Below are 70,425 nucleotides of genomic sequence, written 5' to 3'. Positions count from 1 at the left end.
GATGACGGCGTCGTCAACGTATACTTCGGCCTTCCTCCCCAATTGTTCTTTGAGGATGAGGCTGACGAGGCGTTGGAAAGTTGTGCCGGCGTTCCTCAAACCAAAAGGCATCCGGCGATAGCAGAAGGTGCCGATGGGAGTGATGAAGCTGGTCTTTTCCTCGTCTTCCTTGGCCATGTGCACTTGGTGATATCCTGAACAGGCGTCCAAGAAGGTCAACCTTTCGCATCCTGCCGTGGAGTCGACTAGTTGGTCAATTCGAGGGAGCGGGTAGTCATCCTTGGGGCATGCCTTGTTCAGGTCGGTGAAGTTGACACACATTTGCCACTTGCCGTTGGCTTTCTTCACCAAGACTGGATTGACTAACCATTCGGGGAGCCAAATTTCTCGGATGAGCCCGGCGTCGGAGAGCTTGGCGATTTCTTGCTTGATGACTTCGCTTCGCTTAGTGGAGAGCTTTTGAAGCTTTTGCTTCACGGGAGCTTTGTTGGGCCTCACGGCGAGGCGATGGTCCATGACGTCGCGCGGGACTCCTCCCATGTCGGCAGGTGACCAAGCAAAGAGATCAGAATTCTTTCGAAGTAGGTTGACGAGTTCTTCCTCAAGTTTACTCGGGAGGTCGGCTCCAATCTTCACCATGTGCATGGCGTCGTCTTGGGAGACGCGTACTTCCTTGAGTTCTCCTTCGGGGAGCGGCTTAGGGATGTAGCGCTCCGGGTGATCAGTTTCAGATGCTCCCATGTTCGTAGGCATGTTGATACTCTTGGAAGATCCTCCCTTTTTGGCGCACTTGGTCTCATGGCGGTAGAGTGTCTTCCTATCGGAAGATTGCTCGCCACGGACCGTTATCACGCCCTTTGGGCCCGGGATCTTCATGCACAAGAAGTTGTGGTGGATGGCGGTGCAGAGATGGTTTAGCGTCGTCCTCCCGAGGATGGCGTTAAAGGAGGTCTCCATATCCACCACGTTGAAGCGCACGAGCTCGATTCGATGATTTGTGGCGTCTCTGAAGGACGTGAGGAGCTTAATTTGTCCGAGCGACTGAATGGACTTCCCTGGCACGAAGCCGGTGAGCGGAAAAAGGGATGGCAGCAATGAGCCGTTCTTGCATCCCCTGTTGTGGTTCCATCAGCTTCTTCAACGTGCTCAGATATAGAATGTCGGCGGAGCTTCCGCCATCCAAAAGAATCTTCTTGAGCTCACAATTGGCGACGATCGCTATCACGAAGAGGGTGTCGTCGTGTGGGAAGCGTATCCCCTTGGCGTCTTCCTCCATGAAGGCAATTGGCACGTTCGCCCACTTTGGTGGTGGTGTCGGGGTGAAGGTTCCCATGACGTTGACTTCGCGAGCATACTCCTTGCGTTGCTGCTTCGATCCCCGGCCTGTGGCGGAGCCCCCGAGTATCACTCCGACATGATGCACGGGTTCCTGAAACGGGAGGTTATCCTCCTTAGGTGCCGGGTCAGCGACAAGGACGTTGGCAGGGCGTGGAGCCTCGGCTATCTTCTCATCCTTGCGCCGGGCTTGCATTCGTGCCTGGAACTCTTCGCGAGCTGCGATGAGAGTGTTGCACTCCTCGGTGCTGTGACTTGCCGAGTTGTGAATGAGGCATCTTCCAGTTTCTCCCTCGGCGGGGCGAGGTGGCTTCTGGTTGCCAAGTCTTTTGGGATGATCCTTGTCCTTCGACGGCGAAGATCTTTCCTGCTTGGTCGCCTGGGGCCTTTTTCCCCCACCTCCTCTTCTTCTTGGAAGATGAAGCAGGCGCAGGAGGCTTGTCGGACGAGGGAGTTCCTTCGAGAGCGGTGCGCGGCGCGTCCATTTTGGCAATGTCCCCGTTTTCGCCCCGGGCGTATTCTTGCAAGATTCGATAGAGCTCCTCGGTCATCTTTGGAGGATTGCGACTTAGGGCCTGATTCACTTCTCTTTGGAGAAGGCCTTGCATGCATGCGTCGATCACGGTGGTCAACGGTGGGTTGGCGATTTGGTTTCGTACCTTCGCAAAGCGATGGAAGAAGCTTCGGATGGATTCCCCCGGCTTTTGTTTCACGGCGTATAACTCGTGAGCCTGCACGGGTTCTTTGAAGTTTTCCTGAAAGTTGGCGATGAAGACATCTCGCAGGCGCTCCCACGAGTGCATGGAGTTCTTCCGCAGGTTATAAAACCAAGTTTGCGCCATCCCGGTGAGAGCGAGTGGAAAGAGGTTGCACATATCGACGAGTCCTCCCCCGGCGGCCCGTATGGTGGTGGAGTAGACATCCAGGAACTGAAGTGGATTTGACTCCCCGTCGTACGGCCGTATGGCAGGCGGATTTTACCTTGACGGAAAAGTCTTCGAGGGGGATGTTAGCCAAGTGCTTGGGCCGAGCGGATCTTCTCAAGACACCTTTAGCGCGAGATTCGTCGGGGCCATCTCGTACTTGTACCGAACGCGTCTTTCAAGTATCGAGGTTAGGATACTCTCAGAACTCTAACCTAACCCCTTCTCCTTCGAGCCCGTGCTAACCAAGGTTAACACGGAGCCTCGAAACTAGAGTGCTAGAAGGTTTCCTCGAGGCCGGTCGACTTTTAGTCGGAAGCGGTACTCGAGAGCGAACCTTAGAAAGAGTATTCTAGCCATCTCTCCTTGAGTTTATTCAAGTTGAGAGAATGATACATGCCCCCATGGAGGGTATTTATAGCTTAGGGGTTCATGACAAAAGACCATGACTATCCTTGAGGGAGAGAAAAGTGGGGGCAGATTGGTAAAAGTAGTTACTTGGTCCATAACTTTTGTATGTACCATGTGGGGGAAATTAAGGGTCCACCATGGACCAAAAGTCTCATCTCTACATCTTTCTTGTCCCTACTCTAGCTCATTTCTCCTTTTGATCATGACATGAGAGGTTTGACTTATTGATTTGTCTTCCTTTTATCACGTAGGATTGACTACACCACGTGGGCATCTTGACTCGCGCGGGAAAATGTTGACCTAGTCGTCGCCATGTAGGATTTACGGCCCGGCCCATATAAGGGTTTTATTTTAGTACAATAGGTTTAAAGAGAATTATCCCTAGTTTCAAATGGTTGTTTGGTAGGAAGGGTTTGAAGGGAATTATCCATAGTTTCACCAACAAAACACTCCATTTTTGTATCAAATTAAAACACTTCTCAAACTAGTGTATTTAAAAAACACTAGTTTTGGGTGTTCATCCAAAACTTCGTCCAAAACACTCCATTTTTTAATCAAATTAAAACACTTCGTCTTTGAATGTTTTGGCTGTTCATCCAAAATACTCAAAAACCAAAAACACTAGTGACTAAAAAATATACCAACACAAAACAAGCCTAAGGAGATTTCCGAGGGAAAATACGGCCTACGTGCCCTTGGCCTTCCTCACATGCACCTCGCTCGTGAAAATCCGGCCAAAATGGTCTGGTGTCCACGTCAGCACCCAGGGCGATGGTTTTTGGCTCCCATGTGCAGATTTGTACTGAAATGATCACCGATTTGCAAGTTACGGCCGTCCGATACGGGTTTTACAAGGTTATGTACTAAAGTGTACATCTGTGCTAACTGCCAAGTTTATGTACTTGGATGCATTTTACTCACAATAGGTCATTGTTTAAATTTACTTGGCTTAATCGAAAGAGGAAAGTTTTTTTTTCAGGTCTCAACACGAAGAAAATACACAAATTGTCCTTTCATTTTTCGTGTAGCCTCACATCCATCAACACCGGCCACCAATAGTCTTTCGTCATTTTTGAAGCGGTTTCGTTGTCAGCATGGCATCATTTTTTCTCCGACGTGTCATGTTCGCAACTGGGTTTTGACTATTTTTGCTGGTTGAGGGGAGAAAAGAATGCCAACCTTCAAAGCAGAGGGGGAGTTCCGAGAGGGAGGTTCTATCAAACAACCGTCTGCCTTGCTCAACACCACGATAAATTAATGGCTAAACATGCTGTATGCATGCACAGATGCACTTCCGTCTTCGATATCGACCCGCACGGCACACGTGGACACCGAAGGTACGCACATGAAAAAAACCGGATTTGCTAGTCCTTGGTTGTCCGAGAAATTGATATTTCTCAGTCGAGTTGAGCTTGAGCTTGATCCTGATCCTGCGGAGGTTGTCAAATGTTTCCCGCGGTCATCAATCAACGACTTCCCACGTTTTGATTTGATGACGATATCGTCCATGTAGGCCTCAATGTTTCGGCCTAGCTGGAATCCCAAACACTCGCGTAATGCACGTTGAAATGTTGAGCCCGTGTTTTTCAACCCAAAAGGCATGCACGTGTAGCAGTAGCAGCCAACCAGGGTGATGAACGCCGTTTTTTCTTCGTCTTCGACTGCCATCTTAATTTGATGGTAGCCGAAAAAAGCATCCAAAAAACACAGCAAATCACAACCGGCAGTGGAGTCTACTATTTGATCAATGCGGGATACAGGGAAAGGATCTTTGGGACACGCACGGTTAAGATCAGTAAAATCTACACACATGCGAAGCTTATCCTCCCCCTTGGGTACTACTACAGGGTTAGCTAAACAAGTAGGGTACGGTACTTCCCTGATAGCCCCCGCAGCTTTAAGCTTGACGACTTCTTACTTGATGAAATCCTTACACTCTTGTGCTTGCCGGCGGATCTTCTGCTTGACGGGACGGGCGTCCGGGCGCACCGCGAGTCGATGCTCGATCACCTCCCTAGGAACTCCGGGAAGATCCGACGGTTCCCAAGCGAACACGTCGGCGTTCTTTCGGAGGAAAGGGATGAGTATGCTTTCCTATTCGGCATTGAGGTTCGCACCAACGGTGACGGTGCGCTCCTCGCTGCCGGCTTGGAGGGGCAACTTCTTCACCCAGGCGGCCCCCTCCTTGAGCTTCTGGCCCTTGCCGGGACACGAGCTCGAGCCTGCGCCTTCCCCGGCAAGCTCTTGCGGGGCAGCGCGGGCATTCTTCGCTACGGGGCGATCGCCCGGCAACGAGCCTTCGCTTCGAGTGACGTCCTCGTCACCGAAATCGGCTACGGCGGCGGCCATGACGACCTCGCCCACACACCAGGCTGCGTCCTTGAGATCGCACCTGACGGAGAGGACTCCATACCTGGACGGCATCTTCATCATGTCGTAGGTGCAGTGAGTCGGCGCCATGAACTTGATCAGCGGTGGCCGACAAAGGATCCCGTTGTAGGGTAACGGGGTGTGCGCCACATCGAACACTACGTGCTCGGTCCTGAATGCTTCCCAGGACCCGAAGGTAACCGGTAGCGTGATGCGCCCCAAGGGGCGCACGATCCCGGGATTCACTCCCCGGAACGGGTCAGTGGGCTTCAACTGCCCCAGCGGCAGCTGAAGTTTCTCCACTAACCTGGCGGACAGGAGGTTCAACCCCGCTCCGTTGTCCACCAGCACCTTGGTCACCGTCATGTTGTTGATGATCGGTGAGCCCACGAAGGGTAAAACCCCTGAACCCAGCTGTCGAGCTGGGTGATCGTCGGTGCTGAAGGTGATCGGCACGTGCGACCACTTCAGCGGCTGCTGCGCCTCCACGTCCGGCAACAGCTCACACACCTCTCGGGTGAGGCGCTTCACCGCGGCATGGGATGAGAGAGCATAAGCTCCCCCATGGTTGCAGGCGACGCTACGAGGCTCCTGGAAGCCGGGCTCGTCGCCCTCGCTGCAATCGGACTCGCGCTGCTCCTTAGCGCGAGCCTTGTCTCGCCCCTGGGGAGGGCGCTCCCTGCCAACACGGGCCTGGGCACGTCCCCCTTGGGCTTCTCCTCGGCCAGCATCCCCACCGGCATGCTTCGGCCCCGCTCTAGGGTCGTTGGGGCAATCTCGGGAAAGAGGCCTGATGTTGCCGCAGTTGAAGCAGGCGACGGCCACTCGGCGCTCTTCATGACACTGCTCGCGCCTCTGCTTGATACCCTGCAAGATGCGACAATCCTGCGCATCGTGGGTAGCGTTGGCATGGATGGGGTAGCGGGACGCGTCGCCCGGCTTGCCGCCAGACCCGCCACAGGGCGAGGCCTTCTTCGAGGCCTCGCGGTAGCCTCCGACTCCGCGGCGAGGACTTGCTTCCCGTTACGCTTCCGGGAATTCTTCTTCTGCAAGCCCTCAACTGGGCTCGCGGCAACCTTAGCTGCAAGCTCGGGCGCCAAGCGCCCTTCCTCGGCCATGGCACACTTGTGCGCCAGGGCGTAGAGATCCTGCGTCGTCCAGATCCGATGCGTGCTCAGCTTCTCCCGCATCTTGGGGTCGCGGACGTTGATGGCGAAGGTGTTGACGATGGCGGCAGCCTCTGCCTCCGGGATGGACGGCTGGAGAAGCGGTTGACGAAGCTCCGCAGCATCTCTCCTGGCTTCTGCACCACGGTGTGCAGCTCTGCCATGGTTCCCGGGCGCTTGTAGCCGCCCTGGAACGCGCTCACGAACTGCTCACGCAGGTCCGCCCAAGTGACTATGGACCTGGCAGGCAGGTTGAGCAGCCACGTTCTCGCTGATCCCTTCAGGACCATCAGAAACCAGTTAGCACTGACCTTGTCATCGGCGCCGATGGCGTGCGTTCCCAACGTGTAGGTCAGGAGGAAATCCTTCGGGTTCACGGTCCCGTCGTACGTCCCAAGCGTCGGCGCTCAGAACTTGCGGGGCCATGTTACCTGACGCAGCTCACGGGTGAACGCGGTGCAGCCGTCCTCCGCGCCCATGGGAGCATCCTCCTGCTCCTCCGGGCGCGGGCGCGACAGGTGCTGGCGGAGATCCTCCTGTTGGCGGACATTCAAGACGCCGCGTGCGTCACCTCGTGTGACGGTTGGTGATGAATCCGAGGACCCCTCAGGATCCCCGCCTCCTTGCCCTCCCTGCGGGGGAGGGTTTCCCCCCTGCCCCGAGACGCGGGGTGCGTCTCCGCGCCCCGGGTTATGCCCGCGGCCTGAGCCAGCCGGGGCGTCCTCGTCCTGCGGCTGCTGGGCGGCGAGTGCGAGGAGCGCGTCCAACTCCGCACTCCACGCCTCGTGTGCCGGCGTGCCCTGCTGCGGCTCGTACCGCATCATGACTCGCACGGCAATGATGGCTTCTGTCGGGGTTTGGGCTAGGGGCAGTAGATTCTCCGACCGGCTGCCCTCCGCCCTATCCCCCCGCGCACCCGGATGAGTAGGGCGCGATCCCGTCGGCGTTGCTCGCGACGCGGTGTGCTCGCGCGCACACACACTTTGTTTCTCAGTCAACTTACAGCTAGACACTCCAAAAAAAAAAAGCTGCTTTTCCTGAAAGATATGGTCTGTGGGTGTCGATCTTGCTGAACCATTGTACTGTAACTTTCATTCGTACAGATACTGATCGACTAGCAATCAACCAATAATTTTAATAGCTCCAGTTAAGTTGAACCCAATATCCAGTTTCATCGCATTTTTTGTGAACAAGAACTACACGGAAAGACCCGCACATAATCTATAAAAAGACGAAGCAAAATTAACCACCGAGTTCCTGTGCTTCCACAAACACCAACAAATCAAAGTGATGCTAGTATTCAGATTCTTTTGCACCTTCTCGCCATGCACCTCAAGGCCTCCACCATGCCGCCAAGGAATCATCAGCCGCAGGCAGCCAACCGGGTCGATCCCAGCTGGACAGCAAGGTGAACCAAATCTGTCTGGCGAACATGTACAGGCTTGATGTCGTCAGGTCCGACGTGAAACCATTTCTACAGACTACACATGCCTTCTGGGACTTCCTCAACGCCTGGGCACGCATCGCGCGCGCTCCGCCAGACGAAGCCCATTGTGTACACGCTCAGCTGGTTCGCCGGAGCACATGGCGGCGCTCGAGCAGGATGATTAGTTCTGGGCCGCCGTGTCGCCGGACAAGCCGACGCACAAGGGGAAAGATGCGTGACCAAAGGTTCGCTTCTCGTTGGTTGCGTCCGGTCCGGCCGATCAGCGTTTTGGTGTAAGTGTAACCGTATTTTCCAGTGTTTGGAAATTTGTTTATTAGGCAAAAAAAAATGGGTTTAGAAAGAGGAAAAAAAATCAAGTCACGAATAAAACTGTCGCTCCAAGAGAGATAGTTTTGTTTACTACGGTATAGGTTGCATTCGCAACCATATAATGCATAATCATCTCTTTAAGGAAAAAGAACTGTATTTAAAATGTGACAAAAATAAATCATGTCATGCAAATGATTTGGATTTCTTTTTTGTTACTCTAGTTTTTTTTAGCGCAATGTTACTCTAGTTAACACAAACTCACTTTCCACGTATACATGGCCATCGGGCTAGGCTTTTTTGAAAAGCCTGAAAGCCCAGCGGGCTTGGCCCGAGTATGCCTAGCCCAGCACAAAACTAATCGGGCCGGGCTTGCCTGAGGCCTTGCCTGGCCTCGCATCGGCTTCATCCTCCGGCCCGTTTATATTTTTCTAGTATTAACAATTTGGTCCATTAACCTTCTCAAATCTAGCATAACCCACTTTTTTTTCTCTTTTAACATATCTTTTCTTCTTGTTTGGCACAGCCCAACCTTTTTTTCACTAATCTGGCACATGTGCCGAGCCAGGCTTCGGCGGGCCGACATGCCTTAATGGGCCCGGGCCGGTGTTGCGCCTAGACATGGAGGATCCGTTTTGGAGCCGGACCGGGTCTATATAACCGGGATTGAGGGGGCCGGCCCGTTGGCCATCTATATTCCCCCAGAAAAAACAAGATCTACCAAAACAACCTTGGTTTAGATATTTGAAGGATACCCGCATCACACAAAACATGCTCCTCGATTTGGCTCCGATTGGATATATAAGTGGCAGAAAAGGCGGTGTCTGCAACAAAGAAAATTACGGCGATGTATCCAGTGCATTCTTCATTTGGCGCAATTTTTTTTTTCTAGAATACATTCGGCCCAAACTTCTAAACTATGGATGTGGACCATGGGATAAAAAATGCACGACGCAGATCAATGTGCAAAGTATATAGACTGCCAAGTGTGGGATAAGTACAACGGATTGTATGCAAACGTGTTGATGTGAGTGTTTTAGTTCTCAACAGATTATGTGACAAAACTTATCACAAAGATACTAATACTGACAATATCAAATAAGTATGGTATGGAAGATATGTATCACGATGGATGTAATAATTTTAAAAAATGTTGGTACATTTTTTCTATAAATTTGATCAAATTTTGACTTAAAACAAAACTAAAACGTCTTATATATTAAAAAGGGAGAGAGTACCTCATGAACTAAAATATGAAATGACATTTTGTCACTGCCCTTTGCTTTGGATTAATCGGCGACATGGTCTTGGGCTGCCAGAGATTCTGGCAAATGTCAATCCAGAGTTTCGCAGCAATATCTGTTGCTGTCTGTTTTACTTGTTTAGGTAACTGAAATACATTTAAGCGCCACAGAGTTGGGCAACCGACCTCTGCGACACAATTTGGTTAGCACTTCCCAATACGTGTCTTACTAAATAGATATTCGGCATCGTAGACAGAAGCAAGCACGGCGTACATTCACGGAAAAAATGCAGCTGGCTGATGCTGATAATACGGGCAGACACTGGTTACACATGCGCCAACCAATTCAATCCAGCTTTGTTTGTTGGGGGGCTCCGGGGAGCCTCGCGGATCTGAGCCGCTGGAAGAGGGCCCTCTGCCGCAGGTTCTCGCGGAGGCGCAGCGCGTCGTGGACGCGGTCCGGCACTGCGCGGCAGAGCGCCCACTGGAGCCGGTGCCCCAGGTTGGGCATGCACAGCGGGCGGCGCTCCCCGATCCAGCGCGCCGCCGCGACCGCGTACGAGTCGGACGTCGGCACGATCAGCCGCGACAGGGCTGATCGCTGCTTGCGGGAGGATCTCGCGTGCACGCCCGAGGTCATCTTCGTCTCCACGTACAACGGGGCCTGCATAAGCATCACACACAGGATAGTGTAATTAGCGAGAATTTGAGATGCTGGTTCCAGTCCAGTAGTCCACCTTCTCTTACAAGTTTAGACTGGTTGATGATCGTAAAGGTCAAAAAGAAAATTTGCTATGAAACGTAGGCCGGTTTGTTACAATACCTGACATTGCACATCGATTCCTTTGTTCCTGTATTCAACGTAGAGGCTCCTGGAGAACTGGGCAACATACCTGAAATTTTTCAAGAAAGAATTATAGAAACAGGGGAGAAGATGCATTCCAGACAGTGAGCATGACAGAATTGAGAGAATTCCATATTTGCCAACCAAATGCCACTGAGAATTTATCGGTTTCAAATATGCCACTCAAATTTTACATGAGGTACAAATATGTCACTGTCGTTAGTTGACCGCTAGTTGACCGTTAAGTCATTTCATATTGACCGAAATACCCCTGGTCCACAGGTCAGAAAAAAACAAAAAGAAACAAGAAAACTAAAATACCCTCTCGGTCTCTTTCTCCACAAATTATGATGAGTTTTAGTCTATTAATTTGCTAAATCTATTATGACTTTTGTGAAAAAAAATTTGAACGGGATGACTTTTGTGATGTTAATTAAAATCAAGGGAAGTGCTGTTGAAATTTTCCAATTTTCCATGCTAAAATCATTGTTGCTGAAATTTACTACGAAATGGTATTACGGGCATCTTAAAAATCTTGAAAAGCTAAGTTTTCTAAAATGAGTAATTTGTTGTAAACGGAGCGTCAACATATTATATAGGGGCAAAATTGTCTTTTCTTTTTTTACTTAAGGGTCAACCAGCGGTCAACTAACGGTAGTGGCATATTTGTAATCTGTACAAAATTTGAATGACATATTTGGAACAGGAAAATTTTCAGTGCCATTTGGACATACGGGCAAATTCTCAATGACAAATATGGAATTCTCTCTTACAGAATTTGCAGTACCGTTTGGAGGCGGCGTAGATGGAGTAGAGGGGAAAGGAGGGGATGGCCTCTGAGGACCCGGAACCGATGTTGATGATGGCGCCCTTCCGCCGCTCCACCATCCCCGGTAGCACCGCCGCCGTCACCTCCGTCAGCGCCCACAGGTTCACCCGGATCATCCTCACCCACGCCTCCACGTTCACCTCGTGCACATACACCGAGCACGGCTTCGCCACCCCGGCGTTGTTCACCAGCACCCCGACCTCCAGCCCCGCCACCGCCTCCCGGAACCGCCGCACCGCCTCGTCGCCTGCCAAACACATTTATTCTGGATTAATTACTGTCAGCTTCAACGATATCTTGCATCATGTACCTTGAGGGGTGGAGACGAGCGAGAGATCGAAGACGACGGCCTTGGTCTCCACGGTGTTGGAAGAAGCCTTGGAGATCGCCTGGGAGATGTCGTGGAGCTTGGCGGGGTCGCGGCCCACGAGGACGATGTTGAGGCCCCTGCGCGCGAGCTCCAGGGCCATGGACCGCCCGATGCCGGACGTCGGGCCCGTGACCACGGCCCACGGCCCGTAGCGGCGCCGGAGGTCCGTCGGCCCTTGGCGTAGGAGGTGCGAGTGCGATAGGAGGCGGAGCGCGACGGCGGCTACGTAGAGGGCGCCGAGGATGACCAACGAGGCGAACCATGGATCCTGCCGGAGGACGGCGTCCCCGCTGCCGCTGCCAGTGCCCATCCTCTCGAGCCTTCTCCTCCCACGCGTCGCGTGCTCGCAGAGGTACGTGCCGTTGTGAGTACTAAGGATTTATGGACTTGTCCTCTGGTCTGTACTGCTGTCAAGAAAGAAAAAAAAGAGTCCTCTGTAGACTGTACTGTGCTTCGATCTCTTCACAACTATAAAAAGGCTTGATTGATGCCAACGGACTCATCAATTTTTTGTTTCTTTCACATGTTGATTTGGCACGATAAGATTAATGTAAATATAGATTATTAATGTAAGAAAATAGTATCGTACTTTAAATCTGAACACACACCTAAATGTAGATGTTCCAGTTTCTTAATTATGTGCGGATTCAATTTATTTATTTTCAACAGAAATATGCAGTTTGGTCTGATCATGTGCATCGTACATCCTTATTACAGTAGATTGGGCCGTTCGTTACGGAGGAGGAAAACGCATGAGCATGAACCCAGAACTATTGTTTGACGGGTTTTTTTTGACAGGGGCATGAACCCAGAACTAGGATGGGCAAGCTTGCGATCAGAGACACGATTTGTGAAAATTGTGAAAACCGGACTAACTGTAGCGTGGACCAATAACCAGCCAGTTTCGATTGGCCACTTTCTTCTTCTTTTAAATAATATTCTCTCAAAATTAAGAACTTATGAAAAGAAGGCGTCCTATATATCTCAAAATCAAATCGGCTTGACTCGAGTTTGAGCAATCGTTTGACTAGTAGCTTTGAGTTAAATTTGTAGCCTTACGCATGAACAATAAAATCTCGTCTTCTCGCCTAAAAAATATCGGTTTTGCAACGTTGAATAATTAGGTATTTTCGATGAATACTTAATCCAGAAAATCATGGCATAAAGAGGTAGCATATTATGTCATGCAAACTAAAAAAATTAATAGTAATGCAAAACCCCGTCTAATTCCACAGCATGAATAATATAAGTACTTATCATAATCAACAAGAAAGAGCAGATTACGTACGGTACGGTCTACAGAGAAGAGTTTAGGTGTGGAGGAGTTTATATAAGGTGAAAACCATGTACAATGCAACCTCACTAGCTACTAGATATATGTTGCTTTGTGTTCTATATTACTGTAATAGTTCAAAAATTAAAGTATTCGCATAAGTTATATGGCTTATATACTACATATATTGAGGTTTAGGCAGATTTTTAGGTGTGGCAGACGCCGGACCATGCCATACCGGTGTGTCCGCCACTGGGTACGGTGCCCTTCTCCTGAGTTGGTTGTTTCTTGTTGATAAATTTGTTGAAGTCGGTGACGAGTTCTGCGGCGTCGATGTTCATGCCAGCTGCAGCAGCCGTCTTGCCAACCTCCTGGGAAGCTGCAAGCGCCTGTGCTTGCATCTGGGCATCATCAACCACCTATTGTTCGATCTACTGCTCTTGGAGTTGAACAGCCTGTTGCTGCTGAGTTTGGAATTGGGCAACCTGCTGCTACGGAGCTTGAGCGGCGGCCTGAGATGCGGGATCAGTGTTGTTGGGGAGAATGTTGGCCATTGGTGAAAGATCGGTATGGTCGACTAGAGGGGAGGTTGAATAGGCGACTAACAAATTTTACTTTTTCTTTTTTTTTTCTTGAAAGATACAAACACTTAATTCTAGGGTCTACTAGATTCTCTAAAGTGAAGCAACACTATATAGCAAATATGTAAAGGGGAAAATATACCACATGTGGAGATAAAGATTTCACCGAAGTTCCACCTATTGGGATCGGTGTACGTCTCCGTTTGGAAGAGTGCTCTACCACAAAGGTAGAGACGCCACGAAGGCTCACTTTATTCTCCAACTCACCACATCACAAAGGTGGGATGAGCTCTCACAACACCACAAAGGTGAGGTGAATTCCAATAATGGCTTCCTTGAGGGCGAACGCCGAACCCTTAAGAACTTGACCGGGGCAAACTCCAGAACTCAATCGGAGACTCCCAATCCAAGCCCCGACTCCCAGAGCTCGAGGTGACCGCTTCCCTCTAGGGTTCCTAACAACCCAAGAGAAACGAAATCCACAAAGAAAATAAGGGGAAACAACTTTTTGACTTGGTGAAACCATAGATCAAGATCTTCTCCTCAAATTCTCAAATAATCAAAAGTTATGAGTGGCTAGGGAGGAAGATCTTGGAGATTTAAGCTTGAGGTGTTCTTGGGGTGAGAGGTGGTGTTCTTGGCTGCTTGCTTGCTCTATTTGCTCGTTGGGGACGAAGGGGTATATAAGTGAGCTCCCAAAAATCGAGCCGTTAGGCACTGGTCGGGATAGGCCGGATCTTTCACTAGATAGCCGGAACTTCCGGCTGACCGGAAGTTCCGAATATTCACCGGAAGTTCCGCATATTCCCCCGAGACTAACAGAGAGCACCCGGAGGTTTGGGTGGAAGTTCACCCGGAACTTCCGCCGCCTGGGAACCAGAGATGCCGGAACACGCTCTGAAAAATGTTTTCTTCTCACACCTTAATGGGTAGGCCTTTTAGTGGGTGCAATTTGGTGTAGATGTGTATGTGAAATTGATTCACCCGTTACGTTTCCTTGTGGATCCCCTCTTAATAGTACGGATGTCCTACGACTCAAATCAACTGAAAAGGCTCCTAAACATCACTACGCTTCTTTCCTTTTTGAGGGTCCACAATTCATCTTGTGTCGAATTCTTTATAAACCCTGAAATGCTTAGCACAAGATTAGATAACAAAACACGTTGTCATCACCACCAAAACCATTTAGGAGAGAAATTCCCTTTCAATCTCTCCTTTTTTGGTGTATGATGACAACACAAAGATTTGCATAAAGAATAATCAATTAAGACTAGATGCATGGAATATAAAATATAGACGGGCTCCTCCTGGATGTATGCACTAATTTGATTTGCTTGACATGCAAAGTGCACATACACTAGGACCAACACTCCCCCTAGGTTTTATAAACTAATAACTCATTTGCAAAGGATTAAAGATAATTCATTAAAAGCTCTACAAGGATATGTAGGATTCATTCATAAAGAAGATATAGATCATACCTCCACAAGGCATAACAATATTGAATGAAACCTACAATGACTTATCCAACAAGATATCGAGCAATGCTTCCAAGAAGCATAAAGGGTTAGATAAGTCAAACCAATTGAAAATATACCTTTTGCAATGAGATCTTGTGATGCAGCACATATCTAAGGGCACAACAATATCACATCTCCACACAAGATTAGTAAGACAAGATATATGAGATAAACATTAAACCATAGTTAGAACAAATAACCATCACACAAAGCTTAAAGCTAGCTATTACATCACACAAAGTTATCAAGTCTTACACAAACCATGAATTTAAAATAGTTCAACAAACTAGATAAGTAGCACAAGCATATAAAAACTCATGACTAAGAACGAGCTTGTGACTAAACCATGCAAATCCCCGAGGCCCTAAACTCTCCCTCACAACTACACTCTCCCCCTTTGGCATCAAGATACCAAAAAGGGAAGAATCGTCCCAAGAGAGAAACAAACACATCACTCGGACAAATCATCATCAGTGTCTTCTTCCTTAGCCCTTCTTCACTACCCTCGGCCGCAGGAATTTCATCTTCATCATCATCCTCATCTTCTTCATCACCACGCACCGGAGAAGGAAGATGACTATCATTGGAGTTCCAATCTCCGTGGGTGCTCCTCCAACTCTCAAAGTTCTCAACATCGGACACAGGAGAGCTAGGCAAGCCCATTGAGTTCATAATGCGTTCTTGACGACGAAGAATGCGATGATTAACTTGCTCAACATTGTACAACTTCCTCTCATTAGATTGTTGCAAAAAATCTTACGTATCATGCCCTTCCAACCACCTTGCTTGCTAGAACCACGAGTGCTAGAGGAGGATCCCAAACCCAAATCTGAAGGGAACATCCTCATCCTCCTCAATCTCAACCGGGGCTTGATAGTTGTTAGGAGGCGGTGGAAGGTGTCTCTTCTTCTTCAACTGCTTGGAGGCGTGTTCCACAAACACTAAATCATGCATGAGAGGTGCCTTGGCAAGAATGAGCTTCATGATGTATGGGGCATAGGGAGGCACTCTCCTATGGAGAATCGCAAAGTAAAGTTCATGCCACAAATAGTCGATCACATCCAACGGTGTATCTCCATTCTTCCTCCTATGGGTCTCCAACATGACACCAAAACCATGAATCTCATCCGAGTTACCCGTCTTGCAAGCTATGATTTCTCTGTAGATGCGTTGCAAGATGTCATAAGTGGGCTTCAGAAAATTGGTCACTCCAAGAGTAACTCTTCCTTCGATGTAGAGAGGCTTCAAGACTTTCTTGCCAGCAGCATCATTGTCATGAGGACGAAAGCCAGAAGGGATGCAATGTCCAGCATTCTCATAACCAAGGAGGCTCGCAAACTCAGCCCATGTGGCAGTGCAAAAGTGGCTCCTTGACATCCATGAAACTCTGCGAATGTTCTGGTCATGTAGATCTTCTTGGAACACCGTGGCATAAAACTGACTCACAAGAGTTTCAACATATGGTTGGTTGAAGGTCATGATAGGAAACAAGTTGAGCTTCTCACAAATAGATAGTGCTTCTCCAAAGTACTTCTTGTCGGCTTGCATAGCTTCAACATTGATAGAGCATTGAGGAACAACTTTGGTCTTGGGAGGGAAATAGATCTCTTCAAAGATCCGAATCTGAAAGTTGGTATGGAAATGATGATTGTTATCCTTGAGATCTGAATCTGGGTCCTTAACATAAGGATTAGTGAACCTCTCCGTCGCAAAAACTTGCTCGGGCCAATGCTTGATAGGAAACTTGCTAGGCTGAACTTTGGAAGTGGACTTTCGGCGAGAGGACTTGGACTTAGCGAGACGTGGCTGCTCACGCTCGCGTTCTTTCATCACAATCTCTGCCCTCTTCTTGGTTGAGAGCTTCTTGGGAGAGGGAGGAATGACCGGATCCTTGCCCCTGTCTTGACGAGAGCTAGTACCCCTTGTGAAACAGAAATTGATACGAGGGACAACAGGTAAGTGCTCAGGATTGTAGAAGAAAGAATCAATCAATTGGAGCCGAGGCTGTACAGAAAAATTGTCCAGGGACCGGAAGTTCAGCCCGACAGAAAGTTCCGCCCGCGACCGGAAGTTCCGTGGTCCCGCAGAAACGGGACGAACCCTAACTTCCAATCCCTCAACAATCTAGCCATACAATCTCAAATCCAACTAGCCTAGTCCTTGCATTTTACACAACAAACGAATTCCACCAAGAAATTTGCCCTAATTTCTCACATTCATGCAAGGATTTAAACAAACCCTAGAAGGAGAGAAAAGAGGTTACTTGATTTTACCATGGTGGAGATCGAAGAGAATCGCTTCCTCGTTGCAGATCTGAAGAAAGGAACCGGATCTTCCGGTTGAATCCAAGGAGAAAGAGGCTTCCTTGGACCTAGGGTTTGAGGAAGGGAGCAAGAGAGATGGGGGGTTGGGCTGGAGTGGAGGAGAAAAACTCACCCCCGGTCGGCCCCCTTTACTTAACAGAAAAACTCCCCACCGGAAGTTTCGTCTGACAGGCGGAACATCCGGCTGACCGGAAGTTCCGACCGAGAGCCGGAAGTTCCGGCAAACCCAGAAACAGAACATGGATTCAAAGTGTGGGAACTTTTGAGCATATAAAATAGACTTTTTTCAGATAAGATGGCTTGGGTTAGATCACACAAAGTTGGAATTATATTATGGCATTATACAATCAATTTGCAAAAAGCAAAGTCAAAATACCAAATATGAGTGCATTTCCATAGATACATAATATGTCATATTTGACAATATAAAGATTTGCAATGAATTAAAAGAACCAACCTCACTAAAGTGAGGGCGGTTGCCTAGACCACCATATTTTGAGTATGTATGAGCTTGACACCGCGAATATAGATTCTTGGGCTCAAGACTCAAAACTCACATTGAAGCTCAATGTATAAGATTAATGTTAGCATAGTAAAAGTAGCATTTGCCCATGAATTGAGCAATGCCCCCCCTACATCCATGCGCACAACCAAACTAGACAAAAGTTAACCGTGGGTACGGGTGCAAGTTCATAAAACCACAACACTAGAATCTAGGATATTTAGCTCATGCCTTAACTCTCGAAATCTTGCTTCATCAAGTGGCTTCGTGAAAATATCCGCGAGTTGCATACCGGTGGCAACATAAGAGAGATGAATATCACCACGGGCCACGTGCTCTCGAATGAAATGATGCCGAATCTCAATATGCTTCTTCTTGCTATGTTGCACGGGGTTGTGGGTTATCTTGATTGCACTCTCGTTGTCACATAAAAGAGGCACACTTTCACAAGTGATTCCATAGTCCAACAATGTTTGCCTCATCCATAATAATTGTGCACAACAACTTGCGGCGGCTATATACTCGGCTTCCATCGTGGAGAGAGACACACAAGTTTGCTTCTTAGAAGACCAACTCACCAAAGACCTACCAAGAAATTGGCACGTCCCGGAAGTTGACTTCCTATCCACTTTGTCTCCCGCCCAATCCGAATCCGAATATCCCATGAGCTTGAAACTTGATCCTTTAGGATACCATAAGCCAAAGTTTGGGGTATGAACCAAATATCTAAAGATTCTTTTGACCGCCACTAAGTGGCTTTCTTTTGGTGCGGATTGATATCTTGCACAAATACCCACACTTAACATAATATCCGGTCTAGATGCACAAAGGTAAAGCAAAGAACCAATCATAGAATGATATACCTTCTGATCCACATCTTTACCATTGCGATCGAAATCAAAAGAGCTTGATGTAGGCATTGGGGTCTCGGCACTCTTGGCATCATGCACTACGGCAGAAAGTGGCTTTGCCGGGGGCCAGGGGCCGCCGGCAAAGCCTTTGCCGGCGGCTTTTTTTTGGGGCCGCCGGCAACGTCCGTCGGCACGGAGGACCACCGGCAAAGGACTCTTTGCCAGCGGCTTTCTCATGGGCCCGCGGCAAAGCCTTTGCCGGCGGCCGAAACGACGGCCTCCGACAAAGAAAAGGAGATCACGGCATGCGGTGCCGTTAACGGCTAGGCCCACTTGTCGGGCCTTTGCCGGCGGCCAGGGAAAAAGCCGCCGGCAAAGGGTCGGCACGTGGCACGCCGCGAGCCAGCCACGCGTGCCATGGTGTGGCCCACATGTCGGGCCTTTGCCGGCGACCACCAAAAAGCCGTCGGCAAAGGGTGGGCACGTGGCACGATCTTGTGCGTGCCCGCGCTCAGCCTTTGCGGGCGGCCAGGCCTTTGGCCGCCGGCATAGGGTATTTTTTTTGTTTTTTTCTATCGCAACAATTTGAAATATTTTGATAGCACATATTATATATATATATATATATATCTGTGTGTGTGTGATATATATTCATCCACATCACAGCAATACATCCACACAAAATCATCGACGCATTCACATCACAAGCATATATATGAACATCTCATGAAAGTCCGAAAACATCACACATCTCACAACAAAAGTATTACAAGTGTTCATCAGATGCATGGTAGCAACATATTACAAGCTAGCTAGTGTTCATACACGACAAGATGGTGACTCCGGCACCTTCAACATCCACCACCAATTGCACCAGTAGAAACCTATGAAATGGAGTTGGAATAGCATAATTAGATATAAAGAAAGGAATTGAAGTAACAATTGTACTATTTGAAGAGGAACTTAGCCATTTGGCTCAATAATGGTGCAATGGAATCATTTTTGAGCAAATATGGCTCATTTGGCCCCAAAAATGCCACCAAGGCATAATCTTGGAGCCAAATGACCCCTAAATGCTCTAAAATGGCACGATGGCACCATTTTGGAGCGAATATGGCTTATTTGGCTCCAAGATGGTGCCTTGGTCGCATAAATGTGCCAAATGGCACAAAAATGCCACCAAGGCACCATTTTGGCTACAAAACGAGCCATTTTGTTCCATTATGCCACCATGGCTCCATTTTGGAGTCAACATGGCTCATTTGGCTCCAAAATGGTGCCTTGGTGGCATTTTGGAGCCAGATGGCCCAAAAATGGCACCAAGGCACCATGTTAGAGCCAATATTGCTCATTTGGCTCTAAAATGGTGTCCTGGTGCCATTTTTGGTCCATGTGGCTCTAAAATGCCACCAAGACACCATTTCAGAGCTAATATGGCTCTTTTGGCTCCAAAATGCCACCAGGGCACCATTTTGGAGCCATATTTGCCACCAAGGCATCATTTTGGAACCAACATGCCTCATTTGGCTTCAAAATGGTGCCCTCGTGGCATTTTGGAGCCAAATGGACCTAAAATGGCACCATGGCACCATGTTGAAGCCAATATGGCTCATTTGGCTCCAAAATGGTGCCCTGGTGGCATAAATGAGCCAAATGCCCAAATATGCCACAAAGGGACCATTTTGGAGCCAAGTGAGCCCTCTTGGCTCTAAAAGGTGATCTATGTCACTATGTGATGCTAGGTTATGCAGTTCTATGTGTGGAGACAAGAAAGTAAGTTTTCAAAACAAAGGACCTCGAGATGAGATAAGTTTGTGGCAACTTACCCAAATCAGTGCCTAGGAGTAGGTGACTGGCCAGAAGGGTTGCCTCCAGCAAGGCTTGCGTGTGAAGAAGGGTCGTTCGAGCCACGGCCGGATTGATGCTGTTGCACAGATGATTAGGCATTGACCCCAACCCTCAACGAAAGCAAGAAAAGTCATGAATGGAGATTAAAATGTTTCGAGTGAACTCACTGGAGTCTGTGGAGAAGGCTGTGGAGCATGCTCAATCTGGAGATTGACAAATGCCAAGTCGAATGGCGGTGGTGCTGTAGGCGGCTCTTGAGAGGTGGCGGCGAGGTACGGCTGCATATTGAAAAGACAAAGAGTTGCAGTTACGGAACTAATACCATGATTTCTTGGATATTATGTGCGGTAAACATACCCTAAGGTGGTCGTACTAAGCCCTCAGTGCGGCTTGCATCTGAGCCTGCATCTGAGCCATCTGAGCCTGGACCTGAGCCGCCACATGAGCCTGGATCTAAGCATCCTGAGCCTGCCTCTGAGCCTCCATCTGAGCCTGCACCTGAGCCGCCACCATACTCTCCACCTCCTGCAATGCCATTACAAGTTCATTGTCGTTACAATGAAATGTGAAAAGACACGAGCTGGTGAATGAAGAAACACTAACTGTGAGATCGAGATAGGCAATCAGAGGGGGGGTGAAAGATTGCACGGAAGCAAATTAAAACTTTTCCCGAAAGTTCAAACCCTAAATCACCTTTCTGTCCGTGATAGTAAAACAGCCGTAACTTTTCATTGGATGAACCAAAAAATACGTATGAGTATGCAAAAGAAAGGTATTGAAATTATCTAACCAACGCAACAAGAATCAGCTCAATCGTACGTACCAATCAAAAGATATATTCAAAATAGTAACAGCTGACAGAAAGTTACGAGGATTAATCTAAAACCAATTTCGAGGAATAACAAGAAAGATGAATTAATCGCAATTTTCACTTGATCTCGTGATAAACCTGCAGCAAACTATTCTGAACTCGTGATGAACTTGCACCAAAGTGTTAGAAAGATCTAGCACGAAGAATCCACGAAGATCCGAGAAGAACAGAGATGATACCGCCAACGAATCTCTTTATTGCAACGATGTTGATCGATTACAAAAGATGCAACCATGCATCCAAAAACTCTCCAAGAATTGATCTAGATCCAAAGCTCTGAGTTCCCTCACGTCCTTAATAAAACCCTACCTAGGATGCCCTCTATTTATAAGGGAAAATTCGCGACCCTAAACCGAGTCCGAATCCAACACGAACTTCTCTGTCCCGGTCGGTATTTTGCCCGTGGGGCCCGCATAAAACCTCGGATTGAGATGACTCCAAAAGTAAAGTTGTTCGTCTCGACGACACACACAACTTTCATGTAGACCAATTTTCCATCCGACGCCATCTTGATGACGCTACTGTTTAATCTTTAAACAGCTCTCATCCAGCCACGGCTGGACCTACATATCTTCACGTCGATGCCACTCCGTGCCATCAACTCTTCTTGTGATGTCTTCAAAACTCGACCATCACGTATCGAATATCTCCAATACCGTACATATCCGGTATAAACAATTACGACAAACCGGTGCCCTCCCGGATCATCGTAGCCTTCACTTCCGTTGTTCCTTCGCACGAACGTCCCGCATGACCTTGATCATCAACCTCAGCTTCTCCCAAGCTTCGTCCCTCGATCCCATTATCGATCATGTTCCTCTAGCTTCGGTAACACCTGAAAGCGAACACACAAATAACCAGTACGAGCACAAGTCCACGACTTGATTCAGGATAAGTTCCACACAACTCACGCCATGTTTTCACATAAGAAACTAATGGATCAGCACACCACTAGCAAAGCACTAAGTCCAAACAAGATACATGTCATCACATAAATATCCATATTATCCAAAGTATCCACATCAATGTTTCATCTAAAACACTTCCAATGTTACACATCACTTATGATTTCACAATCTCCCCCTTGATGAAAACATTGCCAACATCTCCTTAACAACACTAAACATTGAACATTGATTGGCATACACATTCACTTAACTCTGAGATTTTCAAGGTTTGAAAGGAAAATGAAAAACCTCAAAAAGTTGGAGAAACACCAATAAAGGTAAAATATGGTATGTATATGTGTTGAAATCTCTCCCCCTTTGACAATGAATTTCATCAAAACCACACAAAAATATTTCCCCCGCTTCAAAAAAAAAATTAAACTAAAAGCGATTTTTTTTTATATTTCATTTTTCTTTGTTGTAATGAGCATTATGAAACATCATGAACATGATAATTGTGCATCCAACTCATGTAAAAAGTAGTTGTACTCGACATGTATATAAGTATGATGTAATCTACACATGACTAAAACTCAAGTATTTTTACGATTTATTGCAAGACATGGTCTCCCCCTGTCAACTACATCAATATTTGAATACAAAATAACTTGCAGCACATTACATTAAACAAAGCACTTTATAAAAGTATAATATTTATTTTCATTGAATTTATATGCCAAGTCAATGCAACCTTGCCAAGCCTATATTTAAAACACCATGCCAAGCCTATGTCCAGAGTGTAATGATTAACAATCAGAAGCTTAAGGCAATGATAAGCAATCATAAGCTTAAGACAAAGGTTTCAATAAACACAGCAACCTCCAAGTTCATACCAAAGTGCAATGGTAAGCAGTCTCGTGAAGATGTACTGCGACATTGGCATATTTATTTAGTAAAAATTTCTTGACACCACGTGTCTTTGTATATTTGGAACCTTGATACCATTATATTTTCATAATTGCTAGTAATTAAGTATCCAAGACCAAAATAGCTAACAAAGTTTAACCATGACAAGATTTAGTTCAAGTTATTATTCGTATTAGAAGTCATGTGATAGACTATTTCATACGAGCATACATATAAAATGACAATGTCCTCAAAACATAAACGTGGTTGCAAAAATGTCATTTCAGGATGGAATACAATGCTCGTTACTTTTTCAGATTTTTTATTTATTAAAGATAAAAGAACGAAAAATAAGCAAGTGAAAAGATATTTTACATATCGTACACGAAGAACAAACTCTCCCTCAAACCATCCCGTATGGTTTGATTACTCCAAGTTCACCTCGAAGAAAAGCAAACTGAGAAGAATCCAATGGTTTAGTAAAAATGTCTGCCAATTGACGTTCGGTATCTATAAAGTTGAGCACAACATTTTCTTTTTCAACATGATCTCTAAGAAAATGATATCTTATATCTATGTGCTTAGTTCTAGAATGTTGCACTGGGTTTTTAGCAATACATATAGCACTAGTGTTATCACAATAAAGTGATACAGTTTCTAAAATAACCCCATAATCTTTCATTGTAGCTATTATCCATAAAATCTGTGAGCAACAGCAAGCAGCAGCTGCATATTCACTTTCAGCAGTAGACTGTGCAACAGAACTTTGTTTCTTAGAAGACCAAAGTACTAAAGAATCACCCAAAAATAAGCATGTACCAGATGTACTATTTCTATCAATTCTACAACCTCCAAAATCAGCATCCGAAAATGCACGCAATATAATACTAGAGGAAGCAGAAAGCCAAATGCCAAAAGATTGGGTGCCATGTAGATACCTGAAAATCCTCTTGACAGCTTGTAAATGTGATGTACGTGGAGAAGCTTGAAACCGTGCACACAAGCATACAGAAAATTGTATATCCGGTCTAGAGGCAGCAAGATAAAGAAGTGAACCAATCATACTCCTATACATCTTTTGGTCAACAGGTTCACCATCCTCATCAAGATCAAGCGACATCGTAGATCCCATTGGTGTCATAATAGGCTTGCAGTTTTCCATCCCAAAACGACGTAGCAGATCCTCCGTATATTTACTTTGATGTACAAAGGTGCCCTCCTTTGTTTGCTTGATTTGCAGCCCCAAAAAGTAAGTAAGTTCGCCCATCATGCTCATCTCAAATTCCTTGCTTATAGTTTCTGAAAATTCTGACACCAAAGCATGAGAGGCACACCCAAAGATAATATCATCAACATAAACTTGTACGAAGAGTTGATCATTGCCATGCTTGAGTACAAATAAGGTTTTATCAACATTTCCCATGGTAAACCCCTTTTCAAGTAAAAAAAATTTTAACCTATCATACCATGCACGTGGGGCTTGTTTTAAACCATACAAAGCCTTTGAGAGTTTATAAACATGGTTTGGGAAGTTTGGATTCTCAAAACCCGGTGGTTGCTTAACATAAACCTCCTCATCAATGAAGCCATTGAGAAAAGCACTTTTAACATCCATTTGATAAAGCTTGAAACCTTTAGATGCAGCAAATGCCAATAAATTCTTATAGCTTCTAATTTAGCAACAGGGGCAAAAGTTTCATCAAAATCAAGACCCTCAATTTGAGTAAAACCTTGAGCAACCAACCTAGCCTTGTTGCGAACAATAACACCATCCTCACTTTGTTTGTTTTTAAAAACCCAACGTGTACCAATAAGGGTATGACCTGGAGGTGGTGAAATAAGAGTCCAAACTTGGTTACGCTCAAAATTTTCTAATTCCTCATGCATGGCATTGATCCACGATTCATCAGTAAATGCATGAGATATATCTTTGGGCTCAAAAGAAGCAACAAATGCAGAATGATTGTGAGAGTTAGAATCGATAAACCTTGACCGTGTGACTCTCTCAGTCATGCTTCCAATAATCTGTTCAAGAGGGTGCCTCTTTTGAATGTGTCGGGGTGCTGAAATATTTGACTCAGCAGCTTGCTCAACCCCAGCTTGAGTAGTCGAGGTAGTCTCCTGAGGGTGATCAACTGTAGCAGCAGTAGTAGTAGGTGTAGGAACAGCTACAGATGGTGCATGGATAGCAGGGGGCACGCCATTCTCCTCATCATCTTCATCATCCAAAAATATTCCCTCACCCTGAACATATGTTCCTGCATTAGAAACAAGAGGACTAGAGCCAGAACTAGCCTCATCAAAAGTCACTTCACTGGTTTCCATTAGTCGGTTAGTCTCGTAAACATAAACACGGTAACCACGTGAATGAGCAGGATATCCAAGAAACATGCCATCATATAATCTAGACTCAAACTTATCTAGATTGCCAGATTTAAGAACAAAGCATTTGCATCCAAAAACTCTTAGGTGAGATATAACAGGTTTACGTTCAAATCGTAGTTCATATGGCGTTTTACCAATTTTGGATCTCAAGAACACACGATTTGAAACATAACAACCAGTAGATATAGCTTCAGCCCAAAACTTTCTAGGAGTAGAAAATTCATCAAGCATAGTACGGGCCATCTCAACTAGAGTTCGATTCTTACGCTCCACTACACCATTTTGTTGTGGTACATAAGGTGCAGAAAATTGATGTTCAATGACAAGTTCATCGCAAAACTGATTAAAATATGAATTCTTAAATTCAGTTCCATTATCACTCCTGATAGTTTTCAAAGATCCTGGGTGCTCAACACTTAATCTATTCACAAGACTCTTAAAATGACTAAAAGCCTCATCCTTAGATGCCATAAAATAAACCCAAGAATATCTTGAATAATCATCAACAATCACCAGAACATACCACTTACCACCAAAAGATTGTACTCTTGATGGACCAACTGTATCAAGGTGTAGAAGCTGTCCTGGAGCATCAGTCATGACACCAGTAATGCGTGCATGAGAACCTGCAACCATCTTACCATGTCTACAAGAAGAGCATACAACATGTTTTTCTCCCTTAAGTTTAGGCAAACCATTTAAGACATTCATACCACTAATGCGAGTAAGATGATCAAAACCAATATGCCCAAGTCTACGATGCCAAAATAATAAATCTATAGATGTGTTGGCAACTAGACACCTAAATTTTGCATTTGAAGCAGCATGAAAATCAGCCTTAAAAACTTTCCCAAAGCGTGATATATCAAAAACAAGATCACCCGAAGCATCTAAAACTTTGCAAGCACTCTTCTTGAAAGATACTTCAAGATCCTCATCAATCATTTGGGAAACCGACAATAAATTGTATTTTAGATTTTCAACCAAAGCAACATCTTTGAACACAAAATTGTCGGTTACCTTTACTGTACCTTTCCCAACAACAATAGAGGTAGAAGCATCTCCATAGGTTACACTTTCAGCCCGAGATGCACGTTTGAGGAAGGAGAACCAATTTTTATCACCGGTCATGTGACGAGAACAACCGGAGTCCACTAGCCATATGTTCTCCTTCCTCACGCGAAGTGCCTACAAACAAACACATGCCGAGATCTCAGTACTGGGGTTAGATAAAAAGCTTTTAGGTATCCAGTACTGAGATACACAACGAGTAGGCAGAGCACGAGTTTCTTTATACATTGGGACAGATTGTACATGCCTCGTGCAAGTGGAAACGGAAGGTAAAACATTCACCCTAGGCACATAACGGGGAGTAGTAGTTTTATCATGAGCATAATGTGCATTAAAGGAATTAGATCTAACATGTTTTCTTTCCTTTTTAATTACTCTAGCTAGTCTAAAACAAGAACCTACAACATGTCCAGGTTTATTACAATAAGTGCAAGTGTACCTACTTCCAGGTTTAGCATGTGATGTATGACCTACATTTGCACTTGTTGAAGTATCATTAGACATGATGCCAGCAGATCTAAAAATCACATTGGTTGGCTTGTCAGTTGTTTCAAAAATTCCATTGCCTAGTGACTTAACTATAGTGGGTGGATTAGCATTAAAATGAGCATATGCATTAAAACCAAGTCCGGTCTTGTTCTTACTCACTTTAGACTTATCTAAGATCATATTCAGATTTTTGTGCCCACTAGAAAATTTCTGCAAAGATGCTTGTAAATAATTAACTTGGTGAGACAGGGCAATACAATTATCACAAGCACTATCCATGATTTGTTTTCCACTTTTACAATTAGCGCACAAAGAAACCTCATGGATGTGTAAAGGATTTTCAACATGAGAAACCCTAGCATTTGCATCTTTCAACTTCAATTCAAGAATATGACAATTATTACAAGAAATTGAATCTGTCAAATCAGAAGTATCCATGCTAGCATCATTAATTTGTTTACGTTTATGCACAATAGGTTTCTCATTGTTTTCTAATGCAACTCTAAGCTTATCAAGAGTATCATCATGAATAGAACGCAAAGAGGTAAGCTCAGAATATATAGAATCACAAGACTTGTAGGAATCATCATCAGGATTCATAAACTTAAGTTTAGTAATTTCAGAATTCAAGGATGCAATTTTCAAGTCATATTTCTTAATTCTTTTAGTAGCATGATCAAGCAAGGAACTCAATTTACTAGCACTTTTAAGTAATTCATCATAAGAAAGTTCTACCTCATTGTTGCTGTCACTGTCGTAGTCGTCGCAGGTGGTAACACTCTTGTTGCTAGCCATAAGACACATCCCATTAATGTCGCACTTGCCTTTGGATGCATCATCTTCATCAGACTCGATATCCACATCACTCAAGCATGGTTCACCATATTCATTGATTACAGAGAAAATACTGTGAGCCACCACTCGAGCAAAGTCGCCCCTCTTTTTATTCTTGATGTTGAAGGAGCGCTTCTTCTTCTTGTCCTCCCCATTTTCTTCTTTCGCCATCTTGGATAAGAATTTAGGACAATTTTGGCGAAAGTGATTTGGATCACCACATTCAAAGCACCTTGGAGCATTGTTCCCACCTCTCTTTCTTGAACGAACATTTTGCAGGGCACGTGTAAAACGAGAGGTGAGGAGTGCCAATTCTTCCTCCGGGTATTGCTCTAGCTGTTCATCAGTTAGTTGAGACAAAGAAGAATGAGCAAAGTTGTTCGTCTCGACGACGCGCACAACTTTCATGTAGACCACTTTTCCATCCGACGCCATTTTGATGACGCTACTATTTAATCTTTAAACAGCTCTCATCCAGCCACGGCTGGACCTACATATCTTCACGTCGATGCCACTCCGTGCCATCAACTCTTCTTGTGATGTCTTCAAAACTCGACCATCACGTATCGAATATCTCCAATACCGTACATATCCGGTATAAACAATTACGACAAACCGGTGCCCTCCCGGATCATCGTAGCCTTCACTTCCGTTGATCCTTCGCACGAACGTCCCGCATGACCTTGATCCTCGACCTCAGCTTCTCCCAAGTTTCGTCCCTCGATCCCGTCATCGACCATGTTCCTCTAGCTCCGGCAACACCTGAAAGCGAACACACAAATAACCAGTACGAGCACAAGTCCACGACTTAACTCAGGGTAAGTTCCACACAACTCACGCCATGTTTTCACATAAGAAACTAATAGATCAGCACACCACTAGCAAAGCACTAAGTCCAAACAAGATACATGTCATCGCATAAATATCCATATTATCCAAAGTATCCACATCAATGTTTCATCTAAAACACTTACCAATGTTACACATCACCTATGATTTCACACTAACCTGCTGTGAGAACTGCCGTGCACCTGGACGACTGCGTATACTAGCACTCGAGCTCGTGGAAGTAGCCTTCAGGTGAGGTAGGCTGGGAATGGTGCCGTTCCGTTCTTCATGCCTCCTCACGTTCTCACGACCACTTCCACATCCAGGTCGTGCTGGCTAGGATCAGCCCCGGGGCCGTGCACCTCCTCAAACACCTCCGCGTAGCCTGTGACCTTGGCATGGTCAGTCGGGGTGGCGTAGGCTTCGGGCGGGCGTTCGCACTGTACTCCGACACGGTGCTCGCCTTTCCCGTGAGGGTGTAGTCAACGGCCGTGAAACTGGTGAGGCGTTCTTTATCCGGATGAGCCTTCGCCTGAAACAACAAGCAACAACAAGATAGTTAGGGGTGAGGCTCGCACATGAAGATCTTTTTGGGAGAAAAACACATACATAGTTGTTGATGTAGCCGTGCAGGTTCACGCTCGCTTGATGGTGCATTCCGCTTGGGTTCGCCAACCTCCTCTCCCTAAGGAGCCCGTAAGTCTCCACGTACTCCGGGCTGCACCAAGAGTCCACCAGCGCCTTTCAGGCATTTAAGTGCGAGACGCACCAGTGCGGAGGAACCTAAATGAACAAGTACAAGCCCAAACACGAAGAAGTTAAGCGTTAGCCCTTATTAAGCAAGGAAATGCACTTTATTTAACTTTACCTGCATGTACTGTTCGTGCTTAAGATGCGTCACGATACATTGTGCCTTGTCCAATTTCTGTTTCTTCACTTCGGCATAGTACTTCCTCACGGAGTAGGCACGTGTGTGATAGAACATCTCGGACAATGCCTTCTTCACACTTGCCTTGAAGTGCCGTGCAATTGTTGCATCATAAATGCCTTCCGCCAGCTTGAAGAACCGCTGCAATTAGACAAAACGGATCCATTCATGAGTTATATATTTTGCATTACAATTGTTTTGACTAATGTATGCATTGTGCGAAGGCGACTTACCCAAAATTCACCCTTCACCCGCTCGGCTTTGTTCGCATACACCAGATTCTCTCTATCTTGAAAGTCCGGTTGGGCCACGTGGTTTGCCCATGTCCGGGCTACCTCTGGCTCCTCCTTTCCTTCAAGAAGAACCATGCCAGGGAAGTGCTCCTTGAGGAGGACCCCAAGCACAGGCTTGGGTTGCATCGTAAAACACCCGGGTGCAACAACCACCCATCCCCTACACAAGGATAAGACAAGTCAATTGCAGTTAATAAATGAAACAACAATTTGATGTAAACTGAATTCTAGTATCAAGAAAGGTACATCTTGGCTGTTGGACGAATGACCGGCTTCTCAGCTTCACAAGAGGGCTGCTTGGTGGGGAGACGAGTAGGACCACGCTGGTACACTTTGTCTGTACCAGAGCTGGAGGCAGCCCCCGCTGAGGCTCCCGCGGAGGTACCAACAGAGTGATCCTGCAACTCGTGCTCACCAAAGTCCCCCGCCTCCATCTCCATCTCCATCTCCCTCACCTCCTCCTGAATCTCCTCCTCCCTGTCATCCTCAGGATCATACAGTGGATCGAGTGGCGGCGGCAAGGGAGAGGGCTCCCTCCTGGCTTTGCCCTTTGATTTACGTGCAACGGTTTTCTTCGGGGGGTTTGCCTTCACTTTAGGCGGAGGGTATAGCTCTTCGACACGCCTCTGAGAGGTACTACGCCCGCCCACCATGGTTCAATCACCAGCCATGAGGAAAAGTGAACAAGTTAGTACGGATTATGCAAGTAGATGTAAATAAATGAAACAACAACTTGATGTAAACAAATGAAACAACTTGATGTACAATACAAGTAAAGTTGAGATTCATCGAACTAACTAATTAAGTAGGACGGATTATACAAGTAGATGTAAACAAATGAAACAACATCTTGATGTAAACAAAAGAAACACCAACTAAATGTAAACAAATGAAACAACATGATGTACAATACAGTAAAGTTGGGATTCAACGAACTAACTAATTAAGTAGGACGGATTACAACTTGATGTAAACAAAAGAAACAACTAAGTATGGGCATATGGATTGTAGTCTTCGTCATCGGGATCAACTAGAAGAGCCGCATCAAGATCACTCTGAACATCACTATCAACATTGGCCTATTCCTCATCGTCGTCGTCACCATCACCATCAACCTCGTCACCTTCACCGTCATTGTCTACTTCCGTGCCCGGAGAATTGGTATACCGTACCACGAAATCACTTGTGTCCCCGCCAGCTTCTTGGAAAAACTCGTCGCCAGGCTCTCTTTGCGGCAGATAATCTTGGTCATTTGGTTATGGTAGTTTACCATGTGGCTGCACGTGGTACACGACATCCGAACCCTGAAGGCAAGCCACTTTAGTGCACGGGTATGGAAGGAAATAAACTTGTGTGGCTTGTTGAGCCACAATATGTACATCCTCGCATTCGAAGACACTGTCTCATTTTACTTCGACTAGGCCAATTGTGTCATCCTTGTTAACGTGTTTCGGATCGATCCAACGACATTTGAATACATCGACCTTTGGAGGTTTGGGGCCGCGGTATTGTAGTTCGTATATCTCCTCAACCCTTCCATAGAAGTCATCTCCACCGCATTCTACGAACACCCCAGAATTTGTTGAGGTTCGATTGGGCCAACTGAGCTCGTACCCTATTGTATGGAATCGATATCCATTGACATCGTAGGATTTGAATGAACTGACCTTGACATCAAAACCATTGGCAATTTGTCTCAATTGGGAGCTCATAGACGCATCTTTGTTAGCCTACAGGTTTAAGCAGAAAAGCATCATGTATTAGTCGCACGCAAGGCCTCTAGGTGTTGAAACAACTAGGAGCTAAGAAAGAAAGTACTTGATTTTGGAACCACTCAATGAAACCGGATCCGGGGCCATTTGGACCATCTCTAAGAAGGGCATCATGTTCTAGAGGATCGGGTTTTCTTTTTTGCTTCCAGTTGAGTTGAGTGAATGTGCTAACGCAATGAGAATAAAATGAGTTAGAGTCAAACTTGTGATCAATTGCAAAGAGGAATTATTTACTGGGCACTTACTTGATGTACGGTTGTACTTCGTCGAGGTTGTTCAAGATATATAACGTAAGGGATCTCCACTCTTGGTAGGACAGGGTGACTGTGTTCTCGGCTTTAGAAGTTCCAAGTTGCCCTCTGAATAGGCTCAGCTTGGACTCATCTTCAGGGTTGCCAAGATTGTAGCAGGAGACTGGATTATGCAGCATGGCAATATCGGAGCTATAGTAACTCGTCGTTGCGTTTGACACTTCCTCGAGACGGCTTGCCTCCCATATGCATGCTTCAACTTTAGCTTTGTTTTTTACTTTAGCTTGAAGGGTCTTCATAAGTCTCTCGACGGCATACATCCAATGATGTTGCACAGGGCCCCACATACGTGCCTCGTACGGGAGGTGGATAATTAGATGTTGCATCGTCACAAACATGCCCGGCGGAAAGATCCTCTCTAGCTTGCATAGCAACACGGGGGCTTTTTTTTTCATTTCTTCTAGCAAGGTGGGGGATAGTTCTTTAGCACAAAGCCGACGGAAGAAATTGCTCAACTTTGCCAACAACCGCCAAATATCCTCCGACACATAGCCTCGAACCATCACCGGCAGCAAATGCTCAAGTCATATGTGATAGTCATGACTCTTGAGGCCATTGATTCGCATGGTGCCAAGATTAACTCCCCTCTTTAGATTAGCTACATACCCATCAGGAAACTTCAGCTCTTTGAACCACAGGAGTACTTCCATCTTTTGGTCTCTGTCGAGAGCGAACGGGGCCTTTGGCCTGATGTCTGACCTGCCTGGCACCTTTTTAATGCTTAGCTGTGGTCTATCGCAAAGTTCTTCTTGATCTTTTCTAACCTTCGGATTATCTTTCGTCTTGTCAATAATGTTGAGAATTGTGTTGAAAAGGGCTTCGGCGACATTCTTTTCGGTGTGCATCACATCAATACAATGTGGAAGAATAGTGTCTTTGAAGTAGGGGAGCTCCCAGAAGCATGACTTGTGAGTCCAGTTGTGTGTATCACCATACCCCAGGAACTTGTCAGGTTGTGTAGGGTCGGGCACAAGAGCATCCAGCTCAGCAAGAAAGCTCAGAACCGGTGCGATAACGGGGTGGCCCCTCTTCGACGACCACACCTTTCCTAAAGTTCTTCTTGCTTGTCTGAACGGATGGTTAGGCGGGTGGAATCTCCTGTGCAGATCGAAGCAACAATACTTGTGACCATGAGCGAGCCGATAGAACTCCAGATCAGTCCCGCAGTGTGGGCACATGAACTTCCCCTGCAAACCTTTTCCGGAAAGTATAGATCCCCCCGGGTGGTCATGATTGGAGAACTGGAACCAGATATGCATCCTAAAGTTTGTCTTGGTAGCTTTGTCGTACACCATGATCCCTTCCTCCCAACCTCTTTTCAACTCCTCCATCAGGGGCCGCATATACACATTAATGTTCTTCCTTGGATATTTTGGTCCTGGAATTATCAGCGCCAAGAACATGTACTTCCGTTGCATTATCATTCCGGGAGGGAGATTGGGCGGACTTACAAACACTGGCCAGCAGCTGTATGGGGCACTCGTCATGCCAAATGGATTGAACCCATCAGTTGCGATGGCAACTCGAACATTCCGAGGCTCCGCGGCTTTCTCCGTATACTTCCGATCAAAATCCTTCCATGCTTCGCCATCCGACGGATATGTCAACATCGGCCTATGATCCTTGTCGTATTTGTATTTCTTCCCCAGTTTGTGATGCGTCACAACTTTGCCAGGCACGTCGGATAGCATCATCCGGCCAATTCTTTCTGAGAATGGAAGCATTCTAAGAACTTTATGGGGTATTTTTGACTGCACCAGACCCTTCCCGTGGTCTACCTTGACATACCTAGAGAAATTGCACTTGGGACAATGCTTGGCATCCACGTATTCTCTGTCAAACACCGTGCATCCATTTTTACATGAATGTAGGCACTGAGCCAGCAACTTAAGTACACTAAGCATTTTGTTCGCCTCGTACATGCTTTTAGGCAAAAGGTGGCCTTCCGGGAGGAGACTACCGATAACTGCCATCATCACATCAAACCATTCTCTGCTCAAGTTGAACTGGGTCATCACAGCCATTATTCTAGCAACGGCATCCAGCTTATTGACCTTTGTGTGAGCATGCAGATCTGTGCTTGCCTCCGCCAGCATATCAAGATAGGCCTTAGAGGTTGCCTCCGGTTCTTCCTCCGTTGGAACGCGTGCTTCCTCCAAGTCATCTAGCATGTCCTGGAACCCCATATCATAGTCATCCGTGCGCCTTCACACGACCTCCTCTCTTCCTCTATCCTCTTGCTCACCATGGTAGCCCCATCGGGTATAGTTTGGCGTGTACCCGTACAACACCAAGTGATTGCCCATCTCATCCTTTGTGTGTCGTGTCTTGTTATTGCAACGACTGCAAGGGCACCAAGCACGCTCTTCTCCTCTAGCAAATGCAACCTCCAAGAAATCTGCCGTGTTTTTCATCCAATCATCATCCCGGTCTATCCGACTATGGCGGCCACTGTACATCCACCGAGGATCAGCCATTCTCTGCTATTTTCGGGTACCACACGACACCAAAGGGATACACGGTTTAATAACGCAACTAGCAACACAAGTAATTAGTTTCGTCAAATTAATTACGTCACATATTTTATTTGTTCACTGAAAAGGGCATATGCTGAACTATTCCACTAATAGGTAAGGATAGGTCCTAATCCCACCCGACGGTGTGTAGATTGGGCCGTTTCCGTGCTCCAGTCCGGTCTGAGATGAAATTTCGGCAGCACCTTCCCGCTGTTCTCCAAATACACGTCTCGACAACAAGCCAAGAGAATGTGCATTCGGAGAACAACGGGGAGATGCTGCCGAAATGACGTCTCGGACCGGACTAGAGCACGGAAACGAACCCAATCTACACACCCTCGGGCTGTCCAAAAAACGTGGACAATCCAAAAGAGTTACGCTTATAGATATGCAAAGACTTGCATATCTATATACGTAACCCTTTCGGACGGGAGACACATAAGGTTACGCGACTTTGACATTTAAACTACAAGTGTCACCGGCTAAATAGCCGGGACAGAGCAAAAGGGGAAGGCGAGATAGAGGGACATGCTCACCAAGCTACACCGTAGATGAAGTAGTCGAGGTCGAGGTCGATGTCACCTACATGAGCATGAACATTTTATAGCCATACAAACATACATGCATGCACATTCGCAAAGAAGCATACATTTTATAAGCATACATGCATGAGCATGAACATTTTATAAGCATACAAGCATACATGCATGCACATTTTCATCCAAGCATATATGCATACAAACTATAGTTATGCACACAAACTATACAAATTAAGCTACTATACATATGCATCCAAACTATAGTTATGCATACAAACTATACAAATTAAGCTACTATATATATGCATCCAAACTATAGCTTTGCATACAAACTATACAAATAAGCTACTATATATATGCATACAAACTATACAAGCTATACAAACTAAAATAAAAGCTTTGCATACAAACTGTAGCTTCGTATATATGCATACAAACTATACAAACTAAAATAAAAGGGGGATCCGTTTGTATGCAAAGCTATGTTGCTCACTTCGTTTGATGAGTCACCAAACTCAATGTTGATTTCTCTTGGAACCTAAACTTCCAAGGAAGTGTATCCAGAAGTCAGAACAAAAGGTTTGAAAACAACAAAGCATTGTTTCAGATGACAATACAGATATGCAGATAAAGGATGAAGAAAATAAGACTACGAAGAAACAATAGTATTTTTTTAGATAAGACCTGGAGTAGATCTAGCTGTACAGAGCATCAGGTTACAAACAAGAAAATTAAATTGCCATATGGACATGCATTAACAGTCAAGTTGCTTCAGATTAAACAAATTGGAAAAGGACAAGCTGCATACTCGGAGCAGACAATTCCTAGTCATATATTTAGAGGATAGAATCTACCGAGAATGATAGCATGTGGGTGCAGAATACTGGACATGAGAAGAGATTTCAACCAATGTTTGTTCCAGCACAAAGCACCTCAGGTTCAAACCAAGAAACCGTTTGCATAGAACTAACCAGCAGGGCTTAAATTATCAACAATGCACCATTGTTTATGTGATCAAAATTCACATAGCACAGCTTACAAATAGCACAGCACTTGCAGAAAGCTAAGCATCAAAATTCACTACAACATAGCACAGGGAAACATCAGAATATCCATCACAAAAGCCAAGAACCTAGGAGAGATAGAGGAAAGTCACCTGCAGTCACCGACGTTGAGATGGGACGCGATGTAGAGGGAGGTGGAAGGAGACGATGTGGAGCGCCGAAATCGAGAGGAGGAGGTCCAGAGCAGGTGTGGTGCGGGAAGCCGATGGGTAGCGGCGGGAGGGTGGAGGCGGGGGAGAGGGGAGGAGGGGAGGCCGGGGAGGAGGGAGGAGGGGCCGGCGGTGGGGGTGGAGAGGAGAGGGGGCGGTGGGGAGGAGAGGTGGCCGGGGTGGGGGAGGGGAGGCGGGGCGGTCGAGGAGGCGGCGGGGTGGGGGAGGGGAGGCGGGGAGGCAGGGCGGCCGGGGAGGTGTGGTGGGGCGGGGTGCCGGGGAGGCGGGGGCGGCGGGGGAGGGAGGCGAGGCGGCCGATGGGGAGATGGGGGGAGTCGGGGGGGGCGGGGAGATGGGGGGGAGTCGGGGGCGGCGGAGAGGGAGGGGGCGGCCAGATCTGGGCGGATCCGGCCGGGGGGCGAGGGGCAGGGGCGGCGGCGGAGATGGCGGGGGCGGGGGCAGCGGAGAGGGCGGCGGCGGCGGCGGTCGGGCGGGGCGGTTGGGCGGGGGTGAGAGAGAGAGTCGGGGGTGAGAGAGAGAGAGAGGGGGGGGGGGACCAGCGGGGCACGGGGCGTTTTTCTTTTTTTTAACACCCTTTGCCGACGGCCCGACGAAAAGCCGTCGGCAAAGAATTTTTTCATTTTTTTTCTAGTTTTTTTTTTAGAAACACAGTACAAACGCAGACGCTTTTCGAGCACAACCATTTCGAGCACAACCAATATATATTAGAACCCCCTTTACTTGCCGGAGCACTTCTTGTGTCGCACCAGTGGCACCCAGGGTACCACCGCTGCATGACGCGTGGGCCACCTCGCTTGCCCCCCGGAGGGACCGCACCCCGGGCAGCTCCGCATGAGCTGCCCGGCAAGTCACCAGCCCGGCAGGGCTTGCCGGGCTGCAAGGGTTGCCTAAAAGGGCAGCAGGAGAAATCCCACCTGGGCGCTTCCCGGGAAGTTTACTTGCCGGGAGGGTGTTCCCGGACGCAAGTGTCCGTTACAAGAGCAGGAGCGAGCGGGAGCAACAGCGACACCACGTGGCCGCTTGGGGGGCGCGCTGCGCGCAGGATTCGTCAGGACGAGGAGTGAAGCACACGCCAGCATTAAATGCTCCGACCAAAAGGAGATTCCCCGTCCTTTCAGCCTACAGTGACCCGCCTGGGGTAAATTTCAGGCGCCTAGACCCCTAGCTGTAGGGCTACCTAATCTGCATGCAAGCCAGCTGATAGCCTCGAGGGTGTCCCGATCTTTCGATGAGATACCTAATTATCGATTTGGTAGGAGGTGACGTTGACGATCCGACTACAACCTAGGAGGCAGCGCCTTAGCGATCGATACACCAACTCCAGAAGGTTATTGATCCCGCGGGGGCACAATCAACCTAACCATGAAGGTCTTTGTTCCTGCAAGCAATCGAAGAACAAGCAAGAACAAGATGAAAAGCAATCTGAAATTGCGAATAGGAGATATGAAGGTTCACGAATCTGAATATTCAATATAGTTGGAGTCTTGATGACGGTAAAACAGGTGGTCTAACCGACACACGCGATTACACGAAAGTAGCAAAGGCTAAACTTTATCTAATCACAAACCAAGGCTCCAAAGGGGGGCTCATGGGGTATAAATAGGAGGGGAACTAGGTGGTTTTCGGCCAGGCCCTTGAGGGACTCCGAAACGCCCTAAGAATCCTCCTAAAACACAACGAAAACATCTAAAAATTGGCTGGACCCTATTACATGGCCTTAGGCCCAATAAAGTAAGGTTATAACCCTCATCTTTGGCCCATAGATACCCATTGGAGGAGGAATCCTCCACTTGGCCGAAATCCCATTGATGAAGAGGATGCGGCCTGCTTCTCATCTCTTTATGGCGATTTCAATGTTCTGAAATCATCACTTGAGCTAGCTCCCGCCACCTTGCTGCCACCTCCATGGTTTGCTGTCCAACGATGATCCTTGAGGTCCAAGCTAGGTCCTTCATTCCTAAAACACATAAAAGAACCCATCTTAGGCAGCAGCATATTCTCATTAATATTAAATGAAGTACCGAGGAACGAAAGTACCTGATAATTTAGTTGTCGTGCACGAGCTCTAGTAATTGGTCCATATATCTCCGGTACTTGAGGTGTAGGTGTTGTAGGGGCTGTGGTTGTATCATTAGTTGGGACGTCCTCAGCACCAGCGCACCGAGGAGGAGCTACCCTAGCTCTCTGCTCGCCATTTGTCACCCATGCACCGTGGCACCTGTGGCATCCCCTTGGTATAAAAGGAGGACCCCCGCCAGCGGTCAAAGGGTTCGGTTCGGTTCGTGCAGATTCACGCTAGCACAGGCCGAAAACAGCAAGTAGCACTTAGCCAGAAAAGAGAGAGAGCACCCAGGGACTCCCCCCGGCAACCTGTAAACCCAAGTTCACTGGCTAATAACAAACTCAGCAGCAGGACGTAGGGTTTTACACCTCAGGGTGGCCCGAACCTGGGTAAACGATCTCATGTTCATTGCGCTCTTACGCTTTGCATTGGCCTCGCCGGCGACCGCCGGGGCGATCCCCGTCGCCCATTGCCGAACCTCAAAGGGGGTGCCCAAGCATCCCCGGTGTCTGAGCCCCGTGCTACGACATCTTAGATCTGTCAATTATGTTATGGTCGGAGTCCTACTCATACTGATCTGGTCGAATTGAGAGAAGCCGTAGGTATTATTGCGGGTCAATCAATTGGGGAGCCTGGGACTCAACTCACATTAAGAACTTTTCATACGGGCGGAGTATTCACAGGGGGTACTGCTGACCTTGTACGATCCCCTTCGAATGGAAAAATCCAATTCAATGAGAATTTGGTACGCAGGCGCTCACAACATGTGCGTACACTCACCCCTATGAACGCACACACGCACACCCTACCCCTATGAGCACCTCCGAAAGACTGGGCCGGCAGATCTTCAGAGATTGACGAAGTCACCGCAGGCACCTCGCTGTTGACGGGTACGTCACCCACCACTGAAAGAATAGCACCGGTTAAATCCTGGAATAATCCAAGGAAATGTGACACCCATGTCAAGTCTAGGACTTGAACCTGGGTGGGCTAGTTCCACCACAAGGAACCAGACCACCTGAGCTAGGCTCAGTTCACTTTTTTTTCCAATTTTTACTTTAAGTGTCACACAGAACATTGTGGTTTTCCTGTCAGTTTAGACTTCCTTTTTGTTCTATTAGGACATTTGAACATGAAAGACCAAAAAACTACCCAATTTCTTAAAGAATTCTGCTCCGTCCGTCCGAATTGTGACTTTTCCCCCTAAGTCCGGAACTTCCTTGCGGGTTAGTCTAGTTTGTGAAGCAAGTGCAACCTCAGATACTTGGATTGTGTTTTCCTCTTAACACCATCTTTATGAACCCATTTGATGACATCATCGAAGATTTCAAATTCTCTGGATCATTCGTCGTGTGATTTCAGGCATCGCCCTCTCCTGCGGGCCTCGTGGCGTCTCCGGGCTAGCTTTTCACCAAAACTTGTGTTCTCAAGTCACTTTACTCTATACCTTTGTGTTGTACTAGCACATGGAGACATGAAAAACCAAAAAGCTACCCAAGTCCTCAAAGGATTCTGCTCCGTCCATCCGAATTGCGACTTTTCCCCCCTAAGTCCGGAACGTTCGTACGGGTTAGTCTAGTTTGTGAATGATGTGCAACATCAGATACTTGGATTGTGTTTTCCTCTTAACACCATATTTATGTACCCATTTTATGACATCATCCAAGATTCCAAGTTCTCTAGACCATCCGTCGTGTGATTTGAGGCATCGCCCCCTCCTGCGGGCCTCGTGGCGTCTACGGGGTATCTTTTCACTAAAACTTGTGTTCTCAAGTCACTTTACTCTATGTTTGTGTTGTACTAGCACATGGGGACATGAAAAATCAAAAACCTACCCAAGTCATCAAAGGATTCTGCTCTGTCCGTCCGAATTGCGACTTTTCCCCCTAAGTCTGGAACTTCCGTGCGGGTTCGTCTAGTTTGTGAAGGAAGTGCAACATCAGATACTTGGATTGTATTTTCCTCTTAAAACCATCTTTATGTACATATTTTATGACATCATCCAAGATTCCAAGTTCTTTAGACCATCCGTCGTGTGATTTGAGGCATCGCCCCCTCCTGCAGGCCTCGTGGCGTCTACGGGGTAGCTTTTCACCAAAACTTGTGTTCTCAAGTCACTTTACTCTACGTTTGTGTTGTACTAGCACATGGGGACATGAAAAACCAAAACGCTACCCAAGTCATCAAAGGATTCTTCTCCCTCGGTCCGAATTACGTGTTTTCCTCACTTTAGGGCTTGGGATTGAATATTCCTTAGTGTTTTGTTACTAGCTTTTCACCAAAACGGCCGCCGGCAATGAGTAATTAGTTTTCTTTATTTTATAAGTGCAAATTGGGTTCAATCTAAACAACAATATGTATCGCTCTATGTGTTTACAATATGGTTGATTTACATCACAAAACAAACAAAAAAGGAAAAAAAATAAGCTTCGCCGGCATCTATTTTTCGGGGCAACCGGCAAAGGGTTAATTTCTTTTTTTTTCTTCGGTTCAATTCGAACGGGGGACATTTGGGAAAAAAAAAAAAAAGACCTTTCCCGGCGGCCTTTTCTCGGGGCCGCAGGCAAAGGGTTATTAATTTTTTTTTCTTCCCGGTTCAATTCGAAGGGGGGACATTTGGGGAAAAAATAAAAATAAAAACATAATAACCCTTTGCCGGCGGCCTTTTCTCGGGGCCGCCGGCAAAGGGTTATTATTTTTTTTTTGCCGGTTCAATTCGAAGGGGGGTCATTTGGGGAAAAAAAGGCCTTTGACGGCGGCCTTTCCTCGGGGCCGCCGGCAAACTGTTATTTCTTTTTTTTAAATTCGTGCGTGCGCGTCCAAATTTGAACGGATTGTCGCGGGAAAAATGAATCTCTTTGCCGGCGGCTTTTTTTTGGTGGCCGCCGGCAAAGATAGTTTGTTTTTCTCCCCCCACCGGCCGTTTCGCCCTACGTTAACCTCACACGTGGGCCCACGTGCAGCGTGTCTTTGCCGGCGGCCGACCCTATGCCGTGGGCCGGCGTGGGCTTTTCTGCCGGCCCACGGCATTGGGCCTCTTTGCCGGCGGCCCGATAGAAAGCCATCGGCACAGGCCGGTTTTCCCCTAGTGATGCATCTTGAATCTCTTTAGCATGTCTTGGGTGTATTTGGCTTGATTAATAAAGATTCCTCCTCTCAATTGCTTGATTTCAAATAAAAGGAAGAACTCCAATTTACCCATCATAGACATCTCAAACTTTTTAGTCATTAGCTTAGCAAATTGATCATTGAACACACCATTAGTAGAACCAAATATGATATCATCAACATATAGTTGGCATATAAAGAAATCACCACCAACAATCTTAGTAAAAAGAGTGGGGTCAATTACCCCAATTTCAAAGCTATGATCCGCTAGTAGCTCCTTTAGGTGCTCAAACCAAGCTCGAGGTGCTTGTTTGAGACCATAAAGGACTTTATCAAGTTTGTACACGTGGTTAGAAAATTGAGCGTCCTCAAACCCCGGTGGTTGTTTGACATATACAAACTCATTTAGTGGACCATTTAAAAATGCACTTTTCACATCCATTTGTTGCAAAGTAATGTTATGATGCGATGCATATGCAAGTAAGATACGAATAGATTCAAGGCGAGCAACGAGAGCGAAAGTTTCACCGTAGTCAATACCCTCAATTTGGGAGAAACCGTGAGCCACCAATCTTGCCTTGTTTCTTGTCACTTGTCCAAGTGCATCTTGCTTGTTCTTGAATATCCATTTAGTGCCAATGACATTCTTGCAATCTTTTAGTCTTTCCACCAATAACCATACTCTATTGCGCTCGAAGTTATTCAACTCTTCATGCATGGCATTAAGCCAATCCGGATCCTTGAGTGCTTCTTGTACCTTTTGGGGCTCAACACAAGAGACAAAAGCATGATGTTCACAAAAGTTAGCTAATTGTCTACGAGTAGTTACCCCTTTCCTCACACTTCCTAGAACATTGTCCAAGGTATGTTCTTGACGTTGAAGTCATGAGGCAATCTTCATGGCCCGATGTTCCATAGCTTCTTGAGATAAATCTTGAGGCACAATGGAAGCTTGAACATCTTGAAGATCTTGATCTTGGACATCATTTGGTGAAGAATCACCAACATCAACATTTGCTTGATCTTGTCCTTGATCAACTTGTTCATCCACATGAGGGACTTGTTCTTGTTCTTGGCTAGCTTGTGGATCTTGTGGAGATGAGGGCTCCACTTGAGTAGAGCATTGTCCTTCTCCTTCTTCCATACGGGGATCCTCAACGGGCATAATTTGACCTATGCCCATTCGTCGTATGCCTTGGGGAGGAATTTCATCATCTACATCCACAACATCAACTTGCCCCACATGGGAGCCATTATTCTCATCAAACTCCACATTACAAGATTCTTCAACACATCCAGTGGATTTGTTGCGGACCCTATAAGTGTGGGACTTTGATTCATAGCCAACAAATATGCCCTCATAAGTATTAGGCTCAAATTTAGATAAACAAACACTTTTCTTAAGCACAAAACACTTACAACTGAATACCCAAAAGTATTTGAGGTTGGGCTTGCGTCCTGTGAGAATTTCATAAGGTGTATTGTTCAATATCTTGCAGAGATAGAGGCGCTTAGTAGCATGGCATGCGGTGTTGATTGCTACGGCCCAAAAGTTGTATGGAGACTTGAACTCCGCCAACATTGTCCTTGCCGCATCCATGAGAGTTCTATTCTTCCTCTCCGCTACACCATTTTGTTGAGGGGTATACGCAGCGGAATATTGTCTTTTGATACCCTCATCACTCTAAAACTCAATCAAGGTGTAATTCTTGAACTCGGAGCCATTATCACTCCTAATAGCCATAATCTTTGCATTGTATTAGTGTTGGGTTTCATTGGTAAAGTCGATGACGGTCTGTTGGCTCTCACTCTTGTGCTTGAAGAAATATACCTAAGTGTACCTAGAATAGTCATCAACAAACCAAACAATATTTCTTACCACCAAGACTATCATATGTAGGAGGACCGAAGAGATCCATATGAAGGAGCTCCAAAGGCCTCGTAGAAGTGATAATTGTCTTGTGGTGATGTGCCTTCTCATGTAACTTTCCTTCAATACAAGCACTACACACACAGTTTTTATTAAATGAAATATTGGTTAGTCCTAGCACATGTTCACCTTTGAAGAGACTTTGCAAAGATTTCATATTGACATGGGCTAGACAGCGATGCCATAGCCAACCCACATCAACTTTAGCCACTAGACATGCTTCTTCTCTAGTGGGTTTCTTACGGAAATCTACCACATAGAGACCATTTTTCACATATCCAACAAAGGCTACTTTAAGAGTCTTGCTCCACAAAAGGGTCACACTGGTTGTGCCAAAAAAGGAATAAAAACCCATATGTGCAAGTTGAAGTACCGAAAGTACATTATATGGAAGGGACTCAACAAGCATGACATTCTCAATGGATGTATCCGGAGAGATGACAACCTTGCCTAGTTCCAATACTGTTGATTGTGAAGAATCTCCAAATGTAACTTGCTTGGACCTTGATGTACTCATTTTAGTGTCCACAAGCAATTCTTTGCTCCCGGTCATATGATTAGTGCATCCACTATCCACTATCCATGAAGATCCATTGGAAGCAACCTCCGAAGAGGTCTTGGCCATGAGGCACTTGGGTGAGTGATTCTTGTTCTCATTGGGGGAGTCGAAGAGAGATGGAAGTGAAGGAGCAATTGCAATGTTCGCCCTCTCCGTGGACTCTTCCTCATCATCATCTTCGTCACCCGAAGTATATTCTTCTTGAACAAGAAGCATTCTTGGTTGCCTCTTCTCCGTTGGCTTCTTGTGGAAGGAGGGCTTGGTCTTCTCCTTAAGGATAAGGAGACCACCATTCTCCTCCCTCTTCTCATAAATACACTCTGCAACGAAATGGTCATTGTTACCACAATTATAACATTTACGAGATCTTTGACCTTTGGGCTTGGAGCTTGAAGCTCCCTTGTAGTTGTAGAAGTTATTGGGGTTGAAGGTGTTGGTCTTGACAAACTTATTTGTTCTTCCAAAAAGCTTGAGCCGCAAGAGCCATGTGATCACTAAACTCATAGTTGCAATTTTCTTCCGTGATCTCAACTTCTTCTTGTTGGGGTGCTTCACATGGAGTTGAGGTGGGAGTCACGTTGGCCTTCAATGCAAGGTTTGAGCTTTGTGAGAGAAACTTGGCGCGAATGAGGTTGTCCTCGGAGGTCTTCTTGAGAATATCCATAACCACAAACTCTCCCATCACTTGACTTGGAGTCAAGCTATAGTAGTCCGTTCTTTGCCTAATCATTGCGGTATGAACCTCTCGGTGTGGGGAGATGGCTTCTATGAATAGACGCTTGATCCATTCATCATTGATGTCACGACTTCCATGGTCCTTCATCTTGGCTCCAAGAGTGATGACTCTCCTATATAGCTCATCCGGAACCTCTCCATTCTTCATGAAGAAATTCTTGCATTCATTGATGACCACTTAAAACTTTGACTTCTTGACACTCTCATGCGAAGCACCCCAGTCAAAGTTGTCACCAATTAGCTTCCAAGCATCTCTAGCGGAATCAACTCAACGGACATAGGTTCTATACTCCAAGGGTAGAGCCTTTAAGAGTATTCCAATGGCATGCTCATTGAGTTGATTGTCCACATATTCTCTTGGCGACATGTTCTTTGGATCATAAACAAAGTAACCTTCTTAAACAATTCTCCACAACTCCGTTGATGTGCTCTTGAAGTGAGTCCTCATGGAATGAAACCAATCAACGTAATTTGTACATAGGTGGCAAATTATGGTGGCGATGGTTATATTGAGGAGGTGGAGCCACCTCATTATACAACCCATAGCCACCCATAGCTTGGGATTTGGTAGCACTCTCTTCGATAGCCTTAGCCTTGTTACGGGCTTCGGCATCCGAATCATCCTTAGTCAAACCCACCGCACTTGGTGGCTTGGTATGGACGGACTCGGTAGTAGACGAAAAGGCTTTGTTAGGTAGGTGCTCACTAATCTTTTTGTCCACACTATCTAGAATCACTTTTTGCATGCTATCCAAAAGCAATTTGATGGATTTGAAAGTTAGTGGAGCATTATCATCTATCACCTCGATTTCTTGGGGTTTCATTGTGGGTTCCCCATCATCGCCGACCATACTCTTAAGAGCGGTAAAGCCTTAATTAAGAGACGAGGCTCTGGTACCAATTGAAAGATCGGTATGATTGAATAGGCGACTAACAAATTTTTCTTTTTCTTTTTCTTTTCTTGAAAGATGCAAACACCTAATCCTAGGGTTTACTAAATTCTCTAAAGTGAATGCAACCCTAGAATGAAATGCAATAGCCGAAGCAACAATATATAGCAAGAATGTAAAGGGGAAAAGGTACCACACGTGGAGACGAAGATTTCACCGGAGTTCCACCTATTGGGATCGGTGTACGTCTCTGTTTGGATGAGTGCTTTACCACAAAGGTAGAGACGCCACGAAGGCTCACTCTATTCTCCAACTCACCACACCACAAAGGTGGGATGAGCTCTCACAACACCACAAAGGTGAGGTGAGTTCCACTAATGGCTTCCTTGAGGGCGAACGCCGAACCCTTAGAAACTTGACCGGGGCAAACTCCACAACTCAATCGGAGGCTCCCAATCCAAGCCCCGAGCTCCTCAATCACCAAGGGATTGCTCGAGGTGACCGCTTCCGTCTAGGGTTCCCAACAACCCAAGAGAAACAAAATCCATAAAGAAAACAAGGGGAAACAACTTTTTGACTTAGTGAAACCCTAGATCAAGATATTTTCCTCCAATCCTCAAAGAATCAAAAGTTATGAGTAGCTAGGGAGGAAGATCTTGGAGATTTAAGCTTGAGGTGTTCTTGCGGTGAGAGGTGGTGTTCTTGGCTGCTTGCTTGCTCTATTTGCTTGTTGGGGACGAAGGAGTATATAAGTGAGTTTCCAAAAATCGAGTCGTTAGGCAATTGTCGGGATAGGCCGGATCTTCCACTGGATAGCCGGAACTTCCGGCTGACCGGAAGTTCCGCATATTCCCTTGGGACTAACAGAGAGCACCGGAGGTTCGAGCGGAAGTTCACCCAGAACTTCCGCCGCTTGGGAACCAGAGATGCCAGAACACACTCTGAAAAATGTTTTCTTCTCACACCTTAATGGGTAGGCTTTTTAGTGGGTGCAATTTGGTGTAGATGTGTACGTGAAATTGATTCACCCGTTACCTTCCCTTGTGGATCCCCTCTTAATAGTACGGATGTCCTACGACTCAAATCAACCGAAAAAACCGCTAAACATCACTACGCTTCTTTCCTTTTTAAGGATCCACAATTCATCTTGTGTCGAGTTCTTTATAAACCCTGAAATGCTTAGCACAAGATTAGATAACAAAACATGTTGTCATCACCACCAAAACCACTTAGGAGAGAAATGCTCATTCAATTGGTGATGAAGAAGCCGACGAAACAGGGACATGATGAAGTGAGCAGTCCGTAAGAACGCTTCCCAATAACCTTATCGACCATCTCTCAGACAGGATCTCAAAGGTCGGGGTTCCGGAGGTCTGCTCTCCCGACGAGCCGTGCACGCAGCCGACGGGATGGAGTAGCAGAGGGCGGCGAACAGAGAGATTGGAGCGCGGGCGTGACGGCTAGGATTTGTGATGTGTCTGTTCAGAGGCCGGGGTTGTCTTATTAAATAGGCACGCAGGCGGACGTCCGTTCGGTTTCGGAAACTAACCGATGTTGATTTAGGAAATCAAAACCGACTCCACAATTATCGGGATTTGTTAGGCGTCCGCAACAGATTCCAACTGCCAAAAAGATAAGCAACGACCCCGGCCGACCAACTCGAACTCGAAATCGATCCACGAAACGCGGCGCGCGCGCGTTGTGACTCCCCCTAAACTAGAAAGGTTGGACTATCGCAATTCCTCGTTCCACTCCATGAATGGAATTTAATTTAGTTTGGGCCTTGGCTTGTCCTAAATTCCAACATGCTATTTCATAAGCGAGTGAGAAATAATTATTTTTTAGTCGATGATAACACATTTTGATTCAATCATCGAGATTCATGTAAGATTAATGTAGATCTGATAGATAAGAAAAACTTGAATGGATGGTTACGATTGTTGACTGAGAAATAACTACTCACTCCGTTCCATAATTTTTATCTCAAATTTGCCCCCAAATGGATGTATCTATTACTAAAAAGCATTTAGATACATGTAATATTTTAACAAGAATTATGAAACGAAGGAAGTATTTCTTAGACGGCTGAGAAATGAGAAATAGATACTCCCCAAAAATATTCGTAGGAGAGCTCTATGTCACAATTTTCGCACCACGAATAACTCCAAAGCAACAAGAACTAGTGGGGACCGGCATGACTGCTGGTAATAAAACTTGGTACCATCTGTGGAGGCAAATTTTCTCCGAGGCTGACGTATCACCTGCTGAAGGTGACGTGTACTGGATAAGTTAATGCCAAAACTGACTCTCAACAGTTTCTTAATTATGGGCAGTGTGTCGTACGTCCCTATTTTACCAGATTTTGCCGTTTGTTTTAGATGAGATTTTGCCGCTTGCTATGGAGGAAAAAAAACATGAACCGAGAACTAGGCGGCATCATTAAAAAATGGCGGCAAGCTTTAAAAAAAAACTACAGTAGCTAGCTAGCTAGCAAATCGCATGCAGCTAACAACGTATGACATGTTCGCAGCTACTACTACGCCGTTTCCTTCAGCACCTTCACCCAGTCGGCCACATCGAACACCTCGCCTTGCGCGCTATTGCCGGACTCGTACTCATCGCACCCACCGCGCCAGATGGCTGACTACAAAGCGCTGAGTATGGTTTAGCCGATCCTACCAGACACCATGCAGCCCACTTTAACCCATATAAGTGGCCTTTAGGTGGGGTGGTTCCGTAAACCAAACCAGCCCATTATATACTCAACGTAACGGTTTGGTCTGGCTCGAGACCGGCAAACCCACCAACCCAAACAAGAGAGAAGATGGGAGAGGCTGCACGAACGCGACGCGGCGACCGGCGGCGAGACCATCTGACTCCGTGTCTTGGAGCATCGGACGCACGTCGTCTTAAACCCATCAACCCGTCCGACACAACCCAAACCACCCATCTAATTATCAGCTCGTTGACCCATCTAAACCCACCCAAACCATAATTTCCCCACCCAACAGATTAAAAGTGCAAAACCCACCAAACCCAACTTAGCCCAACCAGGGAAACCAATGCTCAGCGCTTACAACAAACGAAACTAAATATGCAGATACAGAATCAAGATTATTGCTAACAAAGGAATGCAATTAGACAAGCTTACAAAAACCGGGTAGTTTATAGAAGATTCCTATTGGCCTTCTCTTATTTCTTTTTCTTTTTGAAATAAAATTTTATATTATTTCCTCAAATTAAGAATTTCTGAAATGAGAGTATTCCATATAGATATCGAATAGTGGCTTTGCAATACTATCTCCCCTGCATTTCCAAGAGTGCATTTCAAAGCTTGTTTTAGTTGACCGCAGATCTATGCATTCAATAAAATCTCATCTTTCACCCAAAAAATGTTTATAGAAGCGCTCTATGACACAGTTCGCACCACGGGCAGCCGGATCACTTCACCTGCACTCATTCTGAACTCCAAAGCCAACCTCGATTTCACCGTACCTTTAGCCTTAACTCGGCAGTAGTAATAACTTTATTTCCACAACATAAGCTCACAAGAAAACTTCTGATACAAGAGCACAACAGACATTGTCCACTCCGTGCACCCAACACGTACGCGGTACGCCTGACATCTACTACCTCCCATCCTAAATTCTTGTCTCAAATTTGCCCAAATATGAATGTATCTATTCTTAAAAAGTGTCTAGATATATGTAATATTTCGACAACAATTTAGGATCAGAGGGAGTATTTTAAATGGTACTCACTCCGTTCCATAATTCTTGTCGAAATATTACATATATCTAGACGCATTTTAGGAATAGATACATCCATTTTTTAGCAAATTTGAGACAAGAATTATGAAACAGAGAGTAGTGATGTATCAAGCAAGCAAAGGAGTGGGTAATAATTGTATCTGATATCTCTATGGCGGGTTGATCATACCAGCAACTACGTACAGAACATTTCGGGCATTACAAGTGTACGAATATGATCATCACGTACAAATTTGTTCTACTTGGGCTACCGGCCAAAAATTCTTGTTACCGGAGACAGGAGACTGGATGAGATAAATTTCAATCCGCTAGAGCCTCCAGGGAAGTAGGATATGGTGTAGTAAGCAAGCGCCAGAACCTGGAACAAAAACGAGGAAGGTCACTTCTTAAACAGGAAGCTCCAGTCAGTCCGAAAAGATCAGCCAAGAAACGACATGCATTGCACATTGAATTGCACATATCATTTTGCCCCTAAATACACAAGATATTATAGCTCATCAAGTCATGGCTCTGATTGGGAGCTTGTTCAATACATGTGGAAGAAAGCATAAACCACAGCCCTAATATCCACCATATACCATAAAATTTCAGAATATGAAGACAAACCCAATTTTTTGGTCAAAGGACATACCTGAAGGATTGAAAATATCACCGAGAGAAAATAGCTGTGAAGCACCATAGAAACATAAATCGTGCCAACCATGCATCCAGTGAACCCCACTGTAAAAGGTAGTCTCTGAAAGAAAAGGACATGCTCTTTTATTAGAAACCGCATGCGTTTGGAGATTATGTGAACATGGAGATATTGCCTTGCATCCTATTTAAGAAAAACTGAGCAGGTACAGGTGTCATTAACTACTTAGTTTCAACAACGCTTGCACATATGTGGTATACATATGTGCCCAAAGTCAAAATTACTCAAAACATCTGCCATAAAAAAATACGCATACACAACCAAGCAGACTAGAAATTGCACCAAGTCAAACTGTACTCATCCACATGTGGTCCACTGACTTCCACTGTTCCACAACACGAACAAAGGAAAAAGGTTCAATCATCGACAAGGAATTGGGACAATACAACTGATTCCAGACCACAGTTGAATTTCTTACAAGTATATCCAGAAAAAAACGCATCGTTCCTAAACATCAGTACCTCTTAGTATAGACTAGATTTTCTCCATGTCATTGGCCAAGATTATCACTGATCAGTATCAGCAATGAGTTACAGATCCAGAAGACATAAACCATGGAATCCGATGAATTAAGGACGTGTTTGAAAGCCTGTTGTGACGAAGATTCAATTAGAAAAACGGAAAGACCAATTGTAGATTTCCTTTGTTTTGTTGTGGATTGTCAGGTCAAGCTGGTATGAAGGTGATCAAAATCCTTTCTCTACTCGAAGAATATTGGAATGAACTCAAAAACTGTTTTGGACAGAAGAGATCCAGATCAAGAGCAGTATTATTGCAAAAAGAAAAACTAGAAAGCTCAGGAAACTCTCTAGATTGAGTTTAGATATCCTTCCAGATTGAGCCAAATATTTTGTTCATCGATAGGTGGGAGAAAAATTGTCTAATTTACTTCTTATGTTGCATCTGGTATCAGGAGAACTCGGACCAAGAAATGAGGACAAATATAAGATGCCAATCACCATTGCATTCTTAGAGGTTGGTGAGCATGAGCACTGTTGAGCTTACTGGAAAGATCAAAATCCATCGACTCGCCATCACAAAGGTCTCAACTTCCACTACTCACTTATTTTGGTCTGTCCAGATAATAAGCTACTTCATACAAATACTTCAATATGCTAAAAACATAATCTTCAAAACCTTTTGGATCATCAGAAATTTATAAAATGGAAACCTTTATGCTCTTCATAATAGGATTTACAACCTACCAATGATTTTGGATAAGACCGGCGGAGGTTGTAAATCTCAAGGTCACGTTATTAATACATGGTCTGGTATCATCAACCGTGCTAATCTTGGTACGGAAGTAATGCACGAACACAATGCTCACAACTTCCCTCTAGGTCTACCTGCTCTGGAAGTTCCTGCTATTAATGGTAAGCCTTTTCTGCCAATACATAAGATTTTTTTTTAAGAAAAAAGCGAGAAATACCCAATATCTTTACTTTGAATCCTTTTTTTATTTAAAAATTTGAATTTTTGAAATACTATGATCGATTTTTTCCCTTCTTAGGAAGATCAGCTCCCTGGCCATCTTAGGGCAAGCAACTAACGGATTAATCTCTAGCTAAGCTCCGTTCATAGTGCAGATCTACCTAGAGTCTCAAGTTAACAGATTCCAGGTTTGAAGAATATTTTCAAGTTGTGTACAAACTAAAACGGTATGGAGGTGACATTCTTCCTGGGACAGTTCTCGAGTTACAAACACCCTTGGTAACCATAATTAACCTTCAAGAGCTGAACCACAACCAGCAACTTCAAGAGCTGAGACTGGCTGTAGGTCAATGGCAAGATGATCCATTCATCCATTTATTTTAAAAGGTATGCTTTCTGAAATATATAGTTTGCATACTCTTTCTTAGACTGCACACTAGATTTTGGGTAATTTGACTTAAGGAAAAGCCTACTTGATCTGATCGCTTATTTTTCTAATGTCCTTTCTGAATTGCTTATTTAAAATTAAGCACCACAATATTACTCAGTTGTTCTTTTTTTTTCTCATTCAAAATGTTCTGTATAGTCAAAAGAAGGGGAATAAAAATGAATCCCTTAAATCCTTCTAAAGCGGAGAAGCTATGCATGCAAACATCCATGTAAGAATTTCATACAAAGAACATCCATGATGTAAGATCACAGACTCAGAGCTATTGGGTCCCCTCATAAAGAATAAAGGGTGTAATCGGCTCATTTCAGGCTTCGATTTGGGAAGGAGATTTTCCTTAATATTCAGCTCCAATGACATTGAATTATACAGTAGGGACTAGTAAATGACACTAGTTAGCTGTCTGCAGAGAACAACAAATCCTTCTCAACACCAGAAAATGTTTTGCAACTTGTGTCCGCATTATCCAAAATTGCAAGTATAGATGTCACGCAGCAATGAGTTTTGACTGAGTAATCTCCACTCCCTTGCTACCAAACAAGATTACTGATCTTCCAGAATTGAAAACAAATGAACAAGCATGGTGGCAATTTGCAGAGTACCTCTTTTGACGTCATATGGGAGAGCTGGTTCGCGGGTCCTTTGAGCGCAAAGAGCGATGCGATGATGAGAGCACAGCCAAGCGTGAAGCAGATAGCGAACTTCTGCGGCATGAGCACCATGACGGGAAGGAAGAGCGTGAACGCGATGAAGACGAAGAAAATGCCGGTGGCGAGGAAGAGCCCAAAGTACATGAGCGCCTTCCCCGAGGGGAAGCTGCTCGTCGCGCCCTGGAAGCTCCCCGGCAGCTCCCGCACGCCCTTGGTCACCCTGCAACCCGCGGATCAGATCGTACCGGAACAGACGGAGCTTGGGGAGAGTGGATCAGATCTGAGGGATTGGGGTTGGCGGGAGGGAGCTTACACATTGAAGGTGCCGGAAACGGTGTCGTTGGCCGAGCGGACAGCGGCCTCGATGTCGAACGGGAGCGGGGAGGAGGAGGAGGCGTCGGAGCGGGAAGCGGAGTAGGAGTTCCAGTCGGCGAGGAGGGAGGGCTGCGACTCGCTAGCGGCGGAGGCGGGGGAGGCGGAGCCGCCGGTGAACCAGGATTGGGCCGTCTTCTGCATCGCGGGAGGCGGGTTTAAGTGCCGGCGGCGAGGCGAGATTGAGATGGGCTGGGACAGTGGGACGAGGAGCACGGCAGTCGTGCGAGCTCCGGAGGAAAGGGAGCGAAAGAAATCGAGGAAAGAAGACGAACAAATTCGCACAGATGCAATTAGTAGTATCGAAGGTTTTTGCTACTGCACATTCACGTTGGAGTAAATTAAAAAAATACACCAACTTTGTTACTGAGGTTTCATGTCATGTCATGTCAAGATTTGCTACTTGTACATAATCAGTATCACTTCTAGTCATACATTACCAATAACCCTAAGTTGAAGATTGAAGCATGTTGACGCTGAATCCGACAGGTGTGGCCCACATGTCCAGCCTTTCCACTAATATAGTCATAAGATATGGGCAAACAAGAAGTCTCGGTCTCCTTCCCTGAATCCTCTCCGGTGGCGCCTGTGCTCCGCCAGCCTCGCTGCTCCTGTGCTCGCTGAAACCCCGACCTAACTGCTCTTGTGTTCCGCCGACTCCCCGTCGGCGCGCGCCCATCCGACGCGTCGCTGCCGCTGTGCCGCTCAAGCGTGCCTCACCGCCTTGGAGGCGGAGCCAATGGAGGATGAGGAGGTGCATTAGAGATGCTCGAAGGAAGAAGTGAGAAAAAAAAACATGGATCTTTTTGGTTTGCCCCTTGGCTTATAGCTATGTTAGTGTAATGGTTTGGCTTCTGCCACGTGGCGCCACGCTAGCCCGACAGGTGGGCCAGTCTTGTCAAATTTGGCCTAAAAAACGCTCAAATCGCCAACTTAGGGTTGCGTAACGCAAAAGTGGTACCGATTAGTTACAATTAGCAAATCTTGACCCAACCTCGAACCCTAGCCACAAATGTGGTACCTTCCTGTAATTTACTCTTTACGTTCCTCTCCCCGAACACTTCATATAATTTATTTTCATTTATTTCTTAATATAGCTCGTTTTTTTCTTAGCTCCCACACCCGTCAATGACTAATCACGCACATTTATTGTTGATCCACTATGAATGGTCACACATTAGAAAAAAAACTGTCTTAGCCTAAATACACAAATATAAGATGTTTTGTAGAAACGGAACAAGTAGCATAGGACAATGAATGTCATGGAGCATTCACGTTGTAGTAGAGTTTTCATTGACTCTGGATATCATTAGTCAACGGTAAAATAACACGTTCAATGATTGCATATTGAAACTAAATTTAGATGATTTGGTGCATGCAATATGATATTGTATAATAAAATGTTAATTTTTAATTGACTCTTAGTCGATCCTTTTCTTGAGAGTCGGATTTTTCATGACCATTTAAAGACGGCTTTTTGCGGACGCCCTTAAGGCTGGTAGAGTAAATGCAGCTACGGCCGTCGAATTTTTTTCCTCAAGAAAATGTAAAAACTTTGTGTCTCGATATTCGGAGTCAATTTTAAATAACAATGTGGGTCAATAATTTTTCTTAGTACGCATATACGGTCCTAAATTCGGAACCTCTGTGTGGAAATGGGAATTTGGGCACTAGATATTTGAGGGTTTTGCAAATTGTCTGCTTTTAACATGACTTCTTTGATATGATTTTGGGGGATTTTTGCAAGGAAAAAAAAACCTTGCCTGGAAGAGGTTTTGCCTCCCTCACATACGTGGCTGCGGTTTTATCAAGTCAGCATGCCAACGTGGCAAAGAATGCGTTGCATATAAGGAAGCGGACAAAATAGACTCCAATGTCAAGTTTAGCATATCAGTTTAATTATTTATAAGTTGATAGACTAAAATAAATATCAATACCAAGTTTAAAGACAAATTAATCATTTGTAAATTGATAGACTAAAATGTATATCAATGACACTTTAAGGAGTAGCCATGCACTAGTATTTTACAGTTTTTCTATTTAGACAAATACAAAATTCAAATGTGGATTTACATAGGGCACGGTTTCCCCGCGACGTTGTCGACGGCGACAACTTGTCGTTATAAGTTTTCCTTCCAGTCTACGTCATTGCCTCAAGCTGCGACCGTCAGCGGATGAACGAGCGAAGGCGTGGAACTTAGAAATGAAGCAACTTGAAGCTCTCTGGATCCAGAAGATTTATTCATTCCATGCGAGTAGCACGAAGCTTAGCAAGGAAGCAACTTCTAGCTCGACCTTAAGTATAGGTCTTACTGATTTTTCAATAAAACTTAAGGCAAAGTTTGAACATTTATATTTAATATTTGACGGAGGGAGCACTGGACAGCATGTTTTTACATGGGATTTAGGTTGCATACATATTGGGGATTTGGACGAAATTGCAGCACTATTAAATCGTGCACGAATAATATATTTTGATATAAATATTTTACAATGGTCTCGGAAAAATTGTTCCACAAATGCGCCTAACTAAAATAAAGCGCAGCAGGCAGCAGAGTGATCTGGGTTTAGGCAAAAGAACTGTCTGCACACCATTGACATCAAACAATGTCAATACCCCCGGATGTACCATTTGATGGACCCTTCCCTTCTACCACATCTTTGTTATCCTGTAATTTTTCAGAGGTGATATCCTCCTTAACCCTTCGCTTAATGTCCCGTGTTCCGTCGATGGCGCCTGCCTCGATGGCCTCCAGGTACAGCGCCCTGGTCAGATTCAGGAACCGTCTCCTGAAGCCCGGTATCCGAGACATATTTCCAACAATCCCTTGCAACCTGTTCGTGAGTTGATTTCACAGCTTCTTTAAGTTTATTGTTGGAATCTGACTATAGGGAAGTAGGAAGTCTGTATAGAGAACTACAGTACCTTCTAATAATTGCTTGGAGCTGAGCTCTCTTCACGCTGTCGCTCGACGGGAAACCACAATCATCCCAATCTGATGGCTTCTCGTTTTCGTTCGTCATGATGAGCTTCCGCAAGCACAATTCCTCATCTTCAGTAAGCTCTAGTTTCTTCATCTGCTCTTTCAGAACAAGCAGTGGTCCAAGCACCCAGTCGATCACTCTGTCTCTCGGCCAATTGAAGTTCGTCACCTCGACATTGTCAGCTGCAATGAAGGGACAAAGATGATGAACCTTGAATATTTAAAGTGGTTAATCTTATGTTAGGCTTCCAGTGAGGCATACATACATATGAGCAAACCATGCGAGTCGTGTTTTGCTGATCGTATCAGACAGTGAAGGATACACCAGGCCGGTAATTTTATGCTCAGCTTTTTCCCCTTTCCTTTGGTTATAAATTGCTCTATATCTTCACAACTCATCAGTCCCTCACTGAGTAGTATCCTTCCATTTATCTCGCAAGAACGGAAGAGCCAATCCCATATCTTTAAAAGTTAAATCAGTAGGAGCATAATAGTCTTAGCTAATTATAACACATAAATATATCGTCCAAGAGAAGAGAGATTGATATACTTGAATGGGTCTTAGTCGTTGGATAGTTTCCATGATTGTCTTTGAACGCTGCAGAACCCTCCTGGGTTTATGGTAGCGATGGTGTTGCTTCTCTGCAGATTCAGCTGCAGTGTTGTACTCTTCTTTGTCGCGGTTGGTCTCGACCTTTGGAGAATCCGCTTTTCGGTACTTGGGCCTGTCTGTCAGAAGTAGTTTACTGACTAGTAGAATAAATTGCTATGCATGGAAAAAGACGGCCATGCAAGTGCCGGAATTACTTGTCAAAATATTACATGTATCTAGACGCTTTTTAAACATAGATACATGCATATTTGGACAAATTTGAGACAAGTAATATGGGTCGGAGGGAGTACAAGCTTTTGACATATGGAACTCTAATCGTAGTGAAAATAACTGCCGAATCACACCTTGGCAAACAAGAGCCTTCTCTTAAGTAAAGAAGATCATTTGTGTATTCATCAAACAATGCTACTGCAGAGATCATGTACGATAATCCCATTTGAAATGAAGCCTCCTGCAGGTGATTACAGAAATACATAAGCAATGGTTCAAGTCACTTATACTAAATATATAAATAATTGGCATTGAGTCATTTGTTTATGAGTAGAAATAATAAAAAGACCTGATAAGAAATTAATCCAGCATGGAAACCAAAAATGAAGCTGCTAAGAAATGATGCAATCACTCCTCCAATGACTGCAAGTGGCCACAATATAATGGCCAAACCAGCGAATGGAACACAAACAGTCTCTAGAAAAGGCCCTTCCCTCCCGACTAGGTCCTCACAGAGTCTTTGCCACCCTTTCAATAACATGCAGGGGCTTTTCCACAATGCCACCCCAGTAATCATCAGTACATCTACAGGAACAGCAACCAGGGCAACGAGAAAGCTCCGTGGCAGGTAAGTCAACCTTGAATTGTAGAAGACAAAAAAATTGCATTAGTACCAATGTGCAAATTATTAACTTCTTCAAGGTGAATCATAATTAGCACCAATTCTTCTCCATTTCCTACAGCATGTATATGGAACATTTTTTATTTTTTTGCATGAATATGGAACATATATAGAGTCGTAAAGTTCATTGAGAGCCTGACAGGGTTATTAGTGATTACATACTTGATGTCAAGAGGTTTTTCATCATCCCCCATTTTCTCAGAGAGATCGTCCATGAAAGAGAAGTAGGAATGGAAGCAGAAATCGGTAACATCATGCACCACCATGCAAGCTCCCCTTATGGTGCTAGCGGTACCATCCTGACATTGCATTATTCTGTTAGCCTGCCACATGATCTTGACATGTACATCCATAAAAAGAAGAATGAACCACATCTGCATTTCAAGTTTCAGCAACATAGTGCATACCAAAAAGCAATGTGACAGCTTGTCGGCGACGCCTTCGCCGACCGCCTCGAAAGTCGCCATGACAGGAGCAAAAACTCCATAACCGATGCCCACCAGAAGGCTCCCCAGAATACCAAGCACCGGCAACAGGACCAATGGCAGCGGCAGAAATTGCACGGCAAGAATCTTCAAAACCGGCCCAATTCGTTTCGTTCTGCAATCCATGTAAGGTTTCCAGTCAAATTTAACCCTCAAGTAATTAGCAAAACTCGGTTCATTTCCGGTTGCCGATCCATAAATAGATAAATGCACACAGGCATCTTGATGTGAGCAAGTGATCATACTTGAGCACGCAGCAGTATGTCCAGATGAAATGCGCAGGCCACAGGCCAACAATGACAGCTGAATCTCCCAAGAAAACAATGATTACGACGACGGGGCCGATCAGGACAGCTGCAAAAGGTAAACAAGCTTGCTTCAGAGGCATGTTAGCAGGTTGTGCATAAACTGCTGAACCACAAGCCATGCATCATCAACTCTACCAGCACATGGATGCCTTGCCGGCAAAGACTATGTACATTGTTGGTAGCAGTTTGTACATGTGTGGGATTTTTGTGGGATTTTTGTGTCATGCAACTTTATTATTTATTGGAATTCTAATATCGGTTACTCATTATGGAATCACGTGCTCATGGTTATATGATGCATGGAATGTATGCTTGTTGGAAGGTACTTAAATACACTTATGTGTTTTTAAGGAAGCTGGCGATTATCAATGGAATACAATATATCTTGTATGAATATTTTATTATGGTTATATGTAAAATACAAGTTGGAATTTTTTATTATGTCTTTATCACATTTTATACTGAAGTGGAAAATCAGTTTCTTAAGGGATTTAAGTACTGATTGGTGGGGGAAGTACGCACTTCAGGAATATTAATTGGAATTTGTGGAATGAGCATGAAATTTTACACCATAATGTACATATACTCCATAGTTAAATGGAGGAATAAAACATTTGGATACTCTCTTGAATTTCCTGGAAGATGCGTTACATACTGTTGTAGGTTCTATAATTAATCACTAGCACAGTCACTCCTTATTGTTCGTGAACTGGAAAGGAATTCTTCTGATGACATTTTGATGGCATGGAATTGAAATAACTACAAAACACACCAACATATATATTTTTTTGATTGGGTATTCTTGTGGATCAAATGGTATCAATTTTGATCTGGAAAGGAAAACCGGTGGAAAGTAGGAACACGATATTTATTATTTTGATCAAGAGTGGAATGATATGGACCCCACGGTAAAACACAAGTTGAACTTTGGAAAATACCTTGCTTAGAATAAGTGGGAGGAATTAACTTGGACTATCATGTGTGTTCCTTGGGAAAGTCACTCTAAATTTTAGAGGAATGCCTAAAGTCATATCAAATGGCTAGAGGTTATCATTAATGTCAACTATGAGTGGATAATGTGAGAAGGAATAAAGTTCTGAATTTAATTTTCAAACTTCCGCAAGCTCATAGGTTGTGAATAAATTTTATTTACAAGGACTTACAGCTCAGTAGGAGTTGTCGATGCTAGGTTTATTACTAAGTGATTCACACAAAGGGAATTTATGTACTTTGTGGAAACTCTTTGTCCTATTGCAATTATTGTTTGGAGGAAGAGGAAATAAAGACAGGTTTGCAACTCGAAAAGATTAATTTATTGTATCGCAACATGCTTCACATCAATGGAATTTAATGTTATGTGTTTTTTCCTAATGGCGGAAGGCGTTCATGTGCAAAGGTATGTTTAATTTTATTTTATTTTATATACTAATGATATTCTTGTCTTATGTTCACAAACATTGATGGAAGTGAAAGCTTGGTTATTGATTATTCCCTACATGTTTAAAAAAAACACATAGATAACAACTTTTAATTGTTTATCTATGGAAAACTGCAAAACCTGGTAAAACACCTTTATGAAGGGAATGATACTTAGCGAGGAATAATATCTAACTCCTAAGGAAAGTATTATTGCAACCTAACCTTAGCCATGTTGATGGAATTATTGCTATTTTGACTAGCATGGAATTATTGGTAAATTTAAAATGGAACATGCATAGAGCATTGGAATTATTTGACATATTTATTACATAATGTCGGAGGAATTATATGAACTATTCATTATGTTTGGTGGCCTCAATGTTCAGCTGCTTGTTTTTTGTTATGCTATCTGGGAAAATGATTTGGATGATTGGAGACCTCCCTACTTCAAACAAAATACACTTTGAGAAGAAATAATTGTTTTTGTTGTAGAGGGAAACAAGATCCTTTCATTTATGAAAGGTTTCAACTTCATGCATCTTGAGCATTGAAGGAAGTCTTATGGCTAAGGGAATTTCTTGTGGTACTTAAGGTTGTGGAATGTACATCGGAAGGTATCATTATTATTTTGATAATGTGGAAGTGCCAAAGTGTTGTTTTATTGTTGATATGGAATTATTACACGATGGAATATGACTTGAGGAATTTATACATACTCAAGGTGTACTTAAGTAAACACTTAAGAAAGATTAGTATTGGAACGCGGTATCAATATACTGGAAAGATGCCATACTCCACAACAAGAGTAAACATATTGAGGGAATGTATCACAATATACGTTGTGTAATTAATGGGTTTAAAGTTTGTTTGGATTTCTAAACGTAGTATTGCATGCTGATCCTTGACTAAGCCCCTTAGTCATGTGGTATTTGGTAAGCATATTATAGCTATGGGTTTACGAGTATTTGAATAATCGTTTTGGACAAGTGGGAGATGGAGATGTGGGATTTTTGTGTCCTACAACTTTATTATTTATTGGAATTCTAATATCGGTTCCCTCATTATGAAATCACGTGCTCATGGTTATATGATGCATGGAATGTATGCTTGTTGGAAGAGATTTAAATACACTTATGTGTTTTTAAGGAAGTTAACGATTATCAATGGAATACAATATATCTTGTATGAATATTGGAAAGACTGCCCGGGCACGTTGATAATCGGAAGGAGCGTTGATAATCGGAAGGAGCTAGGTCATTGATTAGATTACAACCCTAATGTTGACCTACGTGATTAATGGAATTTAAACATGATCATGGCGCATTCCTCACAGGTGCGTGTTCCGAGGACCCACAGTTAGAGTTCCTAACGGATGAACTAGTTTAATCCGGACTCTATCTGGAAACTAGTTTAGATCTGATGATTTAAAACTAGGACTCTTATCTGTAAATGCAGTATAAGAAGGTCCTTGCCTCCTAGCATCAGATTGCGAAATTGTGAACGGCACCACGGAAAAGAGCAGAAGAACAGGGGTAGACCACCAAAAATTTCCAACAAGATGGACATTATCACATTAGAGAAAAGGGAGAGGTGCGGTTGGTTTTTTTATTAACCTTTTGTGAAGCCAAGCAGCAGCAGGAGGAGGAAGAATGGCAGGAAGGAAACGAGGCTCCAGAGCTTGGCGAGGAAGCCCACCGGGACCTGCATGGATTAACACTCTAGCCAGCCAGTTAGTTGCCTCTTCTTCTTCTCCTTCTTCAGTATTGTCCTGATGTTCTGATCCAGAGGGAGACACCGACGGAATCCATCGAGGAAGTGGAGGCGAGGAAGAGGAGTAAAAGGGGGAAAAGAAGAGGCCGGATGCGCTTATCAGTAGCAGATGCGAGAGCTCCGAGCGGTGTCCTCTGGAGCTACCTGTGAGTGACACGTTCTCCTTTTCTGCATGGGGCAGTTTTTAAAAGGCAGCCTAGACTTGAGAGGTCATGACAAGCGCACCTGTCGTCTCCCTGCAGCATCAGAGTCTCGATAGATCATCAACTGCACACCGTTTCAAGACTCGGAGAACGGAAAATTCGTCTGACTTCCGCCATTTTGGAACTACACGAGTCTCGGGAAGCAGCCGGAGCGTCAGAAACATTATGCTGTCGTGTCTGATTCATATTGTAAAGAGGAAAAAGATGGGCTGGAAAGCATCGTTCAGAACTGAAGAAATTAGGATACAGATTACAAACGTTCAAGCGCCATGGCATTAAGCTGGCAGCCACAAACGTCAGGAAATTTGGGAGAACAGAATGACACCCCATTAATTATTTCCCCAAAAATAGCAGGCTACAGCAGAGACGTCACGTTAATCTAAAAGTGCAAACAAAATAAGAGAGGCAGCGTTGCCATGTTTTGACTTCTCTTTCCGGAGAAGCATTTGCAGCCGTGTTTTCAATTGACGATTTTGCAAATGACGGCGGAAACTAGTGCACAGGTGAAGCAGCATGACGCCCAATGCAATGCTGCATGTTCAGCGAGCCTCAGCTTTGTAGCCGCCCCTGACCAGGTTAGAGCTATCTTATGTGAATGATCATCTTGTCAAAGAGCGCCTTGTGCTCCGGAAAATATTCCAGTAACTCATCTTTTGTCACCCACACATGGTCCTCGCATTTACCGATATTGAATTTTGTGGCGCCAATCACTTGCGACTTGAAAAAGAAACGCTGACAGAAGCATAAACACAGGATTAAGAAAATTATGATATGACAGAGAGCATCAAACTACTAGATCAGAGTAAGTACAAAAGTTTAGTATAGCAACTACAGTTATTGTTATTATTTTCTAATGGTGAAATAGAACATACCTTGAGGGATGAAGCACTAGAATCTTCATTTGGTTCGGCGACCATGTGAGCCATTGGAGCATTGCCAACAAAATATGTGTTGTCAAGTCCACCAAGAACAGATTTTAATGCTGACTCAGCACACTGAAATCAAAGATCCAAAGAAACAGAGAAGTGCAGACTATTAGAAGCAAATAAACTGGAACTACAGAACTGAACTACCACATGGATCATCCAATAGAAATTCCACAGGTGATGTTTCAGAAGTGCATACCAAACGTAAAGTGTCTTCATTTTCGTACACTTTTTCTGGAAAATGCCAAACAGGCTTGCCATCAGGAGCCCCAAAAGTGTTACCATACAGAAGAAGATATAGTTTATTATCTAGAGCTCGTTGTAGTGACCTAAAGAAAACATTGGATTAGCACAAGGTAGTGTTACACCGACCGAGCAGAATTGCCATGATAGGGAATACTGATTCATAAGATATTTTTGAGTTTCAGCACATGATGAGAGTTTTTTATTAACAAACCATGTCACATAAAATATTGGTGCATGAGACATGCATATCATCTTTGGTCTCGGCGCATCTTCGTAACTGCTGGTGGTCTGGACAGGATAGGCGAGTTATCGACTCACATGGCAGCAGGAACATAAATGGGTTGAGTTCAGTGCACTGTTAACGTCACAGTTTGCAGATATCTTGACAAAAGTTTCTCTCAACAGCACCAGTCAGAACATTCTCCCAATGTCCCGTTTCAACTGAGAAGAGATCTTAGGACAACTCTATGCACTCCAAATGCATGGATGCCTAGACATGAGCGTGAGTGCATGCACTCACATACCAGCTCTTATTCCATGTATTGTCCTACGTAGCAAACACATACACATAATCCTAACTTCTTGTAGCTCGTTACTCAAATGCACGAACGCACGTATGTACTCCCTCTGTTTCTGAATCTGAAAGAATGAAGACCACACATTTCGAGGTTTAACTTTGACCATCAATTAGACCAATAATATGTGGATTATCTGTTACAAATTTTAACCATTGGAAACTTTTTCAAATATGAATCCAATGATATAACTTTTGTAGCACGTAACCCACATATCATTGGTCTAATTGTTGTTCAAAGTTAAAGCTCGAAATGTGTGGGTGCCATTCTTTGAGAAACAGACGTAGTATCTATGAGAGCAATCCAAAAAATGTGTATGCAGTTTTGCTTCTATCGTGTCAGAGCAGATTCTAGCTTAACTATGGGAGAAAGCCAGCAGTCCATTCCCAGATCTTCTTAGTTACGCTATGCTTTCAAGGGTCATGCCAAAACCACCTGTCGATCTTCCCCGAGTGCAAATGGCGGCGATGCGATTGAATTGTCCTTCCTTGGCTGGCTTGGTCTCTGTTGTGATCTCTAACATATTATGTAGGCTCATGTGGTAGCCAAAATAATTGTGGAGAACCTCTCTCCTGGCAACAGGATGAGTACGCTGCCACAAATGCATCCAAGGGGACATTACCACAAGTTAAAAGCCAACACTCTCAAAGATGTCAACGAGCCATCTTTGATAAGATCCTAGTCCTAACACCATTCGCAATCTCAACCACCATGACGACCATGGTCGCCAAGCAGTCATCATTCCCGACCTTCATTCAAGCGCTGCTCCTCAAGGAAAAATGACACGACAATAGCTCCAAGGCAATTGTTGCCACGGAAGTTAGTGTGCCTGGATGAAGGTTGGGAAATCTGACAGCCAATGGCGAAGGCACAAAAAGAACCGTGTGGCCAATCGCTTAAAACTTCTAGCCTTCTAGGGGGAGGATAGCCAACTGAGTCTATGATATAGAAGATTTGCCACACCAACCAATGCTGATTCATAAGTATATATGGCGTATAATGCAGGGGGTGGTAATATAAAAGCTTACAGGCACCTAGATCTATTCTAATGCACTGCAGTTGCGAAGATGGGCCACAGCATGCATGTGACACACAAAACAAACGAACAGGTCCATGCACAGACATCTATGTGCATGGCTATGTTCATACATTGCATGTCACATGCATGCGGCTGGCTGTACTCCGCCTCCACGCTGTCATGCATATCCATGATCAAATGTTGGACAGCTCACATCACATGCAAGCTAGGTGACTTCACTCACAGCGGCTGCCTCCGCAATTCTCATGCATTAGAATAGGTCTAGGTGTTGGCTTCACTTGTAAGCTTTCTATACAACTGACCCTTGTACTTGTACATATATATACTGCATACAACAGTGTAAGGTGTGGGATATCTTCTACAAAATATCTTTTCACTAAGCCTCAAGATTTATGGTTTAACTATTCTGGTTGTAGGGGAAAAGATAATGTTAACCATATCATTTGGCTAATGGCTACCATAACGAGGTTGAAAAAGATATATGCAGAAATCAAGCCATATAGACAAGAAAAGACATAGTAATTATATTGCCACAATCCGGTATTGACGGGAAGTGTGGAATTGCCTAGGATATTGGGGTCTATCTGCAGGTGTGGCTAAGAAAACTAGGACCAGTCCTTAGTTGAACACTTGGAAACCAAAGGAGATGGATACATGTGTTTGATGTTAACAATGTTGATAGCATAGATCGAACGGGATGGAGAAAGAAAGAAGGGTGGTGGAGAGCACAAATACCATGCCAGTCAAAATGATAACTGTGCACACAACATTGCATTACTCTTACAGATTCTCCTTTCAAACTTTTTTTAACAGATACTGACATACAGGAATGAGTATTGGTGCAATCAAGAGTATAATGGAGAGAAGTAGGGTCAAGTGGGTATGTTTGTTACATAGCAAAGTACTGGTAATGGTAGGTTGATAGCAGGTGCATGGGTCCATAAACTCAATTATAGGCTCCAGGAGCAATGCATGTGGGCATGTAGAGCATATCACTAACAAAAGAAAATTGTGACGAGAGAATATTACTACCATGATATTATAGTTTCAGATTTTTAGAATAAATAGTTCATTAGGTCTAAGGTGAGGACCAAAGGAAATAAAAAGAGGGCACCTGGTAATGGTATAGTACATGTACAGCGGATTAGGAATTAAAGCAGTTCGCTCGCTACAAGCTTGGAATGCAGCTCAAGTATGTAAGTTAGGTATCCTATGATACTATCAAAGTAATTGGAAACACTCAGGACAGCTCAGCGGCAATAAAACTTAGCACATGCTTACAAGACAAGAGGATGATTGACACTGGCAATAACCACAAATCTTCAAGGAAGTATGCAACCAAGCAAGCTAGGTTGAGAAATAAAACAACAGGAATGGAAGTTCCAATCTTACTTTCGATCATTTGCTTTGTCAGCTTCTGTGATTCTTGGAGCAGGTACATAATCTATCTGGTAATCACCCTTACCTCTACGCACAAAAACAATCAAATTATAATGTATTTGACACCCAATGAATATAATGACAAGAGATGAACTTAATCAAAACCCATATGCAAATATTCTATTATCACATTTGAGTTATTGTATATTCTCAAGCGCCTAATGAGACATTCATGATCCATGTGGAACAGATAACTTTGGCAGCAGTCCGATTTCTGGTCATATACGGCTACGCCAAGATCAGGATTAATTCACATGGAATGGGACCCACATCCTTTCCTGATGTTCCTTAACCATCATCACAGATCAATCTGAACAACCAGAGCATTCCATTTGTGTGCTGTGTGCAGGTTCCATTTCATGGTTATTACTTGACCATTGGCACCACAGTGTAATATCCCCAAAAGTTTGTTATTTGACTCGGCATAAATCTCAAGTTAACATGAAACGGCTACTGGATGAACTTTTTCACTATATTTTTACCCTTTTGGGTCCATGCATCTTTTGCACATAAAGAATTGCAACTATTGCTATTACTTGTACAACTACTACACATATTCACTTACAATTGCTCCCCATATTTACCTGGTAAATGCTAATCATAACGCTGCTTAATCTGTTAATATTTCTCTCTCTTGATTTTTTTTATGCGTTATCATATGAGACTTATGCCAGCACGCTCGGATTTTATGCTACCCACAGGTACAGCAAAGAAAGAGAGTTACTTCTTACCACATAATGCACTTAAACCCATTATTCGATTCAATTTGGCTAAACTTAACATGAGGTAAAATCTATATAACCAGAAATGGGAGACGCAAACTAGCTAAAAGGGATACAAAACGGGAGGGGAGAAAACGCGGGGTCACCTTGCGTCGGCCTTGCCAAGAACATCGTCCGGGTACTTCCGCTTATATTGCTGCCCCCACCGGAACCTGACAAGGAGAAGAACCAGACCACGCGTAAGCGACGAAATCAGCCTAACGACGAAACAGCCCAAGCTACGAATCAAACGAGAGACGAGCAGATCTGGAGTACGAGAATTCTTGGAAGGCGTAGACGACTGGGTGGATCTTGGGGATGACGACGGGGAGGCGCTCGAACAGCACCGACGCCACGATCTTCCCGTCGACCCCTGCCGCCGAGGGCGGAGACGAGCTGAAGCCTCGTGCCCACCGGAGCGACCGGAGGGGGAGGCTTGCCGTCGATCGCGGCGGCATGGTGTGAGATGGGGGCGTCGGGGTTGGGGTTCGGGTCGCGCCGCAGGAAGTGTGGGCGGAAGGAGCGTGGAGAACCCTGCTTAAACCCGGGTCGTGGGCCTTGTGCCCTTCTCCACGGGCCGCATTTCTCCCTCTGGTTTTCGTCATTTTCTTAAAACATTTTTTAGAAAAGTTCAGCGAAGCAAGTACAGTTGATAGAGAAAAAAACCTGAGTATAATGAGCTGGAACCGTTGGGGGATTCACAACGAAGCGGCAGTTCGAGAGCTACGCACGATGGTGCGTCGTTTTGCCCCCCCGGGTGCTCTGCCTCCAAGAAACTCAAGTGGCGAGTTCGAGAGCCAGAAATCTTGCTTTTACTTTTGGTTTTAGTAATAGTTTTGTTGTTTCCAGTAGTGGCAGAAGCGGTGGCTTGACGATGTACTCAAACAATGATATATTGATATATCAATTAATTTAATTCACTACTCGCAGTATCATATTGACATGCAGGCTCGTTATGGTGACGGTGAACCTTGGAGACTTACATGTATCTATGGAGAAGCAAATGTTCGTGAAAAGCATAAGACGTGGGAGTTGCTTCGTTTCTTGAGAAGTGAATCTGATCTCCCGTGGGTCTGCATCGGGGACTTTAATGAGGTTCTTAGCCAAGATGAGCACTTCGGGGTGGGTGAGGGAAGCTCCGAGCAGATGCGTGGATTCCGTGAAGCGGTGGATGTGTGTGGGCTCTGTGATCTTGGCTATAACGGAAATAGATGGACTTTTGAGAAGCGTGTGCGAGGCAGCTCTTTCACAAGGGTTCGTCTAGACCGGGCACTTGCGTCGACGTCGTGGTGGGCTCAGTTCCCGTTTGCAGCAGTGTTTCATCACTGCCCTCTCCTTCTCAAGACCGCAGAACCTGGCCATGGTAGCCGGGAGAGGAAGGCACGAAGTTTCCGGTATGAGAAGATGTGGGAATCCCACGAGAGCTTCAATGCGTTTATCTCTAACAAGTGGAAAGAATCAGGCCGATGTCGGTCCATGGCTGAATTGAATGACAAACTGAAACTAGTCGGAGATGCCTTACAAGCATTGAATGATGAAGTGTTCGGTAGTGTTCGCAAGAAAACGCGGGAGCTTTTAACTGAGTTGGAGCGACTGCGAGCTACACTAGGCCGTTCTGCCCTACTACGGAAGAGCTGGCCATTGTTGATAAGCTAACCGAATAGAACTATCAGGAGGAAGTCATGTGACGTCAACGATCCAGAGTTCAGTGGCTGGCGGAGAGAGATCGTAACACCCGCTTCTTTCACCAGAAAGCGAGTGGCAGGCGGAAGAAGAACAGAATCAAACGGCTTCTCCTTCTGGATGGATCCGCGACTAAGGACTTCCAAGTCATGGCGTCCCTTACGGAGGAATTCTATAAAACCCTGTATACTTCGGAAGGGATCTCAAGGGTGGAGGAGGTGCTGGACCATGTACCAAGGAAAGTTTTTGCTGCCATGAATGATCGGCTGGACCGTCAGTTTATGCCGGATGAAGTCAAAATGGCTCTGTTCCAAATGTTTCCAACAAAGGCGCCGGGCCCGGACGCCTTTCTGGCACATTTTTTTCAGCGCCACTCGGATCTTTGCGGTGAGGAGGCCACGGAAGTTGTTCTAGGAAAGAAGGCTTCCCTATGTGGCGATCGGTGCTGATCCTCCTTCCAAGGTTTCAGAACTGATTATTCCTTCTATGGCTCAATGGGACATTGCTAAACTTGAGCAGAACTTCATAGTGATGGACGTTCAGGCCATTCAAGCGACTCCTCTTAGCACGTCGAATCTCGAGGACTTCGGGCCTGGCATTTTGAAAAAACGGGTGTTTTCAGTGTTCGATCTTGCTATCGGCTGCTCGTTGCTACTCGGAAAGTCCGGGAAGACTGGCTTGAAGGCCGAGCTGCGTCTAGCTATCTTAAATATGAGAAATCATGGTCTAAGCTATGAAAAGTCCAGGTGCCTTCTAAGGTACGTGTTTTTTCCTGGCGATTGGCTCATCGTTCGCTGCCCACAGAAGATGTTCTCAAGCACCGGAACATGTGTGCTATATGCCATGCTGGTAATGATTCTTGGCGACATTATCTTATTGACTGCACTATGGCAAAGTGCGTATGGGCTCTAGCGGATAAGCAACTGACGGAACACCTTTGTGTGTCGATCTGCCCGGATGCTCGTGAGTGGCTCTTCCATCTTATCGATACCACATCCCATGAAGAATTCACGCAGATTTTGCTTACTCTTTGGGCGAGCTGGTCAGCCCGCCGCAAGGCGATTCACGAATCTATTTATCAGAGCCCCCTGTCGATGCACAGTTTTGTCATCAAACTACTTGTTGAGCTTCAAGTCACTCAGGTTAGAGCTATAGCTCGCCCCCGAGCTCCGCCGGCACCTGCGCGCCCGCGCTGCTCCCACTGCCGGCGGGCATGTTCAAGATAAATGTCGATGGTGGTGTGGCCAAATCCAAGAACAAAGGAGCTTCTGCCGCAGTCTGTAGGGATGAGAAAGGTTGCTATCACGGCTCGTCTGCGAGTCTTTCATGCGGTAACTGTCCCCCTACTCTGGAAACCCTGGCCTTATGTGAAGCGTTGGCGCTTGCGAAAGATTTAAACATCCAGAGAATTTGTGTGGCCTCGGATGCCCAAGCGGTCGTCAACGGCTTGTTACATGGCACTAGATGCAGTTATAGCCCTATTCTTCGGGAGGTGGCTGTTCGGAGTACAGTGTTTTTAGATGTCTCTTTTGTTTATGAAAGTAGAGTCTCAAACATGGATGCTCATAGTCTTGTTAAGGGCTCCTTGTCCCTTCAACACGGCAGATTCTCTTGGTTTACTGAGCCATGGACCGATGCTTGTATCCCTTTATCGATTGATTAATAAAGGTCGTGTTCTTCGCTTAAAAAAAAAGAAAAAAAACTAAAGCGAAAACAAAGATTTCAAATAAACCAAAAGTTACAAAAAAAAGCTTAGAAACCAACTTTTCTAGCTGCATCATTTGCATTTTGACAATTTTTCAAATCTCCGGTGAAGAAAAAACATACCAAACAAATCGTATATGAGATGGACTAACCATGTACGTTTTATTGAGCCACATGAGCCGTCCGTCCCAGCGGCGGGAACTTGAGATCGTTGAACGTGCGATGGCCGGAAACACACCCTTGCAAATCAAGTTGTCAAATGGTGAATCATCACTGAACCAGTGAGAAAGATAACCAAAATCATGAAATTACGAGCCGCAATATCCGCAAGCTCCATGAAGTAGACCACTTGATGAGGGTACGGATCCTCAAGTGTTGATATCCAACATCAAGATATGCGCGAGGGAGGAGAAGGAGGCAAGCGCACCAAAAGTGAAGATGAAGGTTACAAGTTAGAAGAATGTCTTGTGTGCAAGGGGCAGCCAACGACAAGGATGATATGCCCAGGATGCACCACAAGTCATGTACCAATGAGGCGCACTAGGACAGCCTACGACGAGTCCGACACGTCTAAGGAGCGCCCGGATCTGCGAGTCCATGTTTGAGTCTGAGTCGAATTCTAGTTTGAGTTGAATTCTAGTTCTAGTTTGAGTCTGAGTCGAATTTTAGTTTGAGTTTGAGTCGGAGTCTGTATTGAGTTTGGGCTACTCCTCGTCTATAT

At 45.0% G+C, this 70,425-nt stretch overlaps 5 protein-coding genes and 1 long non-coding RNA gene across 6 annotated transcripts; all 6 read right to left on the bottom strand.

Moving 5' to 3' along the window:
- Positions 1-9,292: 9,292 nt before the first annotated feature.
- Positions 9,293-11,675, bottom strand: LOC100846467 (very-long-chain 3-oxoacyl-CoA reductase 1). Its single transcript, XM_003560742.4, has 4 exons — positions 11,185-11,675; positions 10,833-11,121; positions 10,025-10,094; positions 9,293-9,865 (listed from the first exon to the last, which is right to left on the bottom strand). The coding sequence occupies exons 1-4, from the start codon at positions 11,552-11,554 to the stop codon at positions 9,548-9,550; spliced, it is 1,047 nt and encodes a 348-aa protein (XP_003560790.1). The 5' UTR covers positions 11,555-11,675; the 3' UTR covers positions 9,293-9,547.
- Positions 11,676-20,134: 8,459 nt separating this feature from the next.
- On the bottom strand, positions 20,135-20,533 carry LOC104581582. The gene is made up of 3 exons (XR_729599.2): positions 20,501-20,533; positions 20,311-20,421; positions 20,135-20,219 (listed from the first exon to the last, which is right to left on the bottom strand). It is a non-coding gene; the product is annotated as an uncharacterized LOC104581582 (long non-coding RNA).
- An 8,495-nt stretch (positions 20,534-29,028) lies between these two features.
- LOC104582200 lies at positions 29,029-36,087 on the bottom strand. The gene is made up of 6 exons (XM_010231565.2): positions 35,930-36,087; positions 34,771-34,816; positions 29,882-30,271; positions 29,576-29,795; positions 29,283-29,483; positions 29,029-29,197 (listed from the first exon to the last, which is right to left on the bottom strand). Exons 3-6 carry the CDS (start codon positions 30,079-30,081, stop codon positions 29,159-29,161), a joined length of 660 nt encoding a protein of 219 aa, XP_010229867.1. The 5' UTR covers positions 30,082-30,271; positions 34,771-34,816; positions 35,930-36,087; the 3' UTR covers positions 29,029-29,158.
- A 12,700-nt stretch (positions 36,088-48,787) lies between these two features.
- Positions 48,788-52,937, bottom strand: LOC100822723 (protein transport protein SFT2). Its single transcript, XM_003563886.4, has 4 exons — positions 52,598-52,937; positions 52,237-52,504; positions 49,693-49,797; positions 48,788-49,419 (listed from the first exon to the last, which is right to left on the bottom strand). Exons 1-4 carry the CDS (start codon positions 52,798-52,800, stop codon positions 49,309-49,311), a joined length of 687 nt encoding a protein of 228 aa, XP_003563934.1. The 5' UTR covers positions 52,801-52,937; the 3' UTR covers positions 48,788-49,308.
- A 2,157-nt stretch (positions 52,938-55,094) lies between these two features.
- On the bottom strand, positions 55,095-61,257 carry LOC100822415 (uncharacterized membrane protein At3g27390). The gene is made up of 10 exons (XM_003563885.4): positions 60,971-61,257; positions 57,876-57,984; positions 57,553-57,745; positions 57,308-57,444; positions 56,813-57,101; positions 56,598-56,704; positions 56,191-56,365; positions 55,907-56,102; positions 55,583-55,823; positions 55,095-55,491 (listed from the first exon to the last, which is right to left on the bottom strand). Exons 1-10 carry the CDS (start codon positions 61,062-61,064, stop codon positions 55,257-55,259), a joined length of 1,776 nt encoding a protein of 591 aa, XP_003563933.1. The 5' UTR covers positions 61,065-61,257; the 3' UTR covers positions 55,095-55,256.
- Positions 61,258-61,520: 263 nt separating this feature from the next.
- LOC100822103 (39S ribosomal protein L46, mitochondrial) lies at positions 61,521-66,845 on the bottom strand. Its single transcript, XM_003563884.4, has 6 exons — positions 66,594-66,845; positions 66,425-66,490; positions 65,509-65,583; positions 62,456-62,585; positions 62,203-62,325; positions 61,521-62,062 (listed from the first exon to the last, which is right to left on the bottom strand). Exons 1-6 carry the CDS (start codon positions 66,773-66,775, stop codon positions 61,913-61,915), a joined length of 726 nt encoding a protein of 241 aa, XP_003563932.1. The 5' UTR covers positions 66,776-66,845; the 3' UTR covers positions 61,521-61,912.
- Between the last annotated feature and the right edge of the window lie 3,580 nt (positions 66,846-70,425).

This window comes from Brachypodium distachyon, chromosome 1, assembly GCF_000005505.3.
Source record: "Brachypodium distachyon strain Bd21 chromosome 1, Brachypodium_distachyon_v3.0, whole genome shotgun sequence".
NCBI classification, from domain to species: domain Eukaryota; kingdom Viridiplantae; phylum Streptophyta; class Magnoliopsida; order Poales; family Poaceae; genus Brachypodium; species Brachypodium distachyon.
Note: the sequence above shows the minus strand (reverse complement) of the source record. Positions and strands in the feature narration are given on the sequence as shown.

Bases quoted from the DNA above. Each gene is read 5' to 3' on its own strand.
- LOC100846467 (XM_003560742.4), bottom strand. From the start codon at position 11,554: ATGGGCACTGGCAGCGGCAGCGGGGACGCCGTCCTCCGGCAGGATCCA. The intron at 11,122-11,184 runs GTACATGATGCA...TGTGTTTGGCAG, and splicing joins GCTCGTCTCCACCCCTCAAG to GCGACGAGGCGGTGCGGCGG. The intron at 10,095-10,832 runs GTACTGCAAATT...GAAAAATTTCAG, and splicing joins ATCTACGCCGCCTCCAAACG to GTATGTTGCCCAGTTCTCCA.
- LOC104582200 (XM_010231565.2), bottom strand. From the start codon at position 30,081: ATGGAGATGGAGATGGAGGCGGGGGACTTTGGTGAGCACGAGTTGCAG. The intron at 29,484-29,575 runs GTAAGTCGCCTT...GTCTAATTGCAG, and splicing joins GGGTGAAGGGTGAATTTTGG to CGGTTCTTCAAGCTGGCGGA. The intron at 29,198-29,282 runs GTAAAGTTAAAT...TTGTTCATTTAG, and splicing joins AGCACGAACAGTACATGCAG to GTTCCTCCGCACTGGTGCGT.
- LOC100822723 (XM_003563886.4), bottom strand. From the start codon at position 52,800: ATGCAGAAGACGGCCCAATCCTGGTTCACCGGCGGCTCCGCCTCCCCC. The intron at 49,798-52,236 runs GTACTCTGCAAA...CTTTTCTTTCAG, and splicing joins CCCATATGACGTCAAAAGAG to AGACTACCTTTTACAGTGGG. The intron at 49,420-49,692 runs GTATGTCCTTTG...TTTTTGTTCCAG, and splicing joins TGATATTTTCAATCCTTCAG to GTTCTGGCGCTTGCTTACTA.
- LOC100822415 (XM_003563885.4), bottom strand. From the start codon at position 61,064: ATGCAGGTCCCGGTGGGCTTCCTCGCCAAGCTCTGGAGCCTCGTTTCC. The intron at 57,746-57,875 runs GTATGATCACTT...CATGGATTGCAG, and splicing joins ACATACTGCTGCGTGCTCAA to AACGAAACGAATTGGGCCGG. The intron at 57,102-57,307 runs GTATGTAATCAC...CTACAATTCAAG, and splicing joins GAAAAACCTCTTGACATCAA to GTTGACTTACCTGCCACGGA.
- LOC100822103 (XM_003563884.4), bottom strand. From the start codon at position 66,775: ATGCCGCCGCGATCGACGGCAAGCCTCCCCCTCCGGTCGCTCCGGTGG. The intron at 66,491-66,593 runs GTACTCCAGATC...TCTCCTTGTCAG, and splicing joins TACGCCTTCCAAGAATTCTC to GTTCCGGTGGGGGCAGCAAT. The intron at 62,063-62,202 runs GTATGTTCTATT...TGCTTCTGTCAG, and splicing joins CTAGTGCTTCATCCCTCAAG to CGTTTCTTTTTCAAGTCGCA.